The sequence below is a fragment of the Nicotiana tabacum genome, chromosome 3 (genome assembly GCF_000715075.1).
Source record: "Nicotiana tabacum cultivar K326 chromosome 3, ASM71507v2, whole genome shotgun sequence".
Classification (NCBI taxonomy): Eukaryota; Viridiplantae; Streptophyta; class Magnoliopsida; order Solanales; family Solanaceae; genus Nicotiana; species Nicotiana tabacum.
In genome coordinates, this window is record NC_134082.1 from 74,026,096 (window position 1) to 74,098,184 (window position 72,089).

Sequence of the window (72,089 nt, forward strand, 5' to 3'; positions counted from 1 at the left end):
CTTTGTTCTAGCTTTGTATTACACTATGATGTCTTTTCATACTCTTAGACGGATTTTAGATCCTCATGACTGGTGACACCCTGATGTCGGGCAGTGTCGTTTCCGCATTGTTCTAGTCTACCCTTATTTTAGGATTTATAGTTTATTAATGTTTTAAAAATAAATTATTATAACTGTTTAATTGGTTTGGGGGCTTGTGTCGACTGGCCTTGTTTTACGAGAGGCGCCATCACGACCGAGTCTGGTTAGAGTCATGACAAACAACCTCTCACACGAGTTGGAACAACATAAAAATGAGAAACAACAAGAAGAACAAGAAACTTACTAGCGCCACGGGATTCCCGACACTTGATTTGTGTTGTTTGCCCTTTGTCTGGGTCTTGAATCTTGAGAGTACCTTGAGAGGGTGTTTCTAGGGTTCTAGGGTCTCAATATACTGAAAATAAATGACTTAAAACGGGTTCTAGGCATATTATATATATCCATGTCTTTTAAATCGACTATGTGGGACCCATAGAGAGGTGTTTGGTGCAGTCTCGTGTAAACATGAATATTTCTCTACTCTGATATCATATCCACAAACGGTTAATTGCATTGGAAACTAGACTCAGATCTTCAATTTTGTGGGTATATCACCCCATAATTCAAAGTAAATTAGGAGAAAAGCTTTGTAACATTTCACCTAATGTTTAAGTAAAATTATGAATGTAAGTTGCGACAACTTTTGTCAACTTTTGTTTCATAACTCGTTTGACCTCAAGACTTATGATACGTATATTATATGATTCAAATACCTTAAAACTCGACCTCTTAAGTGATTAAGAACCTCTTGGTTTACCCAAAAATACGGCTGGCAACATCCTTGATTCGTTTAACTTCTAATACTTGTAACTACCGTTATACACCTTTGTATCATATAAAACCAATAGGATTAACTTCTTATTATCTCGAAGATAATATCTTCTTGGATTTACATTGATCAACTATTGGCATAAACTAACGTACGTGAATATGGGTTTTATGATCGTAAATGTGACTCTGCCTTCGCAAAAGCAAAACTAGCAAGTTCGTAAATGCAAATTTTTACCTCGCACATGTGAGACTCCCCAGGTCAGCCCATGCTCGCAAATGCGAAGCCTTGTTCACAAATTCGAGCCAGATCTCGCAAATGCGAGACCTGCAATAGAATACCAGTAACAAATAAGGCATCAACTATTCTACCAAGTCTAATATCACTCTGCGGCCTATCTGAAACTCACTCGAGCCCTCAGGGCTCCAAACTAAACATGCACATAAGTTGAAAAATATCATACAAACTCACTCTCGCAATCAAAACACTAGAATAACACCTCAAACTACGAACCTGACAGTAAAAAGAATGAATTTTTAATGAAACTTAAGAACTTTTAATTTTTCAACCGTACGTCCGAATCACGTCAAATCACTTCTGTTCCATACCAAATTTTAAAGACAAGTCATAAATACAGTAATATACCTATAACAAGTTGTGGAAATAAAGTCCAGACCCGGTATTAACAAAGTCAAACATTAGTCAAACTTAAAATTTCTTTAAACCTTTAAACTATAATTTTTTAACAAATTGCAATAAATTAGGCTAGGGACCTCCGAATTCGATTTCGGGCATATGCCCAAGTCTCAAATTATGATATAGACCTACTAGGACTGTTAAAACTCGGATCTATGTCTGTTTGCTCAAAACACTGACTGAAGTCAATTCAAATGAGTTTTAAAGTACGATTTCACATTTTAATCAATTTTTCACATAAAAGCCTTCCAGAAAAAGGCATGCACTGCACACGCAAAAAAGTCTAAAACGAGCTATTTGAGGTTTCAAAATACAAAAATAAGGGTTAAAGCTCTACATGATCTATCAGGTCATTACAGTAAAAATGGTAAGGGTGGGTGGGTATGAGGATGGTGGTGGTAATTTTTCGCATTTGATATTTTAAAGGTAGGTGGGATGGTGAAGGGTGTAGGGATTGGTGCAGTACTTATGTATGTGCGCGTTGAAATTTAATTTTTTTTAGGATTGGGTTCGTGTGTGTGTATGGGGAGGGGGTGTTATTGGGTGATGGTTCTGAATAGCGAGGAAAGTAAATTTTTTATATGTATTTGATTCTTTTAGGGTTGACTAGGGTTGTAGAGGTAAGTGGTTCTAAGAGATGTATAATAGGTAAAGTTCATGTGCTTTCTAGAAAATGGTTGCCTTAGTCTTTGCGAAAGTTGTTAAGCGCTCTGCTATAGATTCTAGCGCCTTTATTTATGCTTTTTGCTGGCTCAGACTCTTACTTTTTACCATTGCAGAAGCGTTAAAGAAAAATGAAAGAAGGTGGTTTGACTGTATAAGTACTTGAGAAACTCTAAGGAGAAAGCCACTTTATTTATAGGCGGAAATATTCTTTTTACTCTATTTTTATTCCACTTTATTAATGAATTGCATATTATGTGGTTTTTATTAGAGATTTATAACAATCAAAAATACTATAACATGATTATTCCCAATTTTGAAGGAACTAGAGTTATATTTAATTTTCATTCAAATTAACATCTTCATTATTTTTATCTTGGGAGTATGTACGTTAAGCTAGATCTTTTAATTTTTCCTCAATAGATAACTCCAACCAAAATATTAGTTACTTCTTGTTAGTTGTTTGATACTTTCTTAGATTCATGAAATATGCCCCTTTATTAATTTTCCATTTTTTTCATCATTTTATACCATTTTACTTTTATTTTCAAGATTCTATTGACATATCATGATACTCACTGATAATAAATTAATAACTATAAAGTATATATTTGTTAGATTTCACACCTAAAATGTTGGATGTTCAAACAGTGAAAATATTTTTCTAAATGTGATGACCAGATAGGTTATTTTGAGTTCTAGAACTTATTTCAGTATTTCGAGACCTCAATTAGCTCAGTTTAGTGATTCTTGATTTTCTTACATAGTCCGTGTCTTTTTACGGAAAGTTCTTATTTGAAAAATTGAGGAAAACATGAATTTTAGCTTTAAAAATAATTTGAGTTGACTACTGTCAATATTTTTTATAAACGATCCTAAAGAAGTATATTGATAATCGCGGTGGCTGTGTATCATAATTTTGGACTCCGGTGTATACCTAGAATTGAATTTGGAAGTCCGTAACTTGATTTGGCGCGATTTGTTGAAAACTAGTAATTTGAAAATTTAAATAATTTTGATGTTTGATCATAGGTATTTTATTGCTACCGGGTTCGGATTTTGATTTCACAACTTAGTATAGATTTATTTTAATAATTAAAACTTGTCTGCAAAATTTGGTGCAAAACGGAGGTGATTTGATAGGATTCAAACGCTCGGTTGTGAATTTAAAAGTTCTCGAACTTTTTTGAAAATTTCATGCATTTGATGTCCGATTCGTAGTTCTAGTTATTTTGGTGTTGTAATCGTACAAGAGAGTTCGTGTGATACTATTACACTTGCGTGCATGTTTGGTTTGGATGAGTTTCGGATGAATTTGGTTGAAGCTGGAATAGTTGGTGCACTTCTGTTGCTGGTGTAGTTTGCAAATCTCGCATTTGTGTAATCATTCAGCCGGTCATTTTGAGTATTTTAGTCTCGTTCCACTATTTACTTCCTAGTCTATGTTATATTATGATTATGTGACTTTCCGGGGTAGTTGGTTTTGGTTTCGGGTGAGGTTCGGAGTGAAATGGGATACTTAGTCCCAAAGTTGGAAGGTTAAGTTGAAATAGTTGGCCGGAGTATGAATTTTGTATAGGTGACTCTAGAATGGAGTTTTGATAGTTCTGGTAGCTTCGTGTGGTGATTTTGACTTAGGAGCGTGTTCGGATATTTATTTTGAGGTCCGTAGGTCATTTTGGCTTGAATTGGCAAAAGTTAGAATGTTTAAGGTTTGGAAAGTGAGATGTTTGGCCAAGAATTGACTTTATTGATATCAAGGTTGGATTCTGATTCTGAAAGTTGGAATAGGTCTGTTGTGTCATTTATGAGTTGTGCGAAAAATTCGAGGTCAATCAAAGTTGGTTTAGTATGAATCAACGTTAGTTTTGGAAGTTGGAGGTTTGTTGTTTCAATAGGTTTGAATTGGGTTGCGATTCATATTAATGTTGTTTGATGTGACTTTTGGCCTTGAATAGGTTCAATTTTGTGTTCAGGGATGTGTTGGTATGTTTGGATGGGGCCTGAGGGCCTCGGGTATGATTCAGATGCATATCAAATTTAGTCTGGATTTAAGAAAATTGCTGAAACTTGAAGCTTCTGGTGTGATCTCACCTCTATGGTTTTGGTCGCAAGTGCGAGACCCTAGAAGCATCCATGGGACCACAGAAGCGGTTTGGGCATTGGTGAGATGTAACCACAGGTGCAAAGTCCACACACAGGTGCACGAGCACAGATGCGGATTTTCCTCCGCAGAAGTGAGATTTGGTCCGCGGAATCGGGACCACAAGAGCAAAGGTTTCTGAGCAATATTGGTGGCCACACCTGAGATGGATTTTCCGCAGGTGCGGAGTCGCAAGTGCGACAAATTGGCCGCAGAAGCGATAGTCGCTAGGCTGAAATAGAGAAATTGAGGGTTTTATTTAATTGTCCATAGTTTGAGTTAGATAGCTCAATATTGGGAGATTTTGAGTGAGATTTTCAAGGAGTGTATCGGGGTAAGTGATTCTAACTCGGACTTGACTATTATACATGAATCCATCAATGTGATTATCATTTAATTAGTGTTTTGAGTTGGAAAAATTGGAGAAATTTGTGAAAACTTCGTAAGCTATATTTTAAGGATTTGAAGGTCGATGTGAGGTCAGAATTGAATAATTTTAGTATGGTTAGACTCGTTATTGAATGGATATTCGGATTTTGTAAGTTTGGTTAGGTTCAAAGACGCGAGTTCGGTGTTGACTTTTTAATTTTCTTTAATGATTGCAACCTTATTATCTGGAATAGTTTCCTATGGTTTGTATTTATACTATAAAGTTATTTTAGCTATATTCGAGCCGTTAGGAGTCGGATATTAGCGAAAAAGGCTTACTAGTGGATTGAGTTAGCTTCCTTGAGGTACGTATCTTGACTAACTTTTTGTGGGGGAATTACCCCTTAGGATTGGAGTTGTTTGTGTCATTTGTGGTACATGAAAACCGTGTACGCAAGGTAACGAGTGGGTACACACGCTATATGTGGTAATTGACCAGTTTAAGCTACGTAGATTCTTTTCATGCCTTTAATCGAATTGTGATAACATCTTATATCCATCATTTTTAATCCATCCTAATATGCTTTATTTGACATTGTTAATACTTGCCTCATCTCTTACTTGTTATTTGCCCTTACATGCTAAGTTGAAATAACTGTTTTCTTATTTCCTTGTTGATTATTTGACTGTTGAATTACCTTACTTAAAGTTGTTATTTCAAGGAATATCTTATTATTGAGTTTTGGTGTTGAAGTTGTAAAATACGTGATCACATTGAGGTAAAGTTGTAAATTGTTGAAATATTGTTCTTGCTGAGCTATTGAATTTCAGTTTCTATTGTTGAGACTCTTGTCCACATTGTGGTTGAGCCATGAGCTATTTATTGTGAAAACATTGTTATTGTTAACTCTTTTTGCAAGTTGTGGTATTTGGGCACTTGAGGTGCGAGTTTTGATATGTTGTGATATTGATACATATGCGGTGGTATAAGAATAGGGGTTATGGTATAAAGAGAGGGGTTGACTCGTATGTGGTGAGATAAGGTGGGATTGATATGCTTGTTGCTAGTAGGGGAAATACTTGAAGACACGCGATGTGATAAGGTGAGTTAAAATGCGGGTAGCTATTTCGGGAAAATGATTTTTAAAACTAAACGTAAGGCTCCTGCGGTGATATAAGAAAAGATTGTGATTGTGTTTGCGAAATAAGATACGAGGTGGTACCTCAGACGTGATTCTTCTTTCTACCTTTCATTTACATTACTTGTGATTTGTCTGCACTATTTCCTTGGTATTCTTATTATGTATTCCTCTCTTGATGCCTTCATTTCCTTAATTTCAGTGTAGCTTATCTTGTTGTATTTATTCATTGTGTCATTTCCTTGTTTTCATTATTATACGGTACCATACCCATTCAACTTCTTTTATTATCCTAGTAGGTGTCTTGACCTTACCTCGTCACTACTCTATCGAGGTTAGGCTTGATACTTATTGGATGTCGTTTTGGTGTACTCATACTATCTGCACATCTTTTTGTGCAGATCCATGTACCTCATACCAAGCTAGGCACCAATGAGTTTAGATTTCGGATCGGAGATTTCAAGGTATACCCGCCGGCATTCGCAGGCCTCAGAATCATCCATGTCCTTAATTTATTATTGCGTACTCTTATTTAGATAATGATGAATTAGGGATGTTTCAGTATACACGTCTAGAGCTTATAAATCAGTCTCACAAGATTTTGGTAGTTATTGTCAACTGCATTGTAGAGTTCCTTTATGATAGCCGGTTGGTTTAGATTGAAGTTCTTTTATTATTTTTATTATGTCTTCATGTATGTTAGGCTTACCTAGTCTCAGAGACAAGGTGCCATTATGACATCCTATGGTGGGAGTTGGGGTCGTGAAAAGTTAGTGTCAGAGATTTAGGTTCATAGGTGTTACGAGTCATAAACAGGTTTAGTAGAGTCTCGCTGATCAGTACAAAGACGTTTTTACTCATCTTTGAGAGGCTATGAAACTATTAGGAAACTCCACTTCATGTTTCCTTATCATGCGAATTTGTTGACTTCGAAATTCTAAATCTTTGTCTCTCTATTCTCTCACACATGGTGAGAACATGCACCGCTAGATCCGACAATCAGACACCTGCTCCCTTTACTAGTGCCGCGAGAGACCGGGGCTGGGGCAGAGGCCGATGCGGGGGCACATTGTGCAGCTAGAGCACCTATCTGAGCTGTGATAAAAGAGCCACCAATAGCTATAGTTTGGGGGGGAGGGGCAGGCACCTGAGGCACCTATTGCACCCCTGCACTTTAGGAGACCCTCATATAGTTCTTGAGCATGTTTGTTTCTCTAGCTCGGGTGGGGTTGATTCTATTTTAACCAACCACATCTCAGGTTGGAGGAGGAGCTCAGACTCCCGCGGCCAGAGCAGCAGGTCCATGATGACCAGGGCCCAGAGGTTATAAAAGTGCAACCAATTTTTCCAGTTCAGCCTGAGGTTAGGGCAGTAACATCTGTGAAGGAGCAGCTTAGACTTGAGAGGTAAAAGAAGTACCACCCTCCTACTTTCAGCAGCCTAGCTACAGAGGATGCACAGGGTTTTCTAGAGAAATACCACCATATTCTCCGCACCATGGGTATTGTGGAGATGAGAGCGGTTGCTTTTACTATATTCCAGCTGTTGGGACTAGTGTATCAGTGGTGGTGGGCCTACTAGGAGGGTATCCCAATCGATGAAGTTTTACTCATATGGGTTTAGTTTTTAGAGACATTCTAGGGAGAGTTTTTCCCCCAAAGCCTTCGCGATGCATGGTGCGCAGAGTTTGAGCGGTTGTGTAAGGGCACCATGACAATGTTAGAGTATGCTATCAGATTCAATGAGTTGTCCAGACATGTACCTACCTTGGTTTCCACAGTGAGAGAGCAAGTTTTTCTATTTATCAAGGGGCTCAACTATGGTATTAGATTCAGCATGGCTCAAGAGTTGGAGACAGATAACCCATATCAGCAGGTGGTAGATATCGTACGGAGAATAGCGGGTATGCGGGGCCGGGAGAGAGGACAATGAGGCTAAGAGTCCTCGAATTCTGGAGGATATAGTAGTGCATGTGCCCCAGTTGTAGCCCATCATGGTAGAGGCTATATGAGACGTCAAGTTCATTCAGTATTTCTAGCATCTAGTGGTACTACGACTACTTCCATGTCTCAAGTTTCCCACTATGCACCGCTATTGTCTAGTGCACCACTTGTATGGGGTGCTCTCAGCGGTCAGTCTAGCCGACCAGGCCCAAGCTAGTTTTTGTAGCCACTTCCTCTGAGACATGGTTTTGAGTGTGGTGATACTCGTCATATGGTGAGGGATTGCCCCAGACTCAGGAGAGGTGCACCTCCATCGACTACTCTAGCTCCACATATTCCACAGGGTCTCCAAGCTTCTCATGCCGTGGTTACCGCTTTAGTTACCACTCTACCTGTAGAGCCAGCTAGGGGTTGAGGTCAAGCGGGTAGGGGTCACTCTAGAGGGAGAAGCCAGACTAGATTTTATGCTTTTTCGGGTAGTACGGAGGCGGTTGCATCATATGCAATCATCACAAGTATTGTTCCGGTTTGTCATAGAGATGCATTAGTCTTATTTTATCTAGGCTCCACTTACTGCAATAGATATTGAGTAAACTCCAAAGGGAGCAGATCGAATATTTTCCATTGTATAGTATTTAGTAAAGAATAGTCTCTAATATAAAATGGGTAGCCGTTGCAGAGAATATTTATACTCATGGTCTGCTGTTACATATTCATCAATGACTCCTTTATTATTATTTAAGTGGGGCTTGATCCCATGGTCTTATTTTCCTAGTTATAGCTATAAATAACAGGCTAAGCAACAATTGTATGACACAAAATTCTTTGCAAAACATATGATGTATTTTAGTTTCGCTCTCAAAATTACTTTATTTTCTTCTTTACATTGCTCTCATTTATGTCCTCGGAGACACTGTTCTCGGAGCTGGGCCTGTCATCTTCTTCAATTTCAATTGCTATATTTTATTTTATTCTTATTTCTTTATCATTTTTGGATCAAATCAGTTTGCTTGTCTATAAACCACGTAACAAATTCAATTATACCGTTTTACGGGTAAATAGTTTGGCGCCCTCCCTGGATCTTAGACAATTGCATGATTTATTTGATCCTTACTTGTAGTACTAACTTTTTTGATTTTTTCCATAGCAAGAAATTGAAAATGCAGCTAATGATGTCACATCACACACAACGGTAAGGGCACCAAAATTTATTTCAATATGAAGATTCAATCAGGACACCAACAATGAGGGGGACGAAGAAACCCTAGTTTGCAAAGGTTAGTACCCTTGACATGTGCGAGAGCCAACTCCTGATGACGCGAAGGAGGAACAATTCGTGGAAATAGAAAAAATCTTGAGGAAACAGTAGAAAGCCATCATGAGCTACCTCTTAAGGCAGGATAGGGTAATAACGCAGTTGAAACAAGCATTGCCACGTGCTTCCAACAATGCAAATGGAATGGGTCTAGTTCTTCCTAGCGTTCCTGCAAATCAAATGGCTCAAAGAGGTAATAATAACACTGCAAGGGGTGCGGTTAGTTTCGACAGAACTGGTGGGGCCGGTAGTGGATCCGGTAATGAGAACGGGAATGATTCCTTAAATACTAAGCATATGAGGTTTATGAGGGAAATAAGTGAATGGATGGATCAAAATGCAAGATAGTTTGACGCCCAAATGGATCAGATTCAAGGTGCACCTCCAATATTAAAAGGCTCGGATTCAAAAAAATACACACAATTACCATTTAAATTGACAGCAACATCAGAGTTGATTCCGAAGAGGTTCAAGATAGCAGACATACCAAAATACGATGGGACTTCAGATCCGCAAAGCACATCATAACTTATACCACGGTTATGATAGGAAACGATTTGGCTAGACATAAGATCGAATCGGTCCTACTAAAGAAGTTTGGTGAAAACCTCACAAAGGGAGCCCTGACATGGTACTCACTCTTACCCGAGCACTCCATTCATTCTTTTGAGATGCTTGTAGATTCATACATTAAGGCCCACATCGGGGGCCAGGAAGGTTCAAGCTAGAAAGGCGGACATATTTAGGATCACACAAGGTGAGTTTGAATAGCTACTGGAATTTGTGATTAGATTCTAGAAAGAGAGGATATTCTACCTGTTGTACCAGACTAGTGGGCAGCGGAGGTATTCACAAAGGGTTTGAACCTGAGGAGCTTCGACGCCTCCCGAAAGGTGAAGGAAAGCCTGCTTGAATTCCAAACGACCTCATGGGCAGATGTCCACAACCGTTACAAGTCAAAAATAAGAATAGAGGATGATCAGATCAATTTCCTGACATCAACCAAGGGATGCGACCGAGACAAAAACAAGGACAAGCTTAGAAGCGACTTCGATGTGGATCAACGGTCTTCCAAAGGTCGTTTCCTACCATACGAAAGAATCGATGGACAAGATAGAAAAGGGTTCCAGTCCTCGGATAGTTTCACCACCGATAGAAGAACCAATTGTGGCTAGAAGAGTAGGTCTTTGCAAGAAAAAGAGGTATGGGGGGCCTGAGATTCCATATATATGCCAATTTATTGAATTACAACTTTAACATTAGCACAGTGGAGCTAGTATCAGCGATGAGGAATATCAAAGAAGTATGATTCCCGAAGTCAATTAGGTACAATCCTAACTAGACAGATTCGAACTTATGGTGTGAATATCATGGGACTCACGATCATAGAACTAGGGACTAACGACATCTACATGAAGAGGTGTCTACATTATTGAAGAATGTCCATCTCAGGGAGTTCTTAAGTGACCGAGCCAAGAACAATTATGGCCATAGCCAGGATAATGCAGAACCTTCAAAGGCAACAAAAAACTCCCCTCGATTGACTATCAATATGATTTTTGAAGGAAATGAAATTAATGGCGTAACCTTCTCAATGGTGAAGAAAACAAAGATATTTTTCACTCACAACAAGAAACACCAAGAAGCTGCAGAAGATGATATCACATTCACGGAGGAAGATGCTAACAGACTTCTTCTTTCGCATAATGACTCTCTGGTAATTTCTCTTAGTGATTTAGATTTCAAAATTAAGCGTGTTTTGTTTGACCTAGGAAGCTCAGCCAACATCATTCAATTGAGAGTGCTGGAACAAGCAAAGTTGACCAGAAGTATCATTCTAGCGACAAAACTTTTAGCTGGATTTAATGTGGCAAGTGTTACAACCTGAGGAGAGATCCTGCTACCCACGAACTCTGAAAGGGTAACCAATACCACCTTATTCGAAGTGGTAGATAGTGTAATGATTCGGTAGTCATTTTGAGTATTTTAACCTCGATCCTCTATTTATTGCCTCCTCTATCTTATATTGGTTTTACATGACTTGTCGGGGTGTTTGGTTTTGGTTTTGGGCGAGTTTCGAAGTTAAATGGGACACACAGTCCCTAAGTTGGAGCCTTAAGTTGATAGAGTTGATCGTAGTTTGACTTTTTTGTAGACAACTTCAGAATGGGGTTTAAATGGTTCCAATAGCTCCATATTGTTATTTTAGAATTAGGAGCTTGTCTGGACGTTGATTTGGAGGTCCATAGGTCGTTTCGGCATTAATTAACGAAAGTTAGAAAGTTGAAGGTTTGGAAAGTTTGACCAGGAGTTGAATTTGTTGATGTTGGAGTCAGTTTCCGATTTCGAAAGTTAGAGTAAGTCTGTCATGTCATTTATGACTTCAATTGGAGTTGTTTTGGTATGAATCGGTAATAGCTTTGAAATTCAGAAGTTCATAAGTCATTAGGCTCGAATCGATGCGCGATTCGTGGTTCTAATGTTATTTGATATGATTTGACACTTACAATGTGTTCGTATGATGTTTTAGGACTTATTGGTCTGTTTGGTTGATCCCGAGGGCCTGGGTGTACTTCAGACCATGTTCAGTGCATTTAGGAACCTTGAAGATGCTAAATCTTCTACAGCTAGTCTCCCTACACACGATCGCGAGTGGAGGTTCGCAATCGCGAAGAGCTATTTGGCAACTAGTGAAATTATTCAATGAGATCGCGAGATGGGATACGCGATTGCAAATTTGGAGAGTCACTGAATTGCGAACGCGTGTCATTGGTCGCGTCTGCGAAGAAGGAAAGAGGAGGTTACAGGTCCACACATTTTGTTCTACGCGATCGCGTGAGGAGTTCTATGATCACGTAGCTTGTGGTGTTTGTGAGTCGCATTCTCATGAGGAGTTCCGCATTTTTGGAGAGTATTTTGGCAGCCTATGAAATTTGTTCTGCACGATCGCGAAGCATTTCCTGTGATCGCGAAGAAGAAGAACACCTGGGTAGAATTTAAAGTTCAATACATGGGGTTTCATCTATTTTTCATAATTTGGACCTAGAAATCTCGGTGTGAGGTGATTTGTTCGAGAGTTTTTCAAGAAAATCATTAGGGTAAGTGATTCTAACCCCTATTTGACTATATTTCGTAAAGCTATTGCTATTTTCATCATCAAATTAGTGATTTAAGCTGGAAATTTGGGGAAATTGTGAAAACTTCCTAGACTAAATTATGGCTCTTTGAAGGCGATTTGAGGTTGAATTTGAGTAATTCTTATATTGTTGGACTCATTATGGAATGGGTGTTCGAATTTTGTAATTTTGGCCAGGTTCCAAGACGCGGGCTCGGGTTGACTTTTTATTTCTTTGCAAAGATCATATTTTTATTGTTCGAAATATTTTCCTATAGTTTAAGTTTATAGTATGAAGTTGTTTTGGCTATATTCGAGCCGTTTAGAGTTGGATAATCGAGAGAAAGGCTTACTAGTGGATTGAGTTAGCGTGATTTGAGGTAAGTGTTGTAACGACCCAACCGGTCATTTTGAAAATTAGGGTTCTTTTCGGTGTATTAAGGTCTTGAGCAGCTTCATATTATGTATTATGACTAGCGTGTGTGGTCAAGTTCGGATTTCGGATGATTTGGGATTAATTTGGAAGAAGGATTCTTATTTTAAGCTTAAACTGTAAGAGTTAACCGGAGTTTGACATTTGTGTAGACGAATTCAAAACACCATTTTGAAGATTCCAATAGCATTATATGGTGATTTTGGACTTAGGCGTGCGTCCGGATTTGGATTTGGAGGGTCGTAGGATAATATGAAGCATTTTTGCAAAAATTGGAAATTTGAAGTTTTGGAAGGTTCAGAGGTTTGACCGTGAGTTGACTTTGTTGATATGGGGCTTGAATTGCGATCCCAAGAGTTAGATTAGCTCCATTATGTCATTTTGGAATTGCATGAAAAATTTGACATCATTCCGGGTTGATTTGATTTATTTCGGCGTGAGTTGTAGAAGTTGAAAGTTAATAAGTTCATTAAGTTGGATTTGAGGTACGATTCGTAGTTTTGATGTTGTTTGATGTGACTTCAAGTCTCGAGCAGGTCTGTGTTATGTTTTGGGACTTATTGTATGTTCGGATGGGGTCCCTAGGGGCTCGGGTGAGTTTCAAATAGGTTTGGGTTGTGTTACGCTTATTTTTGATGTTTCTACTTCGTTTCTTCAAGCATAAATGGTACCGCAATAAGAAATGAGCTCCAATTTATGTTTTGATTGAACATTAGATCCGTGTATCGTAATTACAAAGCCATAGCAAAAAGAATCGTCGAATTTGGACATTGTATGAGGAAGTTATGCTCATTTTAGTGTCGGAGAAGAGAGTCGGTGGTGGTGCTTCGCAGATGTGAAGTCGGGCCCATATTTGCAACCCCGCAGGTGCAAAAATGGTCCGCAAAAGCAGTAATGACAGCTAGAAATGCACAGGTGCGGATATTTTTGTCGCAAAAACAAAAATCCCTGAGTATAAAAAATCATACCGCTTTATTTTAGTATATAGATTATATCTTGAGTTCTAGAGCACTGAGTGAGGTGATTTCCCCTGCGTTCTTCTCACCTTTTCATGGTGGTTAGTATCTAACTATAATTTTTGTATTTTAATATGACTACAAAAGTTTATTTTTGAATTAATCCATGTGTTGATTAGAGAATTGGGGGTTTTTTATCAAAAACTTTTCTAAAGAGAATAATTGGGGTTTGAACACCGATCCTGAGGTTGTTTCACTCGAGAAAGTCATTTTACAATAATGACCTAGCTTCTTTGAGGTAAGTATCTTGACTAACTTTGTGAGGGGGGGGGGGGACTACCCCTAAGGATTTGAGTCATTTGTGCTAATTGTGTCATGCGAAGGCTGTGTACGTGAGGTGATGAGTACATACTCAGGCTTATTTGTGGAAGTTTGACACTTTAAGTATCGTAGGTTATTTTGTTCATTAGATGTGAAATTATTTTAGCATGCTAAATCCCCATTTACTAAATTTACCCTTACATGTCTTATTTGGAATTAATTGATTCATGTTTTACCCTTGTTACCAATTAAACGCTTATGTGCCTTAATTGAGAATATTGCCTCTTTTATTTCCATGCAATATTTTCCGCAATTGCTTATCCTTAGTTAAAGTTTTGTTATCCCTTTCATTGTTTACCTACCCTTAATTAGAATCATTGATTTATGCTATCTCTCTTATCGTCGAATTTTACTTTTATGGAATCATTGTTACACGTTATCTCTCCCTTATTGAGATCATTATTCCCTGTTATGTCTTATTTGTGAGATCGTTCCCCCATTTCCTTGTTTTGTGAAGTTCTTGTGTTGATTTACTTGCCATATTCTCATGTTATTCTCCTTGTTGTTGTTGTACTCAGTGTTGTTGAGTTGAAGGCTATGCGTGGTTGTGGTATTGAAATATTTTGAGGAAATGTTGTGGCTTGTGGGCACATATTGTGAAAGTCATTTATTTGAGTTGTCATTTTTTGGCATGTGGGCACATACTGTGCACTTGTCTCTGATTGTTGTTTTCCTTAGCATACTATAACGTTTTCCTCTGTGTTGCACTATTTGCTTAGTTCTATACATCTAATCTTGTTGTACTGGTCGTTTCTTTAAACTTCATCACTAATTTCATTACATTATACATTTTGTGGTGATCGTTTCTTATGTGTCATTCATTGTCTCTACTCTTTTTTGTTGACTGGAATTATGGTTGAACACTTGCACAAGCATGTGCTTAGTTAAATCACCCATATCGGTTTTAAAACATGGATACTAACGTTAGTAACCATTATACATACTCTTGCCTTCTTGCCTTTTATGTGAGGAATGTTCAATTGAAACGTGAGTCGTCCGTGCGGTTATGAGTTGTAATGTGGGCACAAGATGCCAAGTGACTAGGGTTCATGAATTGGGACATGTGAGCTGTTATTATGAGGTTCAGTACCTCATTGAAATGCTTGAAAAGATCTGGTGTGAAAGTGGTTGTTGATATTGAATTGTTTCTGGTTTTCCCTTATTTGGTTTGGCAAGACTTAGACCGTGATCAGTTACTCTTCATCATTATTACCTGGTTGCTCCCTGTTGAATATTGTTGTTACTTGTATATCACTGCAAGTATTTCTTTGTATTCCTTATCCTGCTTAGCATTATATTAATATTGCTTTATCTGTTAGTTCATCTACACACTTGCTTAGGTTGTTTAGTCTGGTAGGTGTCTTGACTATCCATCGTCACTACTCCACCGAGGTTAGTCTTGACAGTTACTAAGTACCTATGTGGTGTACTCATACTATGCTTCTGCATATTTTGTGCAGATCCAAGTGCCACAGTTGTTGCTGATTATAAGCTGGTTGGTCGAACTATGGAGAGTTAAGGTAAACCTGTCGTTGCATTCGCAGGCCTTGGAGTAACCTTCTGATATTTTATTGTACTGTTTAATTCTATCTCGAATAGCAATAGAGCTTATGAATTCTACTACCGGTTTTGGAAATTTTAATTTGTATAAGATCTTTATCTTGTATTTTGCATTTGATTGTTGAATTCTTCTAATTATTTAGTAAGTGTTAGGCTTACCTAGTCTTAGAGACTAGGTGCCGTCACGACATCCTATGGAGGAAAATTAGGGTCGTAACAAGTGTCTTGCCTAACTTTGTGTGGGTGAATTACCTCTTAGGATTGGTGTTGTTTGGTGATAAGCCATGTACGCAAGGTGACGAGTGTGTACATAGGCTAAATGTGGAAATTTACTGGTTTTAACTACGTAGATTCCTTTCATGTTAATTGCTCTACATGTACGGAAGGTGACTAGTGTGTACTCATACTATTATATTCATCATCATTAGTCTATTTATACATGTTCTACTTATTTTATCTCTTACTTGTTAATTGTTCTACATGTTTAGCCAAAAAAAAATTTGCGCCCTTTATTCCATATTCATTATTTATCCATTGAATTCTTTACTTAAAGTTGTTATTCTTCGGTTATCTTGTTGTTGAAGTTGGTATTGAGTTATAAGGTCCGTGATTCACATTGAGGCAAAGTTTTAAGTTGTGAAATACTATTCTCGTTGAATTATTCACTTCCAGTTGTTATTGTTGATACTCTTGTGCATATTGTGGTGGAGTCATGGGCTACCTGTTGTGAAAATACTATTGTTGTTGGTCTCTTAGAAAGTTATGATATTGGGCACTTGAGGTGTGATTTGTGACACGTTGTGATATTGATACACATGTGGTGGTATAAGGTTTTGGGTTTGAAATGCATGCGATAAGATAAGATGGGCTTGATACGCGTGGTGCTAGTAGAAGAACTACTTTATGTCAAGCGGTGTGATAAGGTGGGGTAAAACGCGAGATTCTATTTCGGGAAAAATGATTTTCAAAACTAAATGTAAGGCTCCTGCGGTGAATTGTGAGTTTTTTTATGATTTGAGACTACGAGGCGGTACCTTGGTAGTGACTCTTGTTGATACTTCTCTATTTCTTCGCTTGTGTTTGGTGGTTTGCCTTGATTCTATGTAGTAAATTTTGGCATATTCCTTACTTGTTTCATTTCTATTGTTATTATTATTAAACCATTAAATTGTTCGTCATGTTTCTTATTTATTCCAGTAGGGTCTTGACCTGACCTCGTCACTACTCTATCGAGGTTAGGCTTGACACTTACTCGGTACCATTGTGGTATACTCATGCTACACTTATGCACATCTTTTTGTGCAAGATCCAGGTACTTCCTACTAGTCCATGCATCCATGAGTTGACTTCGTACTTGAGACTTCAAGGTACACCTGCCGACAACCGCAGGCCTCGGAGTCACCATCTATCTATTTCCATATCTTCCTTCTTTTATTAGATACAGTTGGATATGGATGAATATGACACCATTGTAGAGCTTGTTACTCGATATCACCAGGTTTTGGGGAAATTGTATATGCTAAGTTGTGGAGTCTTCTTTATTAAAATTGTTGAGTATTTGATAGTTTACTTATTATTTCAGTTATTTCGGTATGTTTGTTAGGCTTACCTAGTCTTTGAGACTAGGTGCCATCATGACATCCTACAAAGGGAAATTGGGGTCATGACAAGTTGGTATCAGAGCTCTAGGTTCATAGGTGTTATGATTCACAAGAAGAATTAGTAGAGTCTCACAGATCGGTATGGAGACATCTGTACATATCTTCGGGAGGCTATGGAACTGTTAGGGAAAATCTTCACTTCTTGATTCCTTATAGTGCAAATTTGTTTATGTCGAAATTCTAAATCTCTATCTTTCTATTCTCTCATAAATGGTGAGGACACGTACAACTAGATCGGATGATCACACACCCGTTCCCTTCCTAAAGTGGCATGAGGCCAGGGTCGGGGTAGAGGCCCAGGATGGGCATGTGGTGCAACTAGAGCACCTGCCTAAGTTGCTCAAAGAAGCCACCAGTAGCTCTACTCAGAGGGCAGGCATTTGAGACGACTGTTACTACCCCTGCTTCGGGAGACCCTCACCTAGGTTTTGAGCATGTTTGGTACTTTAGCTCATGCAGGGTTGATCCCACTTGCTCTTTCCACATCTCAGGCCGAGGGAGGAGCATAGACTCTCGCCAACCACATCCTAGAGCAACGGGTTCAGGTCAACCATGATTCAGAGGTCATACAAGTGCAGTCGGTAGCCCCATTCAGCCCAAGGTTAGACAGCAACTTCTAAGGGGGAGCAGCTCATGCTCGGGAGGTACAAGAAGTACCACCCTACTACTTTCATTAGTTTAGCTTAAGCGGATGCACAGGGTAATATTAAGGAGTGCCACCGTATCCTCAGTACTATGGGTATTGTGGAGTCGAGTGGGGTTGTTTTCACTACGTTCTAGCTTAAGGGAGCGGCTTATCAATGGTAGGGAGCGTATGAGTTGGGTAGCCCGACCAAGGCAACTTCACTCACCTAGGTGTAGTTCCTAGAGATGTTCATAAGAGAGCTTGTTCCTTAGAGTCTTAGGGATGCATGGCGAGCAGAGTTTGAGCAGTTGCGCCAGGGTGCTATGACCATATAGGAGTATACAATCCGGTTTAGTGAGTTGTCCAAACATGCACATGAATTAGTTTACACTGTCAGAGAGCTAGTTCGTCGATAATCGAGGGGATCAACCCTAGTATTAGATTTAGCATGGCTCGAGAGTTGGAGACTGATACCCTATACCAGTAGGTAGTGGAGATCACTAGGATATTGGAGGGTATGTGTATTCGGGAGAGAGAGGAGGCGGAGGCCAAGGCCTCGAGATTCTGGCACATATAGTGGTGCCCATGCCCTAGATGCATCTCATCATGGTAGAGGCTATGTGAGCCATCCTATTCATTCAGCACTTCCAGCTTCCAGTGGTATTCCGGCCACTCCCAAGTCTCAGGTTGCCCATTATGCACTTCCACTGTCTATTGCACCTCCTACACAGGGTGCTTGCAGTGGTTAGTCCAACCAACTAGGCCTGAGCCAGTTCCAACAGCCATGTCCTCCGAGAGCTTGTTTTCAATGTGGTGATGCTCGTCATATGGTGAGGGACTACCGCAGACTCATAAAGGTTGCACCTCCATAGATTACTCAAGCTCCACGTATTCCAAAGGGGCCCCAGACTTCTCAAGTCGTGGTTACCGCATCAGCTGCCACTCCACCTACACAGCCAGCTGGAGGTGGAGGTTCGGCGGGTAGAGGTTGTCCTAGGGGAGGCAAGGCCATATGTTATGCTATTTCGACTAGGACGGAGGCAGCTGCATCCGTCTTAGTTTTAACAGGTATTGTTCTAGTTTGTCATATAGATACATTTGTTTTATTTGATCCAGGCTCCACTTATTCCTATGTATCATCTTACTTTTCTCCAAAAACATTTTGGTTATATCTCGTGCTTCTTTGAGTTCTCTTGTCTATGTGTCCACGCCTGTGGAAGATTTCATTGTTATTAACCGTGTGTATCGATCATGTTTAGTTGTTCTTGGTAGTTTTGAGACTAGGGTTGATCTATTGTTGCTTAGTATGGTAGATTTTGATGTTATCTTGGGTATGGACTGGTTGTCGCCCTATCATGCTATTCTTGATTGTCACACCAAGACAGTGATGTTGGCTATGCCAGGTTTGTCGTAGTTGGAGTGGAGGGGTACTTTGGATTATGTTCCTAGTAGGGTGGTGTATTTCCTTAAGGCACAACGGATGGTTGGGAAGTGGTGTGAGGCATATATAGCCTTTGTGAGAGAGTTCACTGTTGATACTCTTACTGTTGAGTCAGTTCAGGTAGTGAGAGATTATCCAGATGTATTTTTGGTGGATCTGTAGGGTATGCTGCCCAATTGGGATATCAATTTTGGTATTGATTTGTTGTCGGGCACTCAGCCCATTTCTATCTGACCGTATCGTATGGCCCTAGTGTAGCTGAAGGGGTTAAAGGAGCAGTTGCAAGAGTTGCTTGATAAGGGTTTCATTCATCCCAGTGTATCACCTTGGGGTGCCCCGGTCTTGTTTGTAAAGAAGAAATATGGTTCGATGCGCATGTGTTTTGATTATCGATAGCTGAACAAGGTTATGGTGAAGAACATGTATCAATTGCCACACATTGATGACCTATTTGATTAGCTATAGGGTGCCAGAGTGTTCTCAATGATTGATTTGCGGTCATGCTATCATCAGTTGAAGATTTTGGAGCCAGATATTCCAAAGACTGCATTCAGGACCCGGTAAGGTCAGTACAAGTGCCTTGCGATGTCATTTGGGTTGACCAATGCCCCAGCAGCATTCATGCACTTGGTGAACAATGTATTCTAGCCCTATATCGTCGTTGTGTTTATTGACGACATTTTGGTGTACTCCAGGAGCTGGAAGGATCATGAGCAGCACCTGAGGACCGTACTTTAAGCTTTGAGAGAAAAGAAGTTGAACACAAAATTTTAAAAGTGTGAATTCTGGCTTGATTCGGTGGCATTATTGGGACATGTAGTGTTGAGCGAGGGAATCAAGGTTGATCCGAAGAAGATTGAGAAATGCAGAGTTGGCCCAAACCATCTTCAGCTGCTAAGGTCCGGAGTTTTCTTGGTTTGGCAGTGTATTACTATCGATTCGTATAGGGTTTCTCATCTATTGCTGTTGTTGCACCCTATTTTGCACTAGTCATGACATGATTCAACTTGTGGTTTCTCTGTTATTGATGAAAGAGAGTTTCCACCTAATATTTACAGGTATACTAGGGTACCTATTGAATTACTAAGTCATGTTATTTATTGGTCAGCTAACCGGTGAGATTATGGATGAGGGTTCTTGTTCTTCTAAAGGGAAGGTGTTAGACAACCCTTAAAATCTACCTGAGGTAGCTCCATAGGATTTAGACTAAGTTTGGGATTAATAATTTGTGAAATTCTTTGATTAGCGATAAGGGATGCAACTTACTGTATACCTATGTTTGATATTGATAGAAAGAATGTGGGGTCCTAAAGGGATATGAGTTTATGAAGAGATTCATAAGAGATATTAAAAGAATCTTGAAATTTGTATATACGTGGTCTAGATTTTATGAATTTATAAAAAAGAGATTGAGTTATGAAAACACTTCTATTTGAGGGATGGTCATTTATATAATGCTTAAAAGGATATTATTTTAGAAAGTGAGTCAAAAATTACTTTAGATTCGGATGTTTTCCTAAGAAGAGTTCATTTACTGAAAATTCCTTAAAGGTGACGATTCTTGGGGTTCTAATTTTTCTTTTAAAAAATGAAGCTGAAATTTGATTTTTCCTTTTTGAAATAGAGTCGTTGTTAACTAAGTTCTGGATTTCAAAATCTTTGAAGGAATGAAGAGTGAGGGAAAATATAATAACTAGTGAGCAGATTATAACTAGAAAACTAAGGATCTACTATTAGCTAATTTCTCCTTTTAAATCCTATATTATTTAATGTTTGCCTAAGTTCATATGATACTAAATCATGAAAGAAAAGCATATGTTCTAATATATGAGTGTTATATACATGAGAGATATAACAACAATAAGGACATAACAAATACAACTATCATTAAACTAGTAGAAGAAGTAAGCTAAATTAACGAGACATTAATAATGTTAAAGGAGTTGAGGAAAAGAGGACTTGACTCTGTGATTGGCCTCAAGAAGGTAGGCCCAGCAGTAAAGAAACGCGAACATGGTTGACTTTGGACTCCTGGACGAGATGCAGTAAGGCTGGAATTGGGCTTGAGTTCATCAAGAACTCAGAGGCCCAAATAGATGTACATGTCAAAAATAAGAAGGTCAATAAACATATATCCAGTATATTTAACATATTCTACCTGCAGAACATAATTTGATGTACATGACGAATACACAAACAGATAATTGAAGCAAGAATAAGGTTAATATGGTAGAGGAAATTAAATATTAATGTGGTGGCTTTACTTAGTAAATATATCATATTGGAAATATTTCGTTGTCATTAAATGCCAAACCTTTATAGAATTGAATGTGTCAATGAATTAAGAGCTAAGGAGGGAACTCCACTCGAGGTCGATGCTCTCTTTGGATTCCTAACACTTTAAAGATCCCAAGATACTCAAGGCCTAGGGCAATGCTTGTGCCGGGAAGGAAAGCCTAACCTAGAGTCGAATTCCGCTCCCAAATACCCTTAATCACTAACGACATATTTTCCTTACGGGTTTAAGTGCCAATGAGGCCCTTCCAATGAAAACTAAGTACTTATCTACTACAAAATATATACTTTCCTCTTAATGAAAATAACGCAAGACAATACAAATTACTTTTAATACTAAATAGGAAACACATGTCACGGGAAACCTAAAGGGAGAATGGTTGAGTACAGAATACACATAGATAAAATTAAAGAGGTTTCACAGTCACACCATTGCAAGAATGTATCATTAAGGAATAACATATTCAAGATGGATTAATAAAATTATTTGACATCTTAAAGACATCAGAGCAAATTCAAACCAACAGTCATAGTCAGCCATTGTTACAGAGAGGTTATCAAGGTCATAGAATTAATCTCTCATAATGACTACAAATTCACAGGTTCAAACATAGCACCTCTAAGGTCTCAAAAGTCATGCTTCTAATAGTAGTAACAGGTCAACATGATTAGAGAATATCAACAAATGAACTTTATAAGGTTTGAGAGTCAAGTTTAACTTTAGGTTAATAATAAGGAGGAAGGCTGAGGATAACTCAATGTAGAATATGGTATTACAGAATTAAGAAAAATGCTAGCAACATAAGCAGGGTAGATGAGATAGTGATCTCATATAGGTATATGAACTTTACCAATTACAGAACCAAGTTTATCATGCAAATAAAGAAAGGAAATGGAAACATAAGTTTAATTCAAAAATAAATCTAGTTTAGCATGTAAATATGGAGTGACCACGTTTCTATTCTTAAAAACTATCAATTGACTATAACAGTATGTCTAAATCCTACTTTCATGGAGGATAAGGTAATGATAGATGCATGCAGACTTTACAGATATTCAACAAGGGCTCAAAAGATTAGGGACATGGATGTATTGCACAAGTTTTGAATTACAAATGTATGTGAAGATCTCAATTGATTATGGAACAAATAAACATAGTTATGCAGCAATTACTAGTTCACTTTATACAAACAAATCGTGACTTACACTGAGAAGAGGAAAATAGTTTGACCTTACATAATATATATGCAGCAAAGATTCAAGAGAAGAAAAGAGTTTAATGCAAATAAGATAGTTTTCTATGCATACAACAGTTGAGAATGATCACGAGAAAGTTATAGTGATAGCCTAGAAATTACACTCAGAGTTAGTGGATACAGATATAGAGAAGAGAAGCATTTAGACACATGAATTCTTTCAACTTTAGGTGATAGGGGTATATTGAATTTTTAGGAGTATATCAACAAAGGTTACCAAGTAATGAAATCAACCATAAGGCAAATAAGGTGCAGGGAAATAAGATGAAATCTCAGCAGAATCATCAGTGAAAGGAAAGGCATGAAGTTAAGATGAGCATGATTGGTTCAACAATAATGATAGCTCAAACAAAGTAAAAGACTATAGTGATAACTCGGTAAAATAGTTGGACAAACACAAGAAGAGACACTTCAAATTTAGGCTCAAGGTTAAGAGAAGAGGAGATATAAGTCTTGAACAAGTTCAGATTTCATTATAGCCACAACTATCAGGCAGTAAACCAAGCTTCCAAAACAAAAACGGAGATGAGTTTACTGCAAGTTTCTGAGAGCTACGAAGTTTGTATTGAACATAAACATGTAAGAATTCAAGCATGGAGACTATAGGAAAACTCAGAACAAAGGTCAATAATTATCATTTACCTAATCGATAACATAATAAGTTGGTCATAAAAGGTTGTGAAACTAACAAAAATAAAAATATCAAACATGTCAAAGACATCAAAATAATTATAATCTACAGAACTTAACTCGACATATCTGAATCATTCAGAGAGATGAACAAGAGAAAAGGGAGAGAAAGGTGTTGACATTTTTAAGGGTAGTAGACCAAAAAAATTCCTTTGTTGTTCAAGATCCCAAAAACCATCAAACTTGAACCAGTAAAGAAAATGGTAAAAGAGAAGAAGACAATAAGAAAAGCTAAGACCATAAACCCTGATGTGCTTAGCATTGTTTTGCTTAATGTGTTCAGTGTTAGGTTCTCTTGGCGTGTCTAGGTAAGACCGTTGAAGACCCCTTTTATAGTGCCATTAAGGCCCTAGGATTCCAGTATTCAAATCCAAATAGTGGAGAGTGATGATGAGTTGATGATGTGAGCACAGTCAGGTAAAATCAGAGAGAACAGAGGGGAAATCAGTGTTTGAGTTTACCTGAGTGGAGAGGTATGAGAGCCTGAACATTTAAGCACAAGTGACCACCGGTCAGAACCCTAATACCTAGAGGTCATTGCATTTGATCTCTGAGTGTCGAATATTGATGATGAATCCAACTAACATCTCATGTTCGATTTGATTTGAAAGACCGAAAAAAGAAATTAGGTGAGTTTGAAGTTTTACCTTTTGGTCTAATTTCTTCAATTAGGGTTTTGAAATCGAATAGCAAAAATAGAAAGAACAACGGGACCAAGAGTGCAGGAACAAAAGGAACAATCATGCATGCCATAGATTTGAAAGGTTAGTAGCTATTTCAAGTTTCATCTCTGAGGTTAGGGTTTGGATTTTTGGTGATGAAATAGGCAAAGGTTCAGCGAGAATCTTGGATATGGGTGACAAACGAGATGATTTCAGGTTGATTTCACGATCTTGCACTAATTTGTGCAAGGTTTGTTGATTGATGGCATTAGGTTGATGAGAGAAAAGAGAGAAGATGGGAAAAGAAGGGCGGCTAGGTGGGTATGAAATGATTTAGGTTTTCTGGGGTATTAGGCATCTCTAAGGTTAAGGCCGAGAGATTTGATCTGGGCCGTTGATTTTCTAGATCAATGGTCCTAATATTTGGGGATTTTACAATTTTTTTGGGAGTTTTGGTGTCCGATAGATCTTATTAATCCAATGATGAAGATTTAGTGTCCTTAGGGTTTCAAAATTAATGAGGAAATGGAGTTAAAATTACAAACCTTTGATCTATTAAATGGACGACCTATATGATTTTTGTTTTTTTCGTGAGTGTAGGAGAGAGGTGATGTGGCAAGCGTTGATTGGTTGAGAAGTGATGGCAAGGATTGCCAATAGAGATTGGAAGGATTATTTGGATTCGGTATTTTCGGACATGGGCTTGCATTTGGGCTAAAATAAATTTAACTAATAGTCATTTTGCATTTAGTTAAGGAATTGCAATTGTAGCATTTGTCTTTTAACTCTTTGTTAAAATCAAATTAAATAAACTTAAAATTTTCAAAAAAATGTGGTTAAATTATAACTATACGTTACTAATTATTTTCATTAATTATCTATAAATAATGCATATCTCGAATTATAGCACTAACTAACATAATAACCTAATTCAGTGGAAATTAAGGAGTAATTTTGTCAAATTATAAAACCTATGTAATGTATATACAAAAGGTATTTTTAAAATAGTAATTATATTTGCAATTACATAATATTAGTACTGTGTGAGTAATTTTTAAACTAATGCTTAAATAATTTATAAAATAGATATTCATTAATAGAAAATACTTTTAAAATATTTATTAATTTTAAAAGGGAGTGTCCGGAGACTTTTAAACTAATGTGTGAATAAATTAATTTTAAAAGGGAGTGTCAAAATTGACCATCAACAGCTGCTATTCTTTGTCCGAAGATGATGAAAGAGTTTACGGGCAAAGAAATTGAACCAAACCCAATTGTGTCCCGACGTTTTATGACACGTATTGCAGGAATTGAGGATCGTGAATTGCATGATGGAATGGAGGAAGAATCTGGAAAGATTTAGGAGTATTGGGTTGAATCTGGCTTTGAATTGCTTACATACCTCGGGCTTAACGAGGATCAGGCCTCATGTAATTCTGGAGTCGGGACTTTTTGGAGAGCGGCACTTGCAGGAATTGCCCCAGTATTGTATTGTGACGATACGATAAGACGGAAGATTGGTCACTCATGATAGCTTGAATTTTGTGGCTTGACTTGAATGATTCAAAATTTTGAGCTTGCTTGTCATCTTGAGCTCGGATCTTGAGCTCGCTACTGGGTTGGCTGTCCCTATAGCATTGTGCTTTGGTCTGCTACTAAGAAGTAGTTCCATGTTGCGGTGTTTGTTCCTACAAATCAAATGAAATACACGTATAACAATATGTTGTAATGCAAAATACGTTAAGATGCGATGTAAATGATGCAGGAATGATGATGCATAGTTGTCGGCGAGCCATTATTTTGGATTGGGACGATGGGATACTTTATCCTAACTCGATTAATTGGCTATGATGTGTACCGTTTCGCAACTGTCGGAGCATTTGAAAATTTTCTCCACTTGTTGGGAGAGCTTGATTGGTAAAGTGTGTCTCTGCTTACTGGGAGAGCTTTGCACTGAGAAATGTCTCCGCTTATTAAGAGTGCTTGATTTGCAGAGTGCGTCTTCGCTTGTTGGGAGAGATTTGTACTGAAATCTAAAGTATTCACTGCTCGGGTATGATCAAAATCATGGCTAGAGCTGCACGAACAAAACGTTAAAACATTCAACGCAACATCGAAATGAAATATAAGCATGCCCAAGAGATACTCTTGACTACGAGGCTAAGTTGCGGTCATCGATTGGCAGAATGTTGGTGATGAGGTTGCGATTGTATACTCCGACATTCGTGATTAATGAAGGGATGCTGAGGATTGCTTTTCGTTGGTAAGTTTGCAGTTTGATATATACAAGGCTCAAGTTGGTGAAGCCGACATTCGATATGTACAAGGCACTCCGATTGATTGAATTTAAGATATATATAAGGCTTTGATTGGTGAAGTTGACGTGCAATTTGTACAGGGTGCTCTGATTGATTTGAGTAGACGATTTGCTATTTACAAGACTTATATGAGCATAGACGACATGCAATTATTACTGTGTGCTCCGATTGAATGAGTAGACGGTATGCTATTTACAGATATCTATGTCAGTTGTCTGATTCCGAAGCACTTGCAAAGGATTCAAGAGTTAGACTTATCTATTCTCAAAAATTTAAAGTAAAAGGAGGGAGAGATAATCTTAGGTAAATGGCAGGTTCATCATTTGCTCCAGTGTGGTCTCGGCAAAATTATTTTACTCCCTATTGACCCTGTATTCAAAGAAAATTTCTTAGTAGGGGTGAAAGTAAGTTTGTGTCTACCATGGTATAGATTTAACCCAACTATCAATACAATTGCACTACGGAGTTCGGTAGATGGAATAGATTACTTCATATATATTTTAGAATATATTTTGAAAATACTTGTTTATTTTAAGGCAAATGTCGTCCTTCTGGATTATGACATGATACGAAAGGTTCTCTACAGGTGAACGTATCTCTTCGAGAACTTCATCTCATTGATGTCGATCTTCCATGGTGTCTTTGATAATGCAGCTACTTGCTATTGCGACTGCGTCCTAATTAAGACTAATGAATTACACAGGTTTCCTAAGGTTAGGGGCAAACCCTTTCAGGTTGCCTATGTATCCAAAATGGAATCAGATCTGAACGTAGTTCATGGGATAATGATGAAATGTGATGGAACAACCAAGCCCGACTCAGGCAACCTACGTATCTAAAACATAATTAGGTTTGAACATAGTTCAATTACAATAGATGCAAAATGATGAGATTAAGAAATGAAAATGGCTGATTCTAACTGACACAGCCTACACATCCTAGTGGAATCCAGACAGAACATATTTCAATTACAAAGGATGACTGAATCCAATGAGGATTTCCTATGTATTCATTTCTGAGGAAATCAAGTCGGCGTAGTTCTTGAACCACATACAAAAAATGACATTTGGTTTTTCTATTACACGAGAAAGGAGGAGAGTAACTGAACCTTACGTGGGTTGCCTACGTATCTCTCTGCAGGAAGTCAGGTTGAACGTAGTTTTGTTATATTAAAATCCTAGGTGTAATTTATCTTTATTGCGTTCGACTTGATCGGCTTCATGTTGACATTCCATCCATTTTTTCTAGGATTAGAGTTCCACCAGACCATGCTCTGTAGACCACGTAAGGACCTTGCCAGTTTGGTGCAAAATTCCCTTTAGCTTATTCTTGATGGGGAAAGATTTTCTTCAGAACCAACTGCCTCGACGTGAATTGGGGAGGCTTCACTCTTTTGTTAAATGCACTAGCCATCCTATTCTGGTATAACTTTCCATAACAAGCTGCATCCATTCTTTTCTCATCGATGATCATGAGTTGTTCTTGCCTGATGTGTATCCACTCTACATCGTCCAATTTTTCTTCTTGAATGACTCTTAAGTACGGTATTTCGACTTCTATGGGTATTACTACTTCGGTGTTGTCTACCAACATGTATGGCGTTGCCCTAGTAAATGTTCTCATGGTAGTTCGGTAACCTAGTAAAGCAAAAGATACCTTCTCGTTCCATTGTCTGTGATTGTCCACTATCTTTCGCAAAATCCTCTTAATATTCTTGTTAGTTGCCTCGACTACCCATTCATTTGTGGTTTGTAAGTTATGGAATTGTTGTGGATAATTCTGAACTTCTCGCAAATTTTCCTCATGAGGTCTCTATTCAGGCTGGCAGCATTTTCAGTGGTGATAGACTCTGGTATCCCAAATCTGCAAACGATGTTGTTCTGGACAAAATCTTTCACTACCTTCTTTATAGTAGCCTTGTAAGTAGATTCCTCTACCCACTTGGTGAAATAGTCGATTGCTACTAAAATGAAACAATGTCTGTTTGATACTGCAGGATCTATGAGTCCTATCACATCCATGGCCCAAGAGGCGAATAGCTAGGGTGAACCCATTATATTTACTTCATTTGGTGGAATTTGGATGAAGTCTCCGTGAATTCTATCACTGGTGACACTTCTACACATAGCGGATATTGTCGTTTTCCATTGTCATCCAAAAGTATCCAGCTCTAAAAATCTTCTTGGCTTACATGAACGGGTTAACATCCCTAGAGGTATTTCTCCTAACAGTCTGGTTGCTTTAGCGGCATCTACACATCTCAACAAACCTAAATCTGGGGTCCTCATGTATAAGACTTCTCCGTTGAGGAAACCGTGGTTTTCCAATATCCTAAGGGCTCGGTTTGACAATTAGTAGCATTTTTTGGGTACTCCTAGGTAGTAAGGAACTTTTTGATGTCATGATACCAAGCTTTACCATCTGGCTATTCATTCACATGGAAGCAATAGGCATGTTGATCCTTATTTCTCTCTCGATGAGGTCGATGTAGTTCTTGTCTGGGTGCTGAATCATGAATGATAGGGTTGCAAGGACATCAACGAACTTGTTCTGAATTCTAGGGACATGTTTGAACTTAATCTATGTGAACTTCTTGCATAGATCCTTCACGCAGTGCAGGTACGGCAGTATCTTGGCATTTTTAGTTGACCATTCTCCTTGGACTTGGTGGATTAGCAAATCGGAATCTCCTATGACCAAAAGTTCTTTAATGTTCATGTCGACTATCATTCTGATTTCAAGGATGCATGCCTTGTCTACTGCCATATTATTGGGACAAGGGGATCTTATCTTTGTTAATGATGGATAGGATGTCCAGATTATGAAATCAAGACTGCCCCAATCCCGACTCCTTTGAAGTTTGTTGCTCCATCGAAAAACATTCTCCGCCCTGGGTATACTTCTGCAATATCTTCTCTGAAAAATAGTACTTCTTCATCGAGGAAATACATGGTAAGTGGTTTGTAATCCCTATCCACTGGATTCTCCGTAAGGTGGTCGGCTAAAGCTTGTCCTTTGATAGCCTTCTGAGTTGTGTACACAATGTCAAATTTGCTGAGGAGAATTTGCCATTTAGCTAGCTTTCGAGTAAACATTGGCTTCTAAAAAATGTACTTGAGTGGGTCGAGTCGAGATATCAAATGCATGGTGTATGACGACGTGTAATGCCTTAGCTTCTGAGCAGTCCAAGCCAGAGCACAACAAGTGTGTTGTATCAAAGTATACTTGGCCTCACATGGTGTGAAATTCTTACTTAAGTAGTTGATGGCCTGATCCTTTCTCCTAATTTCGTCGTGCTTCCCCAATACGCAGCCAAAGGCATTGTCTAGGACTGAAAAATAAAGCAACAATGCTTTCCCTAGTTCAGGGGAAACCAGCAATGGCAGGTTTGAAAGATACTCTTTGATTTTGTTGAAGGCTTTTTGGCCTTCCTTCATCCATTTCATGGCAGCATTCTTCATGAGACCGAACGGCATAACCCTATAATAGTAGACTGCCCAAGGAGTAGTCAAAGTTGTCTTCTCTGTGTCTTCCTAGTGCATTAAGACTTAATGGTATCCAGCAAAATGATCCACAAATGAATGCAGTTCATGTTTCACAAAGTTTTCGATGAGGGTGTGGAAATTTATCAAGGGTAAACATCCTTTGAATTAGCTTTGTTAAGATCTCAGTAATCCACACATATTCTGATCTTTCTGTCCTTTTTGGGCACTGGGAAGATGTTGGCCAACCAACTTGGATAGTTGCGACCCTTACCAAATTTGGGTCTAATTGTTTGGTCACCTCTTTATTTGTCCTCAAACTTAAATCAGGTTTGAAATTCCTGGGCTTCTGCTTGACCGGAGGCCTGGTAGGGTCAGTTGGTAGTCGATGTTAGACAATGTCAGTGCTTAATCCTGGAATGTCATCATATGACCATGTGAACACGTCGACGTACTATCGAAGGAGGTCAATCATTTTTTCCTTTTGCTCGGCTTCTAGGTGAATGTTGATTCAGGTTTCTTTCACGTCTTCTTCGCTTCCAAGTTTGACTATTTTCATTTTTTTGAGGTTGGGTTTATTCTGAATCTTTAGCTGTTCGATCTCATATGGGAGATTGTCTGGCATCATATTCCACATAATCTATATCATTGCTCTCAGCGGTTTCATTACATGTCTTAATCGCGGAATATGGTTTTTTATCGGTTTGATTAATGAAAAGAAAATCTAGGTATAAATAAAGCAGTAAAATAGAGTTGCAATATTTAGGAAAATGAGTCTTTTATTTCATCAAAAGAGGAACATCTTAAGCATTTACAAGAGGCAAATAATAAAACGTAAAGACATGGTACATGCCTCAATTGACCGTGCTCTTTCAAAAGAAAATTTTTATAGTACCATTCTACCAAGACTCCCGATGAACCAGTGATCGACTAGCTGTCCAATTATGTAGCTCTTCCCCTGGTTCGGAATCCCTGATTATTGGTGTCTTGATGTCAGTTCCTTCACAATAATCATCATATTCGCGAACAACATTCCCATTCTGTCGGTGATATCATCTTCGGGTGTTGAACTCTGTTCCGGACTTCAAACATGCTTTGGCACAAAAACCTTTTTCCCGGAGCTAACGGTGTGAGTTTTCCTTTCTAGAGGCTGATATCCTATGCCAGCCCTTCATTTCTGCCCATTGTGTTTGATTTTTTCTTTGATCCCATCTGACTTGTCTCCCAACCCTGTTCCTGGCCTATATCCATATTTCATCATCTCCCTCATAGCCATCTTGGATCTATATGGCGACTGCATTCCCAGATTCTAGTCAGTCTTCTCCTCCTCAGTAGTCTGCATGATTTCTATAGCATGGAAGGAGACTCCATCTAGCCCCTCAATGAATGGGACAACATGCTCCAAATAAGTAGAGTGACCCCACTCGTTGAGGACCATGATCTATTTGCATCCCCGTTCAAATTTTATGCATTGGTGCAAGGTAGAAGGCACTGACCTGCCATATGTATTCAGGGCCTACCTAGCAGCAAATTGAAAGAAGAGGATATGTCCGTCACTTGAAATAGAAATGGAAAGTCGACCGGCCCGATTTTAGCACTAGAAAGTCGATCGGCCCGATTTACAAGGCTAGATAAATTTCCCAATAACATCCTTTTGTGAACCATCAAAGGCCCTAACCTTAACGTGGCTTTCCTTGAGCTCCCTCAAATGAATTCCCAACTCCCACAGGGTGGCGATTAGGAAGATATTGACTCCTAATCCTCTATCGGCCAGCACCCGAGATACCACTTTGTCCCTGCATTTGACAATGATATGAAGAGCCTTGTTGTGACTTGTTACTTTGACGTGAAGTTCGTCTCTTTTGAAAATAGAGTGTTTGCTTCTACTATTTTCCCAATTGTTGCCGCTAACGCCTCGGTAGTGGTGTTACTTGGTACACTTACCCCACTTAGCACTTTCAACAAAGTGTCCTTATGGTTATCTCAACTCATCAATAGGTCCAATAAGAATATTTGATCTGGATTTTTCTTCAACAATTCTTCTATGAAGTACTCTTTGCTTGACATTCTGTTCCAGAACTCAACAGCTTCTAGGTCTGTTATGTTCCTCCTTGAAATTTGTTGTCTTCCCGAAATTCCTCGATTGACATCTTCAGGGGAATAGCATCTCCCAGACCTATTCATACCATGGGCTGCGACAAAGTCTGTCATTTTGGCCTTTCCCATTTACTGATAGGTCTATGGGATGGTTTTGTATTCCCAATCTTCTTCACCCTTAGTAGCATCGGTAGATTGATGCGGATAAGTTTGAATTGTCACTATAGGCTTTAGTTGTACTGTAATGATGGGAGACTTTTGAAGAAGGATTCTTTCGGCTTCTGCATTTTCGATAGTGATAATAGTTCCCTTCATATCATATTCTTTGTCTAATGCGATCATGTTAGCCCCTAGTTTCAATTATTTGGTAATGGGTTATGATTCACATTCGGCAGTGCTGGAATGCACTAGATATCTCTGCTCTTGATCGAGGTTTCAATTTCATTTTTCAACTTGAAACAATCTTCAATATCGTGCCCCGGTATATTGGAATGATACACGTATCTCTTAGTGGCATCAAAATATATGGTGGGATGTTTAGGAATCCTTCCCTTGATTGGGTGTATCAATGCTGCTCATCTCAACCTTTCGATCAATTGGGCCAGAGGCTCAACAATTGGGGTATAGGTTCTTGGACCCCGCTCTTCAAATTTGGGACGAGGATGTGGTGCATACATAGGTCGGTTTTGGCGAGTAGTGGTTTCGACAGGAGCATATGGTCGTTGTAGGTTTTAGTTGTTGTTGGCTCGGGGAGGGTTGTATTGTGGTTGAGGGTCGTAATATGGCTGGGTATTATAGACTGGAGCGTAAATGGGTGGTGGTGAGTGGTTGTTTGGGGAATAAGAGGTGCTTTCATGAGATGGTCTAGTTTGATAGTAGGGGATGACTGTTGAGACCTCCTCCTTCTTTTTCTTTCCTCCACCGATCAATCCTGATTGGATGGCCTTGCTAGCCGCTAGTAGTGATGCCATAGTTTGCACCTTACCAGATTTTATGCCCTCCTCTAGGAAATCTCCCATCATAACCAGCTCGGGGAACTTTTGACCCATTATCTTCTCAAAGAATATTACTTCTTGGGCTCGGATGAAGTACTTGATTAGTTCACTGTCGTCCAACAGCAGTTTCGCCCTGGCAGCCTCTGTCCTCCACCATCATGCATATTCTTGAAATGACTCAGATGGTTTTTTTGCAGGTTCACCAGCGCGAATCGGTCAGGAGTGATCTCTGTATTAAATTAAAAACGGTTCTCGAATTCCTCTTCTATATCTTTCCATGTTCTCTAATTTCGCAAGTCCTGTTAGGTATACCACTCTGACCAACTTGTCGCAATAAGCCCTCAGATGTGCGTGACGGTCCCCCGTTAAACTTTGGGGGTTTGTACCCTATTGGCATATCCACATCTTGGTGAATACACAAGTCCTCATAATCTAGGATTTCACTTCCTCGGGCAACTTGGAGAAACTTCATTTGCCTTCTCAACATTTACAACTTCTCAGATGCCGACTCTTCTTCCTTACACCTGGCATCTCTCTCTATCTCAGCGTATTGATCAATCTTATATGGAACCCTGACCATGATTAGTGTTGTAAAGGTAGGTTTGGTAATAGCATATATAGGGGGAACGTACCACTCGTAAGTAGCGGCATGTGCCACAAGTATGTGCTGGTTGGTGGTGAAAGTTACTCTGTCATGAGTAGGGGTAATTGCATTAGTGGTAATAGGTTGGTTCTGTGATGTCTGAGGATATTATGGTTTGTAGGGAGTGTGAATAGGGGGATTTGGTGGGTTAGTGGGGGTTACTGGAGGTATAACTTGATGGGTAGGGGTTGCGGTTGGAGCGTTGTTGTTTTGACGTGATGTTGAAGAAAAATGACCCCAAAGTGAATCCAAATAAGGGAATCTGAGTGGTTTAGGAAGTGTTGTCATGTCCAGGCGCCAATTCACTGATATGTCGTACCACTTATCTCAAGGATTCAATTTCTTGGGACATCTCTGCCACGTGCTCATCATTCCTAGTACTGTTCCTTCCCCCGATCGCCCCGGGCTATCGACTATGACTGAGCATGTTCAGTTGGGTCTTTTGAAGATGACATCATTCCCTTAGACCTTAGATTGTATGGTGGCTTCCCTAGTTTTAGTCGACATAAACCAACTTTCTTTACTTTTGGGGGGTTAATAATAAAGCGGAAGAATAATAAGAAGAAAGAAAAGAAAATGAGCAAGAGTCTGTTTCTATATTTATGCGAGCAGGAAATCACATAGAGCAGATAATTCATGAATTATAGCTAGCGCGTTCCTAATATTTGTAGGGACCTCTCATTGTCGGGGGTAGGCCTAACTTGCGGATGTTTTACAAACATTTAGACTTGACACAGTTAAATCCGAAGCAATTTTATTTTCATTGATGATTTGGACTGGTACAAACGGGAACAAGGGTTACATCATAGAGTTGCATGGGCTTAGACAATTTGCTAATTTGGAAAGTAAAAGGAGAGAACTAGGGATAAAGGTACAAAGTAGGTAAAGGATGGGAAATCAACCAATTCTAACAACTATCCCCTGAGTCACTTCTTGTCCTATTTTCTTCTTTTGGCTCCTCTTTCGAGTATCCCTCAAACTCTTCCTCATCATCATTGAATTTGGACTCCTCTTCTATATTTTCTTTTGGTTCTGTGCTTGACTCTATTTGGATGTATTCTACTACCTGATCTTCCTCTTCAGCCGGTGGCAACATATGGTCAATGGATCGCGGGACCACCTGACGATGCATTGATATGGTCACAAGATAATGCGGTAGGATCTCGTGGTAAATATGCAAAGAGACCACTGCATCCTCTAACCAAGCTATGCCCTCTCTACTCGGGCGGGCCAGTTCTTCTTCCTCGTTAATCCAGACGTAGTACTCGGGGGTGCACCATGAATTTTGACCCATGAAAATTGTTACCAGGTCACTCCACTCTTCTTGCAGACTCCTTATCCTGGGATATGGAATCTGGCCATTGTAGTCATCCTTGTATAGGGCTTTCTTGTCCACAGCGGCATATTTTCGATCATCCCAAATTATCTCAGGGCCCTCAGAGGTAAGTATGGTTGCATTCCTTCTAATCGGATCAACTCGATGAAGTACTTTTGGGAAGTCCTCTAGATTGCCCTTCCACCTAACCAAGAAAGTTACTAATTAATCCATTCTCCTGTCATATTCGTCAATGTTTCCCTCCATTATTCCTGCCTGTGTGGGGACATCCAGTGTCTCATTCTTTCATTATGGCTACGGATCATATTCTTGACACTCACGAAGTAGTCGCAGTGGCCTCCCGCTGGAAGAAGTGTTCAGTAGCCCAAATCTGAAGCAACAAATTGCATCCTTAGAAGAAATTGTATCCTCGTGCACACACGAATAAAGCTCTCAGCATCTCGGCTAGCACCATCGACACTAAGGTAGTTTGGAGATTGTCGTGGACGGTTGCTAGGACCACTGGTAACAGGTTGATGCTGATACGACCCTTTTGATGTGGGAAGACAAATAAAACCAACAGTGTCATTGCGAAAGTGATAAGCTTGAGGCTCTCCTATGTCTCCTGATCACATTGGAACTCCCCTAAATACCACTTGTAGCCTTCACAGTACCCAAACTTGTCGAACATCTGGTCGAGGCTCACCCACCCGTCCTCGATACTTCTAAGGCTTCTACTATTGGTAAGACCTAGAGAATCCAAGAACCGATAACCGGGCATAGTAACCGGTAGTACTGGCTTTCTTCCGTTGAATGGCAACTTTGTAAAACTTATGACTTCCTCCAATGTCGGTACCATCTCATAGTCGGCAAACTTTAATACCACTTTGGCTGGATCCCAAAATTCTATCAACAAGAGAGTGAGCAGTCTGTCGCTCGGATGTTCGTCAATGCAGTTAATACTACTAGGTGCATCCGAGCTTCGTCTCCATGTTCCCGATGAATATTTTCCACCACTATTTTAGCTTATGTGGTGCCCCATTACCATGCTAATTTGAGGGATGTTCTGGTTGATTTGCATTTTCTGAGGTGGGTACAAAAAAGATATTAGGGTAAGTGTTTGTTTCAGATCCTTAAGTGTCTTGTCATGTTTGTTTGTCTTTCCATAGTAATTATGTCGTTGGGTACATGACCCGTCGGCAGCAGGTTGGCTTGCCTTATTATGTGTTGGTGCTTGGGATAAACTCACCTAGGATTTATGCAGTATGACCTATTTTACTAGAGGAGAGTGTTTCCTACTTTTAAATTGGACTGAGAACTACGAGAAATTGTGTCAATTGACACGACAAAGCCATTCTCTGAAACTAGAGAGTTTTGAAAAGAAGGTTCAGAAGAGTGTAAAAGACAACCCTCGCTGGCCATTGTGTGTGATAATGGATGGCCAAGACTCGATTGGAAGAGATGTGATGATAGTGTATATAAAGCAGTAACAAACAAGGGTATAAGAGTAATATATCAAAGTGATCAGATAATTGTAAAGAGCAAATAAGGCATGTAAGTATGCAATCGCAATTTCGATCAAAGCAATGTACAAATAAACCTAGAAGCCAAATTAGTCTAAATCTGCTACGGTCAAAACCTAAGTGGTGTCCCCAGCGGAGCCGCCATGTTGTTGTACCCTATTTTGCACTAGTCAAGACTAGATTCAATTTGTGGTTACTCTGTTATTGATGAAAAAGAGTCGCCACCTAATATTTAAAAGTATACTAGGGTACCTATTTAATTACTACGTTATTTTCTTTATTGGTCTGCTAACCGGTGAGATTATGGGTAAAGGATCTTATTCTTCTAAGAGGAAGGTGTTATGCACCCCTTAAAATCTACTTGAGGTAGCTCCATAGGATTTAGATTAAGTTTGGGATCAATAATTTTTAAAATGCTTTGATTAGCGATAAGGAATGATGCTTACTGTATACCAAAGTATGATATTGATATGAAGAACGCGGTGAGTTTATGAAGAGGTTCATAAGAGATACTAAAAGAGTCTTGAAATTGGTACATAAGTGGTCTAGATTTTATAAATTTATAAAAAAAGAGATTGAGTTATCAAAACATTTTGATTTGAGGTATGGACATTTGTATAATGCTTAAAATGATTTTTTGCAAGAAAGTGAACCTAAAATTACTTCAGATTCGGAGTGTTTCCAAAGAAGAGGTCATTTGCTGAAAATTCCTTCAAGGTGAGGATACTTGAAGTTCTGATTTTTCTTTTATAAAATGAAGTTGAAATCTGATTTTTCCTTATTGAAATAGAGCCAATGTTCACTAAGTTCTAGATTTCAAAATCTTTGAAGGAAAAAAGGGCGAGTGAAAACATAATAATTGGTGAGTAAATTATAACTAGCGAACTAAGGATCTACTATTAGCTAATTTCCCCTTTTAAATCCTATATTGTTTAAGGCTTCCCTAAGTTCATATGATACTAAAGCATGAAAGAAAAACATGTGTTCTAATATATAAGTGTTATATACATAAGAGATAAAACAACAATAAAGACATTACAAACACAACGATCATTAAACTAGTAGGAGCAATTAACTAAATTAATGAGATAGTAATAATGATAAAGGAGTTAAGGGAAAGAGTATTGGACTTTGTGATTGGGCCTCAAGAAGGTAGGCTCAATAGTAAAGAAATGCGAACACAGCTGACTTTGGACTTTGGGACGACATGCAATAACGCTGGAATTGGGCCTGAGTTCATCAAGAACTCAACATCCCAAATAGATGTACATGTCAAAAATAAGAAGGTCATTACACATATATCCAGTAAATTTAACATATTCTAACTACAGAACATACTTTGATGTACATGACAAATACACAAATTGATAATTTAAGCAATAATAAGGTTAATGTGTTAGAGGAAATTATATATTACTGTAGTGGCTTTTCATAGCAAATAATTCACATTGAAAATCTTCCGTTGTCATTAAATACCAAACTCTGTGTCAATGAATTAAGAGGTAAGTAGGAAATCCCACTCGAGATCGATACTCCCTTAGGATCCCCGACACTTCAAAGTTTCCAAGGGGCTCAAGGCCCGGGGCAATGCTTGTGCCAAGGAGGGCAGCCCAACCTAGAGTCAAACACCTCTCCCCAATGCCCTTAATTACTAACGACATATTTTCCTTACTGGGTTAAATGCCAATGAGGCTCTTCCAATGCAAACTAAGCAGTAAAGTATTACATACCACGAAATATATACTTTCATCTTAATGAAAATAATGCAAGAGAATACATATTACTTTTAATACTAAATAGGGAACACATGTTAGGGAAACCTAAAGGGGGAGGGGTTGAGTTCAAAATACACATAGATAAAAAAAACAAAGAGGTTTCACAGTCACACCATTGCAAGAATGAATCGTTAAGGCATAACATATTCAAACATGGATTAATAACATTATTTGACAGCTTAAAGACATTAGAGTAGATAAACCAACAGTCATAGTCAGCCATTGTTACAGAGAGGTTATCAAGGTCATAGAATTAAGATCTAATCATGACTACAAATTCACAGGTTCAAACATGGCACCCCTAAGGTCTAAAAGGGTCGTGCTTCTAACAGTATTAACAAGTCAACATGTTCAGAGAATATCAACAGATGAACTTCATAAGGTGTTAGAGTCAAGTTCAGCATGAGGTTAACAATAAATAGGAGGACTGAGCATAACTCAAGGTATGTTAACAATAAATAGGAGGACTGAGCATAACTCAAGGTAGAATATGGTGTTACATAATTAAGCAAACGGCTAGCAACATTTAGTCAATTGTTCATAGGCAGGGTAGATGAGATAGTGATCTTATATAGGTATAGGAACTTTACCAATTATAGAACTAAGGTAATCATGCAAATGAAGAAAGGAAATGGAAACATTGTATCAAACATGTTTAATTCAAAGATAAGTCTAGTTTAGCATGTAAGTATGGATTGACCATGCTTCAATCTCTAAAAACTATAAATTGACTATAATAGTATGACTAAATCCTTCTTTCATGAAGGATAAGCTAATGATAGATGCATGCAGACTTTACAGAAATTCAATAGGGGCTCAAAAGATTAGGGACAAAGATATATTGTACAAGTTTTGAATTACAAATGTATGTGAAAGTCTCAACTGATTATGGAACAAACAAACCTAATTATGCAGCAATTACTAGTAGACTTTATCCAAACAAATCATGACTTACACTGAGAAAAGGAAAATAGTTTAACCTTACAGAATATATATGTAACAAAGATTCATGAGAAGAAAACATTTTATTGCAAATAAGCTAGTTTCCTATGCATACAGTAGTTGAGCGTGATCATGAGAAAGTTATAGTGATAGCCCAGAAATTACCCTCAGAGTCAGTTGATACAGATAAAGAGAAGAGAAGAATCTAGCACTTGAATTATTTCAACTTAGTTAGGTGATATGAGCATAATGAATTTTCAGGAGTATATCTGCTAAAGTTACCAAATAATGAAATTAACCATAAGGCAAATAAGGTGCAGGGAAACTAAGATGAAATATCAGCAGAATCATCAGCGAAGGGAAAGGCATGAAGTTTAGATGAGCATGATTAGTTCTACAATAATAATAGACAAAACAAAGTAAAAGACTATAATGACAACTCAGTAAAATATGTGGACAAACACAAGTAGAGTGTCACGACCCAAAATTCCCCAAAGGGTCGTGATGGCGACGGACAGCGCTGTCAGGCAAGCCAACCAAAATACTTAATTAAATTCTCGTTTTAATAATTTTTGAAAACTATGATTTTCCTTCAGTTTTACCGATAAAAGATAATTGTTTCAAATCAAATATGAATGTTAAGAAGTTAATAAAAAATACCCCATAATTATCTCAGAACCCGGTGTCACAAGGGCATGAGCATTTACTAGGGAATGAAATAAAATACAGTAACTGTCCGGAATACAAAGTGGACAGAAATGAAAACACAGTAAAATACTCTGAAGGGGACTCTGCTGGCTGCGGGTCATCTCGATAAATGCAGCTCGCCTAAGTCTCCCTATCAACCCTGCAGCTATACCACTAAGCCACTAGCCACATATGAACATGTGCAACAAAAATGCACAACAAGTGTAGTATGAGTACGAAAACAACGTGTACCCAAAGAGTATCCCATATAATCTCTAATAAGTAGAGACGAGAGGTTGACTTCGACACTTACTAGTGGTCCAATGATAATGTAGTACAAGTGTGAGAAATTCATGGATTTCATAAAGCAAAATTAAACTCATAAAACCGGAAAGCAGGTAAAAAAATCAAATAATAAAGGATTTCCAAGATTTACTTTTCATTATCTTTATCAATTTATCTCTGGCCAGGAAAGGCAAATATCAACATTTAAAAGCTCTCAAGCAAATAATACAAGCATGCGCATATCATGTCGAGGTCGTATGGCCCGATCCAACATAAATATAAAATGTGCATTACCGAGGGTCGAATGGTGTGAACCATAGATGCATCTATTTCCCTGCTCACGAATCACACATGTGACACGGTCAAATTTAAATAAACAATCGCCCTACTCGCGAATCATTCATGCGACGCAGGTACACATAGAAATACATACTCAAACAACCAATTAAGAATTTATCGAGGAATATTTATCCAAATAAAAGCCAATTCTCTTTTAACGGTTTAAGAAAAATGAAGTTTAATCCTTTTAGAAACTCATTCACCAATTCGATAGCATTAAGCAATTCATCTGTCAATAAGATTACAAATATTCCAAGTATAGCATGCTTTTGGGTCCTAGATTACCCGGACTTACACATAATAGCAGCTACGCACGGACTCTCGTCACCTCGTGCGTACGCAGACCCCCCAAATAGGAGCACATAACCAATTATTTCACCTATGGGGACAATTCCCTCTTACAAGGTTAGATTGGAGACTCACCTCGCTCTGAAATTTCCATAACCGGCTTCCAAGCCCTTCCAACAACTCCAATTGATGCACAACGCCCCAAAACCATTCAAACAACGGGAAAACCAATAAAAATTCACTCTAATACTTGTAACAATTCAAATTAAATAAGTTTTCAACTCCGCTCGAAAAGTTGACCAAAATGCACTCGGGCCCACGTGCCCGGATTCCGAAATTTCTCGAAGATAAATTCTACCCATAGCTTTACTAACTCAAATATACAATTTGCTCTAATTTTGATGCTCAAATTCAAGGTAAAAGTCCAAAATTCCAAATTCTAGGTCTTTCCCAAAATTCCAAATTTATACGTATTTTCCATATCTAAATCCATGTAAGATCACATATTTAACTCAAAAATAAGAAGAAATCACTTACCTAGTGTTGCTTGGTGAAAATACCTCCTTAAGCTCTCCAAAATCGTCCAAGCCAAATGAAATAAATGAAAGAAATGGGTCAAAACTCGTGTTTAAAACAATCTGCTCAGGCTTCATCGAGTTGTACCTTGCGCTGTGCAGGTTGTACATCCTATTATAATTTTCCCTTGCTGTACACCTTCTGTTAAAACGCCCATAACTCTTTGTGGATATATCCAAATGACAAACGGTTTGAAAATTTAGAAATTAGACTCAAAATATCATTCATTTGATAGGTTGCACACCATATAACCCTTTATATATTCCGAGATATGAGCTTCTAAATTCGGCTCCATGCATCAGAAAATTCTGTCGACACTGCTCCACTAGCCATTTTCAATCGATCATAACTTTCTGATAAAATGTCCAAATCATGAATGGTTTAACTTTCTGAAAACTAGAATGTCAGGGAAACAACTTTTATGTTTTATAAATTTTCAGATTTCTTATAGATTTCGAGATATAAGCTTTCAAATTCAGCTCCGCGATTGCACTAGTTCCTGTCAAAACAGCTTTCTGCAGAAAATTTCAGCAAATCTTTGGTCCGAAATTCATTCTGTTAACCTTCTGAAATCCACCCGAGGCCCTCGAGACCTTAACCAATTATACCGACATGTCCCAAAATATTAAATGAACTTGCTCGAGGCCTCAAATCACATCAAACAACGTTGAAATCATGAATCATACTCCAATCCAAACTTTATGAACTTTGAAATTTCAAACTTCTACATTAAATGACGAGACCCATCAAATCACGTTCGATTGACCTCAAATTTTGCACACAAGTCATATTCGACATTACGGACCTGCTCAAACTTTTGGAATTGGAATCCGACCCCGATATCAAAAAGTTAAACTCTCGGTCAAAATTCTCAAAAACCTTCAAATTTCTATCTTTAGCCAAATGACTTCAAAATGACCTACGGACCTCCGAATTCACTTCTGATCACGCTCCCAACTCCAAAATCACCATATGGAGCTACTCCCACACTCGGAATCCCAAATGGACATCGATAACACTGAAATGCACTTCAACCCAAACTTATGAAACTTCTTCCAAAATGTTAACTTCCACAATAGGCGCCAAAACGCTCCCGGGTCATCCAAAACCCGATTCGGGCATACGCCCAAGTCCAAAATCATCATACGAACCTACTGGAACCTTCAGATCACGATTTCGAGGTCGTTAACTCTGAAATCCAGTCTTAGTCAATTCTTTCAACTTAAAGCTTCCGAAATGAGAATTCCTTTTCCAAATCAACTCTGAATTCCCCGGAATTCAATTCCGACCATGCGTACAAGTCATAATACCTGAAGTGAAGCTGCTCATGGCCCCAAACTGCTAAATGATGCGCTAGAGCATAAAACGACCGGCTAGATTGTTAACTTAAACATATGTTAGTCCTCAAACGTGCTGAGAACTACACTGAAGTAGTTTGAAATCACTGTTTAACACCTCATGCACCTACCCGTGCTACCACAACTCAGTTGAGCACGTTAGCTTGATCAATTCTGGAGATATTCCCTTTTATTCAAGCAAATAAGCCTTAGAGCCAATTTCCAATGTCCGAAATTTTATGCCAGTCCTGTTTCCAACGTATGCTCACTATATCAATAACTACACGCAGCACCAAAACATGATTGCATACCTTAGTCGAATTTGCACCTTGCACCACTTTACTCACAGGACCATAATAACATTCTCTGATCAAATTAGTCAAAATTCCATGAATTTGATGCTCCCAATGCACCTCATGATATATATATATAAGTCTTGCTCTAACTCTTACAATACCGCCACGATGGAAGATATGTTAGAAATTCATAACCAACTGCTGAATCATAAATCATTGGGTCTATACTCCTGACAAGAACCATCACCTCATTTTGAACCAAATAATGGTCTTAGCTCCTTATATACTTCATATAATCAGATTGCACTAATCCTAAATCCAATGATCTCATCTCACTCAATACGAACTGCTCAGGCAATAAGCCATCCCGGACATGATCAAAAGTCTCATATGATGCCACAATGTGCCAATAGGCTACCAATTCGAACGTGATACAAAGGAAAACGAACTCTAAAAAGGAAATCCAATTACCCCGCTCGCGAATCATACATGCGACGCGGTCAACATAATTAAACAAACACCCCGCTCGCGAATCATACCTCCGACGTGGGGCACACAGCTAATATGAGTTTTCCTCAGGAAAAAAAAAATAGGAAACAAAACACATAAAAACAGATATAGGGAACTGTACTCAACATCACATTGTTGCGACGCGCAACCCGATCCAAATAAAATACCCATGGCGGCGTGCCACCCGATCCACACATAAAATTCACATAAAGAGATACACACCGAGCTAGATTTATCATTACATCAAAATATCGAATGTCGGTCACCAGCACGTCAAGTGCATAATACCATCCCTGGGGAGACATATAGCGATATAAGCTACAAACTCAAGCACAACTGAGGTACGATATACGATCTAAATCTCAAGAGTCATTCTGCTTATATAACATCATCTCTACGCAGAACCTCAACACATAAGAAATTCACCAAGCCATCTCACGACTCACACGGCACAATACATCATTACATGAAATAGGTGACGATGAAATAACACCCCGACTACTCTTCCATAAAGAGCGCATCGCTGAAATGAACACATCTGGCCTAATATAGAGCCCATTCACATTTAAATCCATCCACAGACCTCAATCTGATTCTGATCGCATTGGACCAGGCTAATAACCTTTCAAAGGTCCATAATCACCCCCCTTTTCTCATAACACACAAGAACAACCATCAGAACCGGAGTAATCCTCTATAGTCCACAACCCAATAAATCGTGTGCCCTCCAGGCATCAATTCTCATTTTAACGACATCACTACAATCTTCATACTTGATTTAACTCTTCAATCAATCAAGTGGCTACATGCCACACTAATACAACCTTCCCGTGGGGCATGCTCCCACAACCTTTCTTAAGAGATAACAGGTCTGTACATCCAAACCATCGGCGGCACTAACGCTGAAAAGCGATCAAGAATCCTTAACCAGGATGCAAAGCCTTTTTCATAAAACACCGATCTCAGGTGATGCTGAAGACAATACCAACTTACCGTAAACATCGAAACTCCTTTCCTGCTCATCTGAGCTCATGACATCCTTGTCAACACCGAACTTCAACCTTGATCCTCACTTCAAATTCCATACCACTCACTGCACCCAACATGCCAATATACAATAGAACACGTTTTTCATCATAACTTCGGAACCACTAATATATTAACACTTCATCATATAAACACTTTTCACTTAACTCACTTCATGAGAACCATAGCAACATACAGGTGAATTCTTATAACTGTGGAATATGCAAATCTCTAAGTAGTGGTCTAAGCCATTATAGCCCTTTCGGGATCCGCCTACATATAACAGGCCATAACAGTAGAATACTTTTGAATAACATCAATTACGGCGGCCGACCGACCTCACATGTACCGTCACAAATCACTTGCATAACTTGGTCCCGTTGCAGGAACTGATCACTACCTCCAATATGCCAATTAAACTATGGCTAATCAATCTATCATCTTTCAATTTATCCTTGATTGCCTTAAAATAATAATAACTTCATTCAACACATAACACACCCCATCCGCTCTCATCCCAAGTGACCTTGAATCATGAGACCACATTGTCTCTAATCCCACGAATTGTTTCATACCTCCCTTATGCACACATTTGCATCCTCAACTAGTATGCCCATTCTGATAATCCCTCTATGAATCCGAAGTCTTTTCTCATTTTCCTCCCAAATACTACATTGCGAGTCAAAACATCATAGAACATTCTAGGCCTCTTCTCATAAGCTGCTACAAAAGCTTGATTCTTAACCGTACTTATAGGCTCGAAATCATTAGGCACCACACTTTAACCTTTGAATCCACTAGGACTGTTATTGAGAGCCACCCGCTCTGACTTGGCCCCGAATATAATCAACTCCATGAATCTTCTAGCACATGAATACCCTCTCGACGAAGCACCCGACAGAATTATTTTCCTTGAGACCCGCATCTATACAAGGCATAAATCTTGAATCCTTCCCCGAGTCTGAACATGAGCCAATAAGGCCAACCATAGCACACCTTTAACAATTCCTTTGCTCAAATTACCACTTATGTTATTTTCCCGTAGCTGTAATAACCCATCAATATGCTAATAACTAGAAACCTCGCAAGTCATTAGCCATGCAACCCAATCCTATGTAGTGGGACTCTCCCACTTAGCTTGAATCCACTATTACAAAACTATGAAATTCACCAGGATTCTTTATCTCTTATTGACATAACCTTGTGCAATCAACCGCAAAAATTCTCGGAAACGTTCTGTAAAAACCCCTTTTCATACTCTGAATCATTAACCACATTTGCACGACCGATATCTTTGTTGTATAACCAATAGAATTCTTCGTAGAAGCTTCGCCAAACCATACGACCACCGAGCTGCCCACTGGAGATAACCCACCTATGGAATTGACGTGCCGACGTCTTCCAACGCTGTTGCACAGGGTACAATCACTACGACATCAATAACTCATCCTAAGTTCGAGCTCACTCTCTAGCTGCACAAGTCTATTCACCCCTCGTGGACATCAATTAAATGTGCGGCAACATCCTTCCAGTTCAAAGTTACGTTGTATCCTTCTTCATTTCACGTAGCTCCTTTCCGTTATATCAAATCTCTTGCCGCATAATAGCCCATACTTCAAATTAGATCTGTAGACCCCAATCATCAATCACTAAAATTCCCAAGTCGTTCCAAACTCTCCTTAAGGTGTGCAGTCATCCTAACACAAAGCCCATATGCAACTCCGCCACTCTCCCACTTTGGTGGAACTCACTCCTCTAATTGACCAAATGACCTTTGCTTCTTATACCTGGTCTTCTAGAAATTTCAACCATCGCCTCACACTCCCCACATGTCCTTCCTCATACTTTGCTGTTCAGTTGTTGCCTTAATAAAATCTATCTTCGTAGCACTTGAACCCACAAATCGCTACTACCTTTAAACCTTTCCGGAGATCATCTTTCTCGAGCCATCGACATTAGAAACACCGATTCAATCCTAAACCACCGCACCCTGCGATATCCAACCGTTGTTTCTCCAATATTATTTTACAATATCCTACCCCAAGGGCGAAATGCAGAAGACCATAACACCAGTGAACTTAACACATACAATTGAGGACGATGACATTACATCGCAGATGAAAATTCCACCACGCTCAAAAATACCAAGTCTCGTTACTTTATCACCCCAAATATGGACATTCATAGGCCAATTACTTTTCCTCCGCCGGAAATAAGATATCCGGTCTTTGAATCGTGCACTGAGTAGACTTTCTTTCAAATCATTCACTGCTACAAGACATAGGCAAGTATCCTACCATTAAGTCAATACCGTGCGATAAACAATTGTGAGCATCATAGCAATCTGTGCATAGCCTCAAAGCTCTCAAGAATACTGTTACTGAGCTGAAATGACAAGATATCCTTTCGCAAGGCCGCGATAATAGTCCAATCAACTATTCAGGGAGAAACATCCCGCACCACATTGGTAGTACCATTACAATTCTTCAATTCTCGATTTATAGCAAGCGGTTCACATCACATAAGATCGAATAGGAAGGAAATAAAGGCATAAGCCTCAAAGGAATCAAACCAAACAATGAGGAATCAAGAAGGGAAGTGCTCCTAACAGCCCCGTAGCCTGTCGAAGATAAGTACAGACGTCTTCGTACCAATCCGCAAGACTCTACTAGACTCGCTCATGACTCATGAGACCTAAGGCAACCTAGTGCTCTGATACCATGTTGAATTCCACTAAGGGTCGTGATAGCACCAGACACCGCTGTCGGGCAAGCCAACCAAAATACTTAATTAAATACTCGTTTTAATAATTTTTGAAAACTATGATTTTCCTTCAATTTTACTAGTAAAAGATAATCTTTTCAAATCAAATATGAATGTTAAGGAGTTAATACAAGATACCCCATAATCATCCCAAAACCCGGTGTTACAAGGGTATGAGCATTTACTAGGGAATGAAATAAAATACAGTAACTGTCCGGAATACAAAGTGGACAGAAATGAAAATACAGTAAAATACTCTGAAGGGGACTCTGCTGGCTGCGGGTCGTCTCGATAAATGCAGCTCGCCTAAGTTTCCGTATCAACCCTGCCGCTATACCACTAAGCCACTAGCCACATATGAACCTGTGCAACAAAAATGCACATCAAGTGTAGTATGAGTACAAAAACAACGCGTACCCAATGAATATCCCATCTAATCTCGAAGAAGTAGAGACGAGAGGTCGACTTAGACACTTACTAGTGGCCCAATGATAATGTAGTACAAGTGTGAGAAATTCATGGATTTCATAAAGCAAAATTAAACTCATAAAGTCGGAAAGCAGGTGAACAAATTTTCAAATAATAAAGGATTTCCAAAGATTTATTTTTCATTATCTTTATCAATTTATCTCTGGCCAGGAAAGGCAATTATCAACATTTAAAAGTTCTCACGCAAACAATACAAGCATGTGCATATCATGTCGAGGTCGTACGGCCCGATCCAATATAAATATAAAATGTGCACAACCGAGGGTCTAACGGCGTGAACCATAGATACATCTATTACCCCGCTCGCGAAACATACTTTCGACGCGGTCAAATTGAAATAAACAATCGCCTTGCTCACGAATCATTCATGCGACGCAGGTACACATAGAAATACATGCTCAAACAACCAATTAAGAATTTATCGGGGAACGTTTATCCAAATAAAAACCAATTCTCTTTTAGCGGTTTAAGAAAAATGAAATTTAATCCTTTTAGAAACTCATTCACCAATTCGATAGGATTAAGCACTTCATCTGTCAATAAGATTACAAATATTCCAAGTATAGCATGCTTTTAGGTCCTAGACTACCCGGACTTACACATAATAGTAGCTACGCACGGACTTTTGTCACCTCGTGCATACGTAGCCCCCACAAATAGGAGCACATATCCAATTATTTCAATTATGGGGATAATTCCCTCTTACAAGGTTAGATTGGAGACTCACCTTGTCCAAAATTTCCATAACCGACTTCCAAGCCCTTCTAACGAATCCAATTTATGTACAGCGCCCCAAAACTATTCAAACAACAGGTAAACCAATAAAAATTCACTCTAATACTTATAACAATTCAAATTATATAAGTTCCCAACTCCGCTCGAAAAGTTGACCAAAATGCCTTCGGACCCACATGCTCGGATTCCGAAATTTCTCGAAGATAAATTCTACCCATATTTTTACTAACTCAAATATACAATTTGCTCTAATTTTCATGCTCAAATTCAAGGTAAAAGTCCAAAATTCAAAATTCTAGGTCTTCCCCAAAAAATCCAAATTTATACTAATTTTCCATGTCTAAATCCATGTAAGATCACATATTTAACTCAAAAATAGGAAGAAATCACTTACCTAGTGTTGCTTGGTGAAAATCCCTCCTTGAGCTCTCCAAAATCGTCCAAGCCAAATGAAAGAAATGAAATAAATGGGCCAAAACTTGTATTTAAAACAATCTGCCCAGGCTTCATCGAGTTGTACCTTGCGCTGTGCAGGTTGTACATCCTATTATAATTTTCCCCTATTGTACACCTTCTGGTAAAATGCCCATAACTCCTTGTGAAAATTTTCAAATGACAAACAGTTTGAAAATTTAGAAACTAGACTCGAAGATCATGAAAATTTAGAAACTAGACTCGAAGATCATTCATTTGATAGGTTGCACACCATATACCTCTTTATATATTCCAAGATATGAGCTTCTAAAGTCGGCTCCATGCATCAGAAAATTCTGTCGAAACTACTCCACCAGCCATCTTCAATCGATCATAACTTTCTGATAAAATGTCCAAATCATTAATGGTTTAACTTTCTGGAAACTCGAATGTAAGGAAAACAACTTTTATGTTACGCAAATTTTTAGATTCCTTATAGATTTTGAGATATGAGCTTCCAAATTTAGCTCCGCGATTGCATTATTTGCTGTCAAAACAACTTTCTGCAGAAAATTTCAGCAACTCTTTGGTCCGAAATTCATTCCGTTGACCTTCCAAAATCCACCCGAGGCCCTCGGGACCTTAACAAATTATACCAACATATCCCAAAACATGATACAAACTCGCTCGAGGCCTCAAATCACATCAAACAATGTCAAAATCATGAATCATACCCCAATCCAAACTTTATGAACTTTGAAATTTCACACTTCTACATTCGATGCCGAAACCCGTCAAATCACGTCCGATTGACCTCAAATTTTTCACACAAGTCATATTCGACATTATGGATCTGCTCCAAATTTCGGAATTGGAATCTGACCCCGATATCAAAAAGTCAAACTTTTGGTCAAACTTCTCAAAAACCTTAAAATTTCTATCTTTAGCCAAATGACTTCAAAATGACCTACGGACCTCCGAATTCACTTCTGATTGCGCTCCCAAATCCAGAATCACCATATGGAGCTACTCCCGATTCCGAGGTTGTTTACTCTGAAATCCAATCTTAGTCAATTCTTTCAACTTAAAGCTTCCGAAATAAGAATTTCCTTTCTAAATCAACTCTTAATTTCCCCAAATTCAATTCCGACCATGCGTACAAGTCATAATACCTGAAGCGAAGTCGCTCATGGCCCCAAACTACTGAATGACGCGCTAGAGCTCAAAACGACCGATCGGGTCGTTACATAGAGACACTTCAAATTTAGGCTCAATGTTAAGAGGCAAGAAGATATAAGTCTTGAACAAGTTCAGGTTTAATTTTTGCAATAACTATTAGGTAGTAAAGTTAGCTTTCAAAACTCACAAAATTACAGAAGTGCAATAAAAACAAATATGAGTTTACTGCATGTTACTGAGAACTGCGAAGTGTGGATTGAATATAAACATGTAAGAATTCAGGCATGGACACTGTAGGAAAACTCAAAACAAAGGTCAATAATTATCATTTACCTAATCAATAATAGAACAAGTTGGTCATAAAATATTGTCAAACTAACAAAAACATAAATATCAAACATATCAAACACATACAAAATAGTTATAATCTACAGAACATAACTCGACATATCTGAATCATTTAGAGAGATGAATAGGTGAAAAGGGAGAGAAAAGTGTTGACCTTCTTAAGGGCAGCAGACCAAACGAATTCCTTTGTTGTTCAAAGACCCCAGAAACCTTCAAACTTGAACCAACAAAGAACTCGGCAAAAGAAAGGAAGATAATAAGAAAAGCTAAGACCAGAAACCCTAATGTGCTTAGTATTTTTATGCTTAGTGTGTTCAATATTAGATACTCTTCGCGTATCTAAGTGAGAGCATTGAAGACCCTTTTACAGTTCCATCAGAGGGAAAAGCAGCGTTTGAGTTTACCTAAGTGGACAGGTATGAGAGGCTGAACGTTGAAGCACAAGGATCCACCAGTCAGAACCCTAATACCTAGAGGTCATTGTGTTTGACCTTTGGGTATCGAATATTGATGATGAAGCCAGCTAACATCTCTTGCTCGCTTTACTTGAAAGGACAAAAGAAGAAATTAGGCGAGTTTGAAGTTCCACCTTTTGGTCTGATTTCTTCAATTAGGGTTTTAAAATTGAATAGTGAAAATGGAAAGAACGAGGGGACCAAAAGTGCAGGAACAAAAGGAACAACCATGCATGCCATGGATTTGAAAGGCCAGTAGCGATTTGAAGTTTCATCTCTGAGGTTAGGGTTTATTTTGGGATATTTGATTTTGTGTGATGAATAGACAAAGGTTAACCAAGAATCTTGGATATTGGAGAGAATTGAGATGATTTGAGTTAGATTTCACGACTATGCACTAATTTGTGCAAGGTTTATTAATTGATGGCACTAGGGCAAACGAGAGAAAAGAGAGAAGAAGGGGAAAAAAGGATGGCTAGGGGGTAAGAAATGACTTAAGGTTTTTGGGGTATTGGGCGTCTCTAAGGTTAAGGTTGAGATTTTTGATCTGGGCCTCGATCTTTTAGATCAATGGTCCTGATATTTAGGGATTTACAATTTTATGGGGAGTTTTGGTGTCCGTTAGATCTTATTTATCCAACTGTAAGGAATAAGTCTCCTAAGGGTTTCAACGTTAAAGAGTAAATAGAGTTAAAATTATTGAACATTGATCTAAGAAATGGACGGCTTAGATGATTTATGCTTGTTTAGTGAGTATGTGTAACGACCCGACTGGTCATTTTGAGCTTTTGCACTTTCCTCACCAGTTCTTGGGAATGACTAGCCTCGTGTGATGTATTATGACTTATGTAAATCGTCAGTTTTGGTTTTCATATAATCAGAATGAATTTGGAAGAAAAGTTCTCAGTTTGAAGTTTAAAATTTGAAAGGTTTGACCAAGTTTTTGACTTGTTAGTATATAATATTGGATTGGAATTTTAATGATTTGGTTAGCTCCGTTAGGTGATTTGGGACTCAGGAGCGTGATCGGAATGTATTTTGGAGGTCTGTGAAAGGTTTAGTTGAATTGGCAAAATTGGAATTTTGGAATTTTCCGGTTGATAGGTGAGATTTTTATATACGGGTCGGAATGGAATTTCGGAAGTTGGAGTAGGTCCGTTGTGCCATTTGTGATGTGTGTGCAAAATTTCAGGTCATTCGGACGAGCTTTGATAGACTATTTGATCAATTGTGGAATTTGGAAGATTTGGAAACCTTACCCTTGAATCTGAGGCTGTTTTGATGATTTGATGTCATTTTTGAGTGTTCCAAAGGTTGGTATAAGTTTGAATAGTGGTATATGACTTGTTTGTACTTTTGGTTGAGGTCCCGGGGGTCTCGGGATGATTTCAGATGGTTATCGGATGTTTGGAATTTGAGTTGTGCTGCAGATTTTGTTGTTCCTGTTATTTATGCACCTGTGGATTGGGGATCGCAAGTGCGAGGTCCACAAAAGCAGTTATATAGTGCAGGTGCACTGCAGGGGTCGCAGGTGCGGTTTGGTCCCCGCATCTGCGATGACCGTAGGTGCGATCAGGCAACCCCAGAAACGGAAAATGCTTTTTAATGAAATTATGCAGAAGCGGAGAATTTTGCGCAGATGCGGCCCTGTAGATGCGTAATGGGGACCGCAAATGCGGAAGTGCTGGGCAGAGTGTATATAAAGGCTCCTTCGCGAATTTTTGGTCATTCTTCACCACTTTTGGCCGGGATTTGAGCTTTAGGCAGTGATTTTCAAGAGGAATCAAGGAATTGTAATGGGGTAAGTTACTTGGGAATTATTATTTGTGTTTATGATAATTTTTCCATTGTTTAATCATGAAATTAGTGGGATTTAAAGCCTAAAAATGGAGGATTAGGGCTTGAGTTTTAGAGAGATTTGAGTGGTGATTTGAGGCGCCATTTGAGGTCCGATTTTGATGTTTTTGGTATGTATATACTCGTGGTAGGATAAGGATTTTGATGATATGATTTTTATCAGAATTCGAGGCGTGGGCCCGGGGGTCGGGTTTTGACCAATTTCGGGATTTTGATGTAATTTGATTATTTTTGAGTGTGCTTTGTTCCCTTAGCATATTTTGATGATTATATACTGATTTTTGTTAGAGTCGGGGCATTTGGAGGCCGAATTGGGAGGAAAAGGCGTCGCGAGCTAGAGTTTGGCTTGACTTGAGGTAAGTAACGCTTCCAAACTTAGTTAGATGGGATCAAATGGAAAGTTCTTGACTAATGAGGTGCGTAGTTGCTTGTGGCTTTGCAAGAGGGTTATAAAGCTCTTAAATTTTATCATAGGAGCATATGGTATATGCGGTATGTTGTGTGGGGTTAAAAATTGCATGTGAAAGGTCACAGTTCAGTCATGAAAGGAAGGTTATAAATTTTTCGGCAGCACGGGCAGTTTCAGATGATTAGGTAAATGATATTGCTAATTAGTATGGCTGATGAGGGTAAACATTCAGAGAGGGCAATGTGTTTGAGTTAAGGATACTTCATTAGTATTGTGGTACTCTACTATTTGATCGACTGTTGGTATACGAGGTTGCTTGGTGGCGCAGAAGAACTATAGGGTATCTCTCGTGGAATATCGGGTATTAGAGGTGTGTTGTATATTCGAACAGTGGAGTTGGGGTCAGATATAGTGATTCGTACGCTTTATGAATTTGGGGACTGGGAGTTATCATAATCAGGTTATGTTGTGGTTGTGGACCACGTATATCAGCCCTGTGTAGTATGTATCGGAGGTTTGGAGGCCCGAGTTGATCCGTTGCTGCTTAGCATAGTGGGTTTTGATTTGATATTGGGTATGGACTATTTGTCTCTGTGTCGTGCTATTCTACATTGTTACGCTAAGATGGCGATGTTGGCTATGCCAGGATGCCACGAATTGAGTGGTGAGGTTCAACGGGTTATGTTCCCAGACAGTGATTTCTTTCTTGAAGACCCAGCTGATGGTTGGGAAGGGTTATCTTTCTTATTTGGCCTTTGTGGGGAATGTCAGTGCAGATACTTCTACCATTGATTCAGTTCCGGTGGTGAGTGATTTTTCAGATATGTTTTCCGCGGTCGGGCATGTCGCCGGATAGGGTTGTTGACTTCGGTATTGATTTGGTGTCTGGCACCATATCGTATGGCACCAGCGGAGTTAGAGGAGTTGAAGGAGCAGCTTCAGGAACTCCTTGATAAGGGGTTCATTGGTAGATCAATGTGGATGTGTGTTCTAACTCGAGTCGGCTTGGTTGACTTCGAGTTGCTATAGTTGAGGAACGTGTTAAATCGGTTGTTATTGAGCTTAGTAGTGTTCTGAGGTGATCTATGAGTTACTTTTCTATGTTGCGAGGCGTTATGATTTTTTAGGTATAAGCATATATGGTGCGGTTCTACTGGGGTCTCATAGTGGAATTTGAGCGGAAAGAGTATTGGGTATTGATTGGCGGATGGCGTATCGGATGTGTCCTTTCGGGTTGTGTAAAGTTATGTCAATTGTTTTGCCGTGGTTATGATGATTTTCTTTGGTTCTAGACATCAAATTGCGCGTGGTTGTCGATTTTGAGAATAGTGACTTGAGGTGCTTCCTGTGGACCAGTGTTTGGATATGGTCACGCATTACAGCAAAGTTATGTGGAGGTATGATCCTTCGGGTTGGAGTCGCGTGTTCTGGTTCTACGATGTGTAATAGGTTCTAAGTATATTGTTGTGGTGGTACTGGTGAACTTGTAGTACAGCTCTCTCATTTGAGTCACTTTTCTATGATTTGAGTAAATTTGGACTGTTGCTTATTGGTGTGCGGGTCGCACGGGTTGTGGATCTAGATTGTATCGATGTATCATGTCACTAGAGTAGTTGTGTTAGATGAGATGAGGTCATTGAGATCTAGAATGAATACTATCGGATTCAATTTCAGCATGTTGGAGGGATAATGTCGGGGTTCGGCTTAGAAAGTTACCATGATTCATGACAAAGGAGAGGGAACTTCATGAATGGTTGATCTGAGAAATGATTGTGATTCTGCATGTTTCTTTCAACATTGACAGTATATGAAGGTGCTGGAGTGAGACCTTAATTGACAAGAGGTTAATTATCGGTATTCGGTTGTTGGGTGTAGCTGTTGCGATTGGAAGTTATCACTACGAGTGCCTGAGTTATGCGGTATTTCTTGTGATTGCATCTAGGGTTGCAGATATGGTTGCTACAACGTATTCGGACTTATTCAGAGTATAGATGTGAGATTCTGATCTTATAGATGATTTTAGAAATTGAAATGTGGTTCTAAGATTTATGGGCTAGGTTGGATTGTGAAATTTCAGTTACATTGTGTTGTCAGACCTATATGAGATAGGGTGATAAGGGACCACCTCCGGGTATGTGCATGGTAAGGCTTCACAGCGATTTGATGGTTTTCGGAACAACTTTGGGCACATTCTAGGATGAACGTATGTTTAAGTGGGAGAGGATGTAACGACCCGACCGGTCGTTTTGAGGCTTTTGCACTTTGCTCGCCAGTTCTCGGGCATGACTAGCCCCGTGTAATGTATTATAACTTATATAAATCCTCGGTTTTTGTTTCAGGTAATCAGAATGAATTTAAAACAACAGTTCTCAGTTTGAAGCTTAAAATTTGAGAGGTTTGATTATGTTTTTGACTTGTTAGTATATGATCTTGGATTGGAATTTTTATGATTTTCATTAACTTGGAATTTTGGTGTTTTCCGGTTGATAGGTGAGATTTTGATATAGGGGTCGGAATGGAATTCCAGAAGTTGGAGTAGGTCCGTTGTATCATTTGTGATGTGTGTGCAAAATTTCATGTCATTCGGACGAGCTTTAATAGACCTTTTGATCAATTGCGGAATTTGGAAACCTTAGGCTTTAATACGAGGGTGTTTTGATGATTCGATGTTGTTTTGAGTGTTCTGAAGGTTGGTATAAGTTTGAATAGTGGTATATGACTTATTTGTACTTTTGGTTGAGGTCTCGGGGGCCTCGGGATGATTTCGGATGGTTATCGGAAGTTTGGAATTTGAGTTGTGCTACAGATTTTGTTGTTCCTGTTATTTCCGCACCTGCGGATTGGGGATCGCAGGTGCGAGGTCCGCAGAAGCGGTTATATAGTCCAGGTGCGCAGCAGGGGTTGCAGGTGCGGTTTGGTCCCCGCATCTGTGATGACCGCAGGTGCGGTCAGGCAACCGTAGAAGCGGAAAATGCCTTTTAATGAAATTACGTAGAAGCGGAGGATTTTGCGCAGATGCGGCCCCGCAGATGTGTAATGGGGACCGCAGATGCAGAAGTGCTGGGCAGAGTGTATATAAAGGCTCCTTCGCAAATTTTTGGGCATTCTTCACCATTTTTGACTGGGATTTGAGCTTTGAGCAGTGATTTTCAAGAAGAATCAAGGATTTTCAATGGGGTAACTTGGGCTTTATTATTTGTGTTTATGATGATTTTTTGCATTGTTTAATCATGAAATTAGTGAGATTTAAAGCCAAAAAATGCAGGATTAGGGCTTGCGATTTGGAGATCTTTTAGTGGTGATTTGAGGGGCCATTTGAGGTCCGATTTTGATGTTCTTGGTATGTATAGACTCGTGAGAGGATAATGATTTTGATGATGTGATTTTTATCAGAATCTGAGGTGTGGGCCCGGGGTCGGGTTTTGACCAATTTCGGGATTTTGATGTAATTTGATTATTTTCGAGTGGGCTTTGTCCCCTTAGTATATTTTGATGGTTATATACTGATTTTGGTTAGATTCTGGTCATTTGGAGGCCGAAAAGGGAGGAAAAGGCGTCACAGGCTAGAGTTTGGCTTGGCTTGAGGTAAGTAATGCTTCCAAACTTGGTTCTGAGGGTTTGCAACCCCGAACTATGTATTCTATGATTACTATTGAGGTGACGCAATGCCAAGTGACGGCCGTGTAGGCGTGCATCGTGAGAAACGCGGCCTGGATAATTCCATGGCACCGCTTAGTGACTCCTTTGTGTTGATATCTGTGTTGTAAATTATGTGCTTATGAGTTGATATATCTGTGTTGATATATATGTGTTGACTCCTTTGTGGTTGTGAGTTGTCATTATTATTACCATGAGATGGATCTTATCCGTAGGCTGGATTGGCCTTCCTCAGTACTGAGTGACTGCTGTCAGAGACATATATATACATGGGATGGATCTTCCCTAAGCCGTACGAGCCACATACAGCATTGAGTGGACGAGCATCGAGTTATTGGGCACATGAGGTACTTGGCATAGTTCATTTCATACAGTATGTGCATTGGCATGTAGATGTAGCGGAGCTTATACTCCTTTATCATGTTCATACTTGCTCTATTTCCTTGTTATGAGCTGTTTGATTAACTGAATGCATGCCTACATTTCTGTACGATATTCCTATTTATCATATGAAGAGGTTGAGTTCGTCACTACCTCTTAGTCCATAGTTTGGACTTATTACTTACTGAGTTGGTGTAATCACGTTACTCCATGTACCTCGTGTACAAATTCAGTCACTTTGGATATAGTGGTGGATGTTTGATCGAGGCTTCTGACTTAGAAAATTATTGAGGTACTTGCACGGCGTTCGCAGGGCTTTGCTCTCCTTCTCATTTCCAGTTGTACTTTTCTGTTGGTTCTTAGGCACTTTGATAGATTATGTACTTACTTTAGACGCTCGTGATCTTAGTGACACCGTGGTTTTGGGACGAATGTATTGTAATATGAATCTTCCTCTTATGTCTTAAACAATTTGTTTTAAAAAAATGATAAAGGTTTTCCGCAAATGATTTTTAATATTTACACTGTGGTATTGGATTGTGTTGGGTTGAGGCTGGCCTACTTCCATGATAGGCGCCATCACGACGGGTTGGGTTTTGGGTGGTGAGAGTGTGGGAGATGGGTGACGTGGCAAGCGTTGATTGGTTTAGAAGTGATGGCAAGGATTTCCAACAGAGATTGGAAGGATTGTTTGGATTGGGTATTTTCGGACATGGGCTTGCATTTGGGCTAAAATAAATTTAACTAATAGCCATTTTGCATTTAGTTAAGGAATTGCAATTGTAGCCTTTGTCTTTTAACCCGTTTTTAAAATCAATTTAATAAACTTAATAATTTTAAAAAAATGTGGTAAAGTTATAATTATACGTTACTCATTATTTTAATTAATTATCTATAAATAACGGATATTTCAAACTATAGCACTAAATAATATAATAACCTAATCAATATCTATATTTATATTATATTAAAAGCATGAGCTCCTTAATGTAAAAGTGAAATTACTATTTTACCCCTTTTAAATACCTAATTATACTAATTAAGAAGAAAAATATAAAGCAACTAATGAAAGGTAAGGTTGCAACAATTGATTACATTATAATGGGTTATTAAAGTTGCAACGATTGATGACATAACAATGGGTCATTGAAATTGCATAAGTACCTTTTGGATTATAGAAAAGTCTTTCCATATAAAACTGACATAACAGAGTCAGGATCAAGGGGAAAACAACAGCAACAAGATGAAAATTACAAGAATGTTATGGTAAATCTGTAAGAATTAGTTTCATTGCTAGATTCTCCCACAAGCTATTACTTCCCTCATTATTCCTGAAATGATGCATTGCTCTCCTTCCTTTACTCACTTTTATGCGACTTTCTTTTGATTATTTTGCTTTCCAAGTTCTCTGTGATTTTGTGCTCTATATTCTCGATTTAGAACCTGAAGTTAAAAGCGTACAAACAATTCTTCACGTTGCTCTATGCATAGAGTGTACTGTTGGAGTACGAAAAGATGAGTGTAGGAGTACTATATCAATAATAGAAATAGGGCAAACAGATTGTGTCGATAGCGATTAATTTATCTTATATCACATGTGGTGGGATGGATAGGATCCCTCCACTCTTAACCAGAGGTCTCGGATTTGAGTCATATATGTGAAAAAAATCTCGTCAGAGAGCGTTTTCCCCTTAAATGGGCTTTACCCGATGCGAATTCGAATATAGTCAAGCTCCAATGCAAATATGAACACCAGATAGATAAGACCCAACCAAAAAACGAGAGTTTTATTTTACATTTTACGGGTCACATAATCATTTTCTCTGACAATAGACTTCTCGAAAAGAATTTATCGAATCTTTTTAATTTATACTTTATTCATATTTTAGTTTATGTGCCTTTAGTTTTGCTTTCTTAAATTTTTAGTCCAATCGACATAATCCAAAGAAATTTTGTCGATAGAGTTCTGCTTTACTTTTTTGTGAGTTAAATAGCCGTTTTCTTTGACAATAGTTTTTTCAAAAAAAATAAAATAAAGGTACAGTACATCTTCATGTAGTTTTAAATATATTGAACCCAAAAACTATATATTTAAAACCTTTATTTTAAGTGCTATGTTCCTATGTTAATTTTCCAACGTGGAGAAGTTAGGTATTTAGACATCTGCAATGCGGTTCGATTTTTGTCATCTACTTTCATATTGAATATGGCTTGACCAACGCAAAAATTCAAGACTGAAATAACTGCTTATAATAAAACAAAATTGTACGTGTAAGTTCAGTAGTAACTTTAACTATCCATCCTTTCTTCTCATTGGCGTTTGACTATTTTTTTTTATTTTTTTTGGCTATCTTTCTAATGTATCATAAGCTTCTTTATGTGAAACAAATTTATGAGATAACTCTAATGAAGAATCGAAAAAAATTTGTTAGTAAAACTTTTCATAATCGTATTAATAGATGTATCAATTCTTTAAATACTTTCATCTTATCTAAGTGCCGTTTTATTTTTATTTTTATTTTTATTTTCACAACTTATAAATGTTTTTTGTTGAATTTATATTGCATTTAATTATCTAAGTCTCATTTAGTGAAATGAAAAGAGAAGGAAATATCCTTACAAGTTTAGTCACCCAGGAAAGATATCAAGCTCTAAGAGTTTATTGAATAATAAGAAGTCGAATAATTTTGAATAGTACCAGGGGTTTATCAATCTTTTCCCTTAATTTCATCCTATGATTACCTAATTTTATTTAGTAGATAAGAATTACTAAAGAAAATTTATTGCTATACAATTCAACCTTTTATGTTCACCGATGAGATTTGAATTCTACCATTTGTTGATGTATAAATAAATTTACTTATAGGTATATATGATAAAATTGAAGATATTGTGCCTGACATGTACATTAAAATATAAAAAGTGATGCTTAAATATTACATAAAAGAGCAATTAACCTTCAGAAGATAATTATACCAAGACACAATTAATATTGTTATTGCAGAAGAATATGGAGATCATAAAGTTAGTTAAACTATATCTCTTTCGATATTGTCTATTGGAGCAATCGATTTTAAGAAGTGAGATATATCGAAGTATAAGTGATACCATGATGCCTAGCTAGAAGAATAGAAATAAGAGATAGAGTTGGTCAAGGAGAATAATTTTGACTTTAATCATAAAAGATCTTAATTAAGGTTATACTATGCTAGCTTTTGGTGCATTTAACTTTGTAAGTTATAATTAAATTAAATATTTTTCAAATATATATGCATTAGTTATTTAGTATATGATACCTATATTCTATAAAAAAAATTAACGTAATATGCGTGCAACGCACGTGCAGATAGACTAGTTATTATAAAAGGATGAAGCTCAAAAGTTAAAAATTGAATTACTAAAATGCCCTTCTAAATAACTTAAACATTTTACTAATAAATAAAAAAGTCTTCTATTTTCCTTTCTCTTAACATAGGAACCAACACGTCTTCAGAGAAAAAGAATGAACCGTAGCCTTTTTGAACCGTTACCTTCTTGAAAGGCCATAGTTTTTAACGCTTGAAGAAAGGTTCCTTCTTCAATATAAGTTTTTAACGCTTGAAGAAAGGTTCCTTCTTCAATATTGTTCATTCATCTCCATTTAATTGTTGGTTTTGCTACACTAATTTTTCATTACTGCTAAAAGGTCTCGTGTAAGAAGCAAAAGTTACTATATCCAAACTTTTCCTTTTTCACTTGCAGATGAAGGTACCATGCATTTTTTTGAGATATTTTTGTGACCCCGGATTGAACCCAAAATTGTGGAAGTCAATATGATTTCAAGACCATAGGTACATTTGATGTTGCTGTCACTTTCTCTAATACATTTAAGTTGCATTATACTTGAATTGAAAACTTTAGAAAAACGGGTTGAACCTAATTTTCATCCTAATTTGTAAGACAAATCTATGTCAAGTTGCCATTCTTAAGAGATTTGTTTAGCAGGGTATTTATCTCAACAAAAAGAAAGATATTTAGTTAAAAGCATTTGATATCTTTCAAATATTTATACTCCCGACATGCACAGTGCATTCGCTCACAATTTGTTCAATTAATTTATCCAAAAGATGATCTTTTCATTGACCATCTTCAACCGTTGTGACAGGTTGAGCATTCTTCTTTTTTATGAACTTTGTAAACAATACTTTACTTTTCTAAAAATTACGACATTAATATAATAATGAGACTTGAATATTTGGACGTACCAATAGAATACTGCATATTTTTTTAACACACCAACAAAGAATAAAAATAAAATCAAACCACAACAGAAAATAACGTTATAACGAATAAAACTTCAAAATAATTGTATGACAAGACAGCCATTTTAATGCCATTCATCATACTATTATTTCATGCCTTAGGAGTAGTACAACAAGTAGATAGTAAACACTAGAGAAAACTATCAATTGTTAACAGTGTTATGTATTTTTTTTTTTTCAAAACTTTAAGTATCTTTGTCGTTGGCACACCCAAAATTCTCAATTGTCCAAGGCTCATTTGCAGGAGACTCAAAACTCTCTGGTAAAGGCTTTCATCATATCATGGTATTTTTGAATAGCTAACTGCCCTGTTGTTTAATTTGCTCTAGACCAATATTATTTTTTCCTTTGTATGTCCTTTTAATTTTTAAAGGGGTCTAATATGGCTAAAAATAATTTTAGTGTCATATGTTTGCAATTGTAATTGAATATTCAAAGGCCAGTTTAAACTTAATAGAAGCAAATCTCCACATCCAGATCAAGTACATGAAAGGACTTGGATGCTAATGTGCTAGATATATTTTTCATGCATTATACTCATTTATTTTTCTCCTTTACATTTATTTCATGTGTTTATGTAGTTAAGAAATTATAGTATCCAATTTATTAAGGATAGTGCCTGAAACTGACAAGGGCTACATTTTTGTTGGTCATTAAGAAAGAACTTAAAAGTAATTAGATGTTCGCATGCTAATGAGATACATATTCAAGCCATATGTCAGAAATAATTTTACTAAATGTTCATAATCTATTTCTTAGGAAACGTTTGGTTAACCTCAGTATATTATCTTTTATGTGTTGACAGGATGTTTAATTACCAAAGACTTGGTTTTGATTTTAAGAAATTGGTATGTTGAAGTATTGAGGCAAAGTTAGTCAAGAGACTAATTATGAAATATATTTCTATGGACGATTTAATATACTTTGGAACCTCAAGCCTAATCACAAAAGGTATCTTATTTTTTGTTTTTAATTTGGAAAGTTTTAAATGTATAGAGATAAATTAATATTATTGTCTATAGAACAACGTCAGGTATATAAATTTCACATCCATCTTTCTGAATTTAAATTTATTCTTCAAGTGATTTAAAGTTTTACCTGTAAGAGTTCTACTGCTATGCTCTAAATTTACTCATCCATTATACTGAAGTTGTCTTCTATACAAGTCGACCATTCAATTCCCCCACTTAACCTTATTGAAATTATCGCTACATTATTACAAACTTGATATATACTAGGTCCACCACCCTATTTGCTCACTCTGGCTAACTAATTTCAACAATATGCTCCCAGGAGAGAAATCTATAATACCACGTTTATATTTTTTTACAGTCGCTACTCACTATATATGCGTTAGAAGCTTTTAAAGGACCCCTATGAGAAATTATTATTAGTATTTTCAATGGGCATAAATCAATGAAATATAATTATCAATGAATGTCAGTTTTTCATTCATTGGCCGTGATCAAACATAAAAGGAAAATGGTAAGATCACTGAATGAATGAAAAACAAACATTCATTGATAATTATATTTCATTGATTTATGCCCATTGAAAATACTAATAATAATTTCTCATATGGGTCCTTTAAAAGCTTCTAACACATATATAGTGAGTAGCAACTGTAAAAAAATATAAATATGGTATTATAGATTTCTCTCGTGGGAGCATATCGTTGAAATTAGTTAGCAGAGTGAGCAAATAGGGTGGTGGACCTAATATATATATATATATATATATATATATATATATATATATATATATATATATATCACTTATTTAAATGTGACGTCTATTAATTTGTGTTCCTAACTTGAGTAGTATGATCATTTGCTACTAAGTTGCATAATACAGTAATTTGCAAGAATATGTCCGAAAGAATTTTGTGTTTTTCAAAATTGTATCACACACAAATTTTTTATGTATTTTAACATGTTACTCAAATTACTCAATCATAAAATTGGTAATAGTTTTGCTTTTTACGAAGTCTAAAGTTCAGTCGATCAAAACGACCAACAACCGAAGTAGAATTAGTGAAATCATATGTATCTTGTAGCAGGACACAAAAATATTCATGATGATAAAGTATTAGTAATTCGAAGAGGGTAATAGGACCATAGAAAAATAAAAAATACGAAGGAGTTTTATGCCTATGATATTGGAAGATGAAAAGATAATACCATTTTTAATTTATATTATATTTTTTAGTTATTTATATTGCCTTTATTAATGTCATCACATGTATCTAATGAAACTTTATTATTCATATTTGTAGTTCAAACAACATCAAATTATCTTGATATCAACAGATAAATAACTATATGATGATCCATATCGATCATTTCAAAAAAAAATTGTACCTTACTCTTTCATATATAATTATTTACTCAAAATTAGAATTATTGTACAAGCAAAATAACATGATTGATATACACGTGCAACACACGTGTCGAGAAACTAGTTCACTGGAAATTAAGGAGTAATTTTGCCAAACTATAAAACCTAATATATAGACAAAAGTTATTTTTATAATAGTAAATACATTTGTAATTACATAATATAAGTACTATGTGATTAATTTTTAAAATAATTCTTAACTAATTTTTAAAATAGATATTCATTAATAGAAAATACTTTTAAAATATTTATTATAAATTGTTAAATGTGAATAAATTAATTTTTAAATGGAGGGTCAAAATTGGTCGTCAACAGCTACACCTATGACCAGATTGACCTAGAAGGGTACTCCGTTCAGGTGGACCAAGGAGTGTGAGGAGAACTTTCAAAAGCTTAAGGCTGCTTTGACAAGAGCTCTACTGTTGGTGTTGCCTACGGGTTCAGGGTCTTGCCCTGTGTACTGTGATATGTCGCGTGTTGGCTTCAACTATTGTTCATGCCTCTAAGATTTGGCGGCATAATTATTCGGTGTCCCTTGTGAGGTCTATACCGACCACCAGAACCTACGACATTTGTTCAAACAAAAGGATCTTGACTTGCAGTAGCGGAGATGGTTAGAGTTGCTTAAGGACTATGATTTTACCATTCTATATCATCCCGAGAAGGCCAATGTGGTGGCTGATGCATTGAGTCGTGAGGCGGAGAGCTTGGGCAGTTTAGCATATCTACCTTCAACAGAGAGGCCAATAGCATTGGATGTTTAGGCCTTGGCTAACCAATTTATTAGATTGGATATTTCGGAGCCGAGCCGAATTTTGGCTTGTGTGATTTTTCGATCTTCTCTATATGATCGTATCTGAGAGTGTTAGTATGACAACCCATGTTTACTTGTCCTCGAGCACCTGGTTCAGCACGGCAATGCCAAGGAGGTCACTATTAAGGATGACGGTATGTTACGGATGCAAGGTCAGTTATGTGCGCCCAATATAGATAGTTTGCATGAGTTGATTCTTCAGGAGGCCCACAGTTCGCGGTACTCCATTCATCTGGGTGCTGCTAAGATGTGTCAGCACTTAAGGCAACACTATTGGTGGAGGAGGATGAAGAAGGACATAGTGGAGTATGTAGCTCGTTACCTAAATTGTCAGCAGGTGAAGTATGAGCATCAGCGGCCAGGTGGATTGCTTCAGAGGCTAGAGATTCCAGAGTGGGAGGGGGTTACTATGAATTTTGTTGTTGGGCTCCCACAAACATAGAGGAAGTTTGATGTAGTGTGGGTGATTGTGGTTAGGTTGACCAAGTCGGCTCATTTCATTCCAGTGGTGACTACTTATTTTTCAGAGCAGATGGCTCAGGTTTATATTTGCGAGATTATCAGACTTCATGGCGTGCCAATATCTATCATCTCTGACCGGGGTACACAGTTTACATCGTGATTCTGGAAGGCAATAGATTGTGAGTTAGGAATGCATGTTGAGTTGCGTACAACATTTCACACTCAGACGGATGGACAGTCCGAGCACACTATTCATATATTGGAGGATATATTTCCTGCATATGTGATGGAGTTTGAGGTTCTTGGGATCAATTCTTGCCGCTTGTGGAGTTTTCCCACAATAACAGTTACCAATCGAGCATTCATATGGATCTGTATGAGGCGTTATATAGGAGGAGGCTTCAGTCTCTGGTGGGTTTCTTTGAGCCGGGTGAGGCTAAGCTATTGGGTACAAACTTGGTTCAGGATGCTTTGGAGAAAGTTAAATTGATTTAAGATTGGCTTCGCACAGCCCAATCTAGATAGAAGAGTTATGTGGATCGAAAGGTTCATGACGTTGCATTCATGGTTGGGGAGCGGGTCTTACTCTGGGTCTCACCCATAATGGGTGTTATGAGGTTCGGAAAAAAGAGCAAGTTGAGCCCTAGGTATATCAGACCTTTTGATATTCTTGAGAGGGTTGGAGAGGTGGCCTACAAGCTTGCACTACTACCTGCTACCTAGTCTAGCTAGAGTTCATCCAGTATTCCATGTTTCTATGCTCAGGAAGTATCATGGTTGTAACACCTCCTTTTTACCACTCGAGGGGGTATATAAGGAAATTTTTTCAAATTAAAGTGACATTATTTGAAATGGGATTATTTTATTTATTTTTTCAGAGTCACCACTTGGAATAATTTGTTTGGTGTCCCACGTCACCGGTTTATTTTTAAAATCCCAAATCGAGGAAAATCAATTTTATTTAAAAGTCTGCGAACCAGAAATTCTAAATAAGGAATTCTGTTAACCCGGGAGAAGGTGTTAGGCATTCCCGGGTTCCGTGGTTCTAGCACGGTCGCTTAGTGATTTATACTTGGCTTAAATTATTTAACTACTCATTTAGGACCTATGTGCATTTATCTCTTTAATGCTTTTTAATTGCTTGATTATTTGTACTTAAGGAATTATCTTAAAACGAGTCATGCGTACGTGTATTCAGTTTGGTGCGTCAAGAATCATGTCACGTGTACGTGTCCATAATTAATCACGCTTTATTATTATAAAGAAAGTTTGGCTAAATTTGCGCGAACGCATACTCCAATTTTATTTTTAAAATCGTAATTATGTCACGCGGATGTGTACACAATCACGATGATGGATTAAGTCACGCTTAAAGCAAGCTACTAATGTTCAAGTTATTTCCTAAATTTTGAGATTATTGCAAAGGCATAGATATGAAATTTATCTTTGTGAAAGAAATGTAATTTACCGTTTTGGAACATATATGTACTGGTAACATTGTTATAAAGAAAATGGAGAAGCTTCGGTATATAATGGAAATGGGCAAAGCTAGTACCTCTAGTGAACTGGGCCTAACAAAACTGATTCTCATATGGCCAAAATTTTGCGTAAAAATAGCACGGTATAGCCAGTTTTCGGACTGGTCATTCAAAAATAGCTAGCGTTTACGAAGTCAATGAAAAATATCCACTATTTTGCTGTAACAGAGACCGGTTCAGCAAAATATACTGGAGTTCGGTGCACCTGTGTATGAACTCCAGCATATGATGCTGGACCGATATACTTTGCTGACTCCAGTATAATATACTGGAGACTGGAGCACCAGTACTCCAAACTCCAGTATATTATACTGGACAATTATATTTGTTGAAACTCCAGTATATTATGCTGGAGTTCTAGTGTACTTATGTTGAAACTCCATCATATTATGCTAGAGTTCCAACATTCTTATCCTGGAACTCCAGTATAATATGCTGGAGTTCAAGTATACTTATGCGGGAACTCCAGTATAATATACTGGCGTATTTTCCGGGTTTTGAACAGTGTTTTCGCTCAGATTTATCTTTACATGAAAAGTGGCTAAATTTCGATTACTTTTGAAATTGGGCTATTTTTGAACGATCAGGTGTAAATCTGACTATTTTTGAATTTCTCCCAAATTTTCCTTTTAACATCAAAATTAATTCATAAACCCGTTAGCCCATTTTTGAGTTGAAATCTCATTCTCAATCTTAACATCCTTGGCCAGTAGCTCATACAACACATTACCAAACAAACTCTCAGTAAAAGTAATACCAAAATCCATGAAAAATAATAGATGACATGTAAATCGTGAACACAAACTCAAGGCATTGATTATTCGTCCGATAAATTTATTTTTACTAGCCAAATTTAGCAAAGCGTTCACCAAGTAAATAGACTAATTCCCAGAAATGTTAAACAAATTACACCACATAACTATCACATTTTAAATCTAAAGTAAATAATAGAGAAAAACTTAGAAATCAAAACCTCAATTGCTTTACTCTAAGAAGCTCGAACTAAAAAAATGTTGAAACAATGAAGTCGAACTTTCCGATCAAGCTCGAAAGCAAATCAAACCAACGAACCAGAGACTTCGCTGACGACCTTGAATGGCCCCTCGCTGACAAACTCCAAACTGGTCGATTTAAAGGGGGTTGTTTCACGACTGTTTTGTAGGGAAATCAGCAGCGATTTGAGCTGCTGTTTTAGGGACGTTTGGTTGGTTTTTGCAGCTAGTTTGGGGCTGTTTTCAGCTGCCTTTAGAGTCCATTTAGCTGGTACTTTTGGACTGTTTAGAATCTAACTTTCAGCTGCATTTTTGTGGTATTTGATGGAGTTTTAGGGGGGTTGTTTTGGGGTGTTCATGGCTAGAAATGAAGAGGATGTATGGTAGTTTTGGAGCAGCTTTAAGTTCAATTTCATCGTCCATGGCTGATGCAATCAAGCGACAAAGAGCAAAGCTACAAAGGTGACTTTTCTTTATCTCTATTCCACGCCACTTTTCTTCAAAATGGAATATTTTTGAAGAGCCAATGCCTGGGTGCTCCTTGGTTAGCTTTTTTTTGGAATTTTTGTTGATAAAATTGTCTTGAGTCTTTTTCCAAAAAAGGGATGCTGCCGTTCTAGCTTTTTTAGTGTGTAGTTCTAGGTATTGAAAACTTAGGGTAGGGTTTCTATAATTGAGTATTTTATATGGAGGTGGGAAGAGATGATGGCCATTGGATTAGAAAGAAATAGATGACTAGGATTAAATCTTGCACTTAAGTGGGCTAATGGGTTAAGAAGAATGAGCTAAGGGTAATTCGGTTGGACCATATCTTTTGGGTTTGAACTTAGGCTAAAAAGACGAAATAATACAATGTATCTATAAAAATATAAAAATCACTCTAAATTAAAATAAACTAACATAAAACTAAATACTACGAGTGAAACTATTTTTTTTATTTTCAAATGTTATAATACTATAAATATAAATATACTAATTGACTTTAACCTAAAGATAATTTTTTTTTTGCATTTTTGTATTTTTTGTGATAAAAATAAAGTAAAAGAGTCAACACTATTTAAAATAATGATACTAAACCTAAATTAAATATTTATGCTAAAATGTGTAAATCTTGGGGAGGGACAAAAATTACATGTCTACATCTGCCCCTCTTTGACTAGAAACCCGAAGAGTTTTCAGATAAAGAACAACGAGACAGGTTTTTTTTTACCCGACCCTTATTTAGAGAGACCAAAAACTAAGATAAAGGAGAATGTGACCAAGCCTTGGTATCTGAGCTGCCTACATATACTTGGCTATAAAGGAATCAGGCCACTTGTAGTTCAGAAGTGAATGAGGTGATAGAGTACCGAGGTGGAGAACCGATTGAGGTGCCGTCGAGGTATCCACGGTCCTGTTATTACATCAAAATCAAAAATGAAAAAGACTAACTAAGCCTATCAAGTACGAGTTACAAAATTCCTATCTATGAGTCTTCTAAAGCTTGATCTTGAGTCTTGGTTGGTTCTTCACGCAGACTCTGATCTGAATCTTGATGCTTGTTAGCTACAGGTGTTAGTTCATTCTTCTTTAACTTTTTGGATCAAGGCGGGACCATGCAAAGCTTGTGGCTTTAATACTATCTTGAGCAGTTCGCATCTTTTCTCTGATTCTACACTTAGAGTTCAACTTCTTTTCTTGTTTTTCTTATTCTTTATTTGGATTGAGACTTCTTCTTTTGGTCATCCAAACCTCGTGCCTTATGGTAAAAACCTATTCAGGCACCAAAACAGACAAATGAATGAAATTATTCTACCCTAGTTTTCACTAGAAAAATTTTGTGAGTTATTGTAACAAAATCTAAACTATTTTTTTATCGAAAGCAATTAAAATCGGGAATGTGTATCTTTGAGAAAAAGAGATTAGGGAGAGGAGACCCTATATCTAAAATGCAATCAAATGGGGATCAGAGGCCCCCAAGTTGGAAGATTACCAAGTTATGCTGGAAAAATGATTGGGTTATGCCGGAAAGATCCTCGGGTTATGGCGAGGAAGGTCATCGGGTTATGTCGAAAAATCATCGGGTTATGCCGGAAAAAGGTCCTCGAGTTATGCCGGGGAGGTCCACGGGTTATGCCGGGAAAGGTCCCCGGGTTATGTCGGGGAGGTCATCGGGTTATGCCGGAAAGGTCTAGATGTTATGCTGGGAAGGTCCATGGGTTATGCCGGGGAGGTCATCGGGTTATGCCGGAAAAGGTCCTCGATTTATGCAGGGGAGGTAATCGGGTTATGCCAGAAAGGTCCACGGGTTATGGCAGGATGGTCCACGGGTTATGCCGGAGAGAGTCATTGGGTTATGCCGGAAAAGGTCTACGGGTTATGCCGGAAAAGTCATCGGGTTATGCCGGAAAAGGTCCTCGGGTTATGCCGGGGAGGTCTATGGGTTATGCCGAGAAAGTCATCGGGTTATGCCAGAAAAAGGTCATCGGGTTATGCTGGGGAGGTCCACAGGTTATGCCGGGAAAGGTCCTCGGGTTATGCCGGGGAGGTCATCGAGTTATGCAGGAAAGGTCCACGGGTTATGCCGTGAAGGTCCACAGGTTATGCCGGGGAAAGTGATCAGGTTATGCCTGAAAAGGTCCTCGGGTTATGCCGGGGAGGTCCACAGGTTATGCCGGGAAAGTCATCGGTTTATGCCGGAAAAAGGTCCTCGGGGTTATGCCGGGGAGGTCCACGGGTTATGCTGGGAAAGTCATCGGGTTATGCCTGAAAAAGTTCCACAGGTTATGTCGGGGAGGTCTACGGGTTATGCCAGGAAAGGTCACCGGGTTATGCTGGAAAAAGTTCCTCGAGTTATGCCATGGAGGTCCACGGGTTATGCCACAAAAAGTCCTTGGGTTATGCCGGGGAGGTCCACGGGTTATGCCTAGAAAGTCATCGGGTTATGCTGGAAAAGGTCCTCGGGTTATACCGGGGATCAACTAGGGAGTGGGACCCTATACTGGAAAAGGCTACCAGGTTATGTTGGCCGCGACTAGGGAATGAGACGCTATGTTGTAAAAACGTAGCTAGAGATTGGGGACCCTAGGCTACCATGATTTTAAATTTTTCTTCTTCTTTTCTTTCTTCTCATTTTTTTTAAGAAAATGGGTAAAAATGCAGGAAAGAATTTGGAGGAGTCTTCTCATTTGGATTGATTATTGCTGCAAAGCTGCTTCTAGCCTTTGCGCAGTTTCTTTTTAGTTGCGCGTGCTTTTTGCAAGGTTGCTTTGGATTGCACCTGTTTCATGTTTTCAAACAAAGAACAATTGTTAGTTTGAAATAGTGGTTGGTTTTGTGGCCTTGATTATTTCAACCACTTGATCTCGGCCCCTTTCATCTGTAACTGGTTGTTTCTTTGAATACCGATTGTATTTCTTACCTTGGAGAAAACTCTGGCTTTTCCTGACTTTGCCATGATGGTTGGTCAGTGGAACTCAACCTTATCAACTTTATTTTGCCTTCATAGGCCTTTCCCTTCTGACTTGTTGTTTTTTTTCTTTTTTTTTTTAACTTCGGCGCATTGGGGAACTTTTGGCTCCTCAAACTTTGGCGCAATGACTAGCTGTGTGGTACTTAACCTTCTCCAACCTTGTTTCGCCTTCATAGGCATTTCATTTCTGGCTTCTTTCTTCCAACTTCAATTTCAGAGCATTTGGGTACCTTGGCTTTTCAAACCTTTGCCGAGATGGTTAGCCACGTGGGACTCAACCTTTTCAACTTCATTTGCCTTTATAGGCACTTGAATTTGATTTTCTCCTTTCAAGAGTTCTGATTTTGAAGTATCGGCCACCATGGCCAGTCGAGGTCGACTTGATGCCCCTGACGAGGTTGGGTGCCTTTTGCACATTAGCTCGTGTCAAACGAAAGCCCTGTAAATCAGTCTTGTCATCCCTTCTTTGTATCAGTTCCGAAATAGAGTTAGACCGAAAGGGATTCAAAGAAAAATAAACAATGGATAGGATAATGAATTTAAACGAGAGGTATCCCTTTCGGGGAGAAGAAAGAAGGACTTATCTGGAGTGCATGTGGACTTCAATGAACAGGACATGCCTTTTGGACTGGACTCCTGATTTGTGTAAACCGTCTGACTCTCAAAAATTCATCACAACTTTGCCTTGAAACCGAGGAACCTCGCCAGGACTCTGTTGATACTGATGATTGCGAGGATCCTCTTTTCGATCAGGGACGCCCTTTGCGGATTTTCACGAGTTGACCTCTCTTATTTCTCTTCTCACCATCGCCTTATAGTG